This window comes from Pinus tabuliformis, chromosome 9, assembly GCF_031772625.1.
Source record: "Pinus tabuliformis cultivar Carrire ecotype Pingquan chromosome 9, CPIR1, whole genome shotgun sequence".
Taxonomy (NCBI): domain Eukaryota; kingdom Viridiplantae; phylum Streptophyta; class Pinopsida; order Pinales; family Pinaceae; genus Pinus; species Pinus tabuliformis.
This window is the reverse complement of record NC_142307.1, coordinates 1,268,179,650-1,268,251,738: the sequence shown is the minus strand read 5'-3', so window position 1 is coordinate 1,268,251,738 and position 72,089 is coordinate 1,268,179,650. Positions and strand designations below refer to the sequence as shown.

The 72,089-nt window shown below is 35.6% G+C and overlaps 1 protein-coding gene across 1 annotated transcript; it reads right to left on the bottom strand.

Moving 5' to 3' along the window:
• Nucleotides 1-27,316: 27,316 nt before the first annotated feature.
• On the bottom strand, nucleotides 27,317-27,994 carry LOC149153165 (uncharacterized). Its single transcript, XM_089437963.1, has one exon. It carries the CDS (start codon nucleotides 27,867-27,869, stop codon nucleotides 27,417-27,419), a length of 453 nt encoding a protein of 150 aa, XP_089294089.1. The 5' UTR covers nucleotides 27,870-27,994; the 3' UTR covers nucleotides 27,317-27,416.
• Nucleotides 27,995-72,089: the final 44,095 nt, after the last annotated feature.

Sequence of the window (72,089 nt, the reverse complement as noted above, 5' to 3'; positions counted from 1 at the left end):
TTATGTGGGAAGAAGAGTTAAATGGCATGTTAGAGAATTGTTTGCTGAGAAATTAATACTCCAAATAGTTGAGAATAAGAGGAATGTGCTGGTAGCATCCTCACAGACAGGAAAATCTCATATTTTTGGGATTAACTATTTCCGTGAATGTAAAATTGCAGGTATGCAGCCTAATGAATTCGAACCTATGTATGAAAAGGTGAAAGAGGCAAAGGCAAGACAAACACAAAAGGAGATGCATAAAGACTTTCAATTGGTGGAGTAAATTAAAAGGTATGGCTGAATGGTTGTGTCTTCTCTTATTAAAAGCATATTGGATCATATTTGAAGGAATTTTAGCATGGATAGAAGATCAATGGGAAATGGAAAAAGGAAAGGAAACAAATGCATTACAAGTTTGTGAAGTGAAGAGAAGAAAAGTTGACATAGAGAACTCAGCTAAAGAAGTTAAGTTAAGGAAATCTTTGAAAGATCAAAGACTTATCATAGAAGAGGAGGAGACATTGTTGTCTTATTTGGATAAACTGAGTGTTGGAAAAAATTGTGTAGAACAGGAAGGTATTCTACAAACTTATGATGAAGTTGCCAAGCATAGTCAAGAAGTTGCAATCCCAGAAGTTTTCTTTGATGAGGAAGAAATCAGAGATGCCGAGGAAGAATTTCTCAATAACTTAGTGAACTATCAGAATAGTTCAGAGAAGCATGAGGAGCTGATCACTGAGGCTTCAAATGAAGAGCCTTGTATTTTTGAAACTAACATGTTGTGTATGTTTTCAGGTTTGACAGGTGATGAACAACAATTGGAAAATGTGCTTAAGCGTGTTGATGAAGAAGTGAGATTACTGGACGAGATGGCTGAAACAGAAATATATTTTGAGCATGTATTTAACAATCTTGAGAATGATGGTATTGATAGGGAAATTGTCATGATTAAAGACACTGAAGATAAGAAAATGAAAGTTTTTGATGATAACAAGAATGAAATATATTCAGTAGAGAATCAAAATGAAAGTATTATAGAAATTGTGAAGGAATATATGATGATGTTGACAGATGCAGAAGTTCAGGAATTCTGTGATTTTAAAGTGGATTATTTTTATGAATCTGTAAACCATGAAGAAGCTTTAGAAAACCAGAATTTTGTTTTTGTTGTAGGAGAAGATAAAACAACATCATTTTGTTGCAATGGTATAAGTATAGAAGATGAAAGGATACTTCACAATGATATGCTCCAAGAAATCCTAGCTATTGAATTGTTGAATGATAGTCTTGTGTTAGAACAAGGAACATTGTATAGTGCAGAGGAAAGTATGGAAATGAAAATTGATGACAATTTCATAACTTATGCAGAAGGACAGTATAAAGATTTGATGGTAGAATTACCTATGAAGAGTGAAAACCATAGTTATTTTGAATTTGACAATTGTGATGGAAATTCTATTTTATATAGGAAGGAGGAGTCATATGCAAATGACATGCTTATTGAATATGAAGGAATTTGTATTTTTCTGGGAAGGTTATTAGATGAACCTGATAACATAGAGGAAAGGATTATCTTTAATGATAATGGAAGGGAAGCTGTAGAATACAAACAACAATTTGTAAATGATAGAGGTGAAGAAGAATTGGATAGAAATTTTATAATTTATATGGTAAAGGAGAATGTACAATAGACAGATGTCAGAGGAGTTTAGTTAAGAACAAATGGTAAGGAGGAAATTGAGAAATTGTGGAAGATGAAGTTAGTGAAGAAGAGGGACAACAAGAAAGAGAAATTAACAAAAGAAATTTGTATCAGCAAGGAAAGAGGACAACAACAAAATAAGATTTGGAAATCTGGAGGAATAGAAGTGATAGTGGCAGAAGAATTGAATCAGTAGCATGATGAAAGCGACGACCAGTTGCAAAGTAAATTTTGGGATACTGGATGATTAGCAAAAGAAACACATGACCAGGAGGTCATGAAAGCTTTCAACTTTGGGAGTCTAATGTAGGAGCATTCAGGCTTGGTCAGCAATGTGATGGCATGATCACTTGTTGTGACTAACAAAGGGTTGGAAGACAAGGGTTTAGTTAATTTTATTTATTTAAAGGTATGAGAGTGTTTATTTATTTAAAAATATTAGAAAAAGAGTATAGTGGCTAAGTGATCCTCCCTGTGTGGAGATCAACCAAGCAGTTAGATTTATTTGGTTTGAATAGGATATGAGGAATTTGAAAGCTTGATTTAGCATTTGTTTAGAAAAGAGTGGAGTTGAAGAGATTCTTTAGGAGAGAGCGAGAGATTTCTAGATCTGAACTAGAATTGGTTCATGAATCCACTTTTGTATAAATTGTGATCTTTTTGTATAATTCAAAGGTTGGATAGGTTAGAATCGAGTAAGAGAGAGCGAGGATTTCAAGATTGAAACAGGGTCTTTTATTGTTGTAATCGAGCCAGAGGGTCGAGACTCTATAAACTTATTGTATTGAATAAAATGATTCAGTGTGCATGAGTGTGTTGTTTTTATTGAAATCCTTCACTTGCCTCTGTATAGTTGCCTGTGGAACAACTGAAGCATCCTTCTCTGTTTGTATGCCTTAAGTTATAAATCGCAACGTTCAAAGCATAATTGGGGTCCTTAGTGTTATAACAGTAGTTGAGCCTGCTTCAAAGATATCATAGCTTACTGTTATATATGAATGTCGTGTGTGAAAATAGAGTATGGTAGAGGAAACCTGCGAAAGGCGTAAGTCCAACAATATTGAATGAAATCAAGTAAAGAGACGGAATAAAGAGCTGAAGAGTAATGCACAGTGGCTGTTGGATCTCTAAGATCAGAAAACTAGATCAAACTAGGGAAAACAAAGCCACTTTATCGCATTGACATAATTCATTAATATGCGACAGGACTTCAAGCCTTAAGAATATGTGATGAGCGATCACCGATTGATCGCATCGCAAGGTATCATATGGATGGACCAGGCCTAATCCTTTGCCAACACCGATTGTGTTAATGCAATGAAGCGTGGACCATTGGATCATATCCGGATCAACAACAGTGATCAAATGACTGATCGTGTATCGAGTAAGTTAAGTGACAGTGGTAATGGAATGCCGACATGCGAAGTTGCGATGGAATGATTAAGCGATAGATCAGAGATCGGGGCAATCGGAGATCGGGAGTGTAAAGGAGCAGCACAACGGACCCGAAAGTTTATAGATGCAGGTGTAATTCCATTTGAGTTTCGGCCTTAAGCGTCTGGTCAGATTTCTCATGTGTTTTAGTGTATTTCCGTGTATCGAGAAAACATAGTTGTCCCGGGGTTTTAAAAGGAAAAGGCATATGAAGGAGCGGAACTGATGACATTTATATATGCGGGTCTATGTATTTGAAGTCCATTTTGTTGATCGGAATGGGTTTTCCATTGTATTCCTTTGTATTCTGATAATGTTGTAAAGTTGGGTTTTTAAGGCAATAGTGCATCAATAACGCTTCCGATAGATTGTGATTGTGGCCTTAGCTCATAGGTCGACATGGGATTTATGAAGGGATGTCAGTCAGCTGGCATCATTTTCATGGCCCCACTTTGCATTATACTGCCACCTCATAGCCTCAAGGGCTTGATAATGGTATTCCTTCATATTAATTGATGGGGAAATCCCTTCATCTTGACCTCTATCTGTCGCGCTCATCCACCATAACATATACATTGAAAAATCCCCAAGGCATGACAAAACTTTATGTGTCAAAAAACGAGAAGATTCCCATCTCATCCTCTACCTCCCATCAACACTTGGCCTTTATATGCTCTTCCTCCTGAGCTTTGTTTATATATATATATATATATATCTATATATATATATATATATATATATATATATATATATATATATATATATATATATATATATATATAGATATATATATATATATCTATATATATAGATATATATGTATGTATACATATATATTAGTGGGGACACCTCGCCACTTAGTCAACATGACTATCCTTCATAAGCTTAATGCACACACACACACACATACACACACACACACACATACATACACATACACACACAGAGACACACACGCATTCACACATATATATACATACGTGCACACACACACACATTAATATATATATACATATACATATATTCAGTCCAACCCATACACCTTTGTGTATGTATATAATATATCCTTCCTAAGCTTGTAATTAAACTCCATGTGTGTGTGTATATATATATATATATATATATATATATATATATATATATAACGACAAGGATGCCCTCAGCCACCCTACATGTGTATCTCTCCTAAACTTATAAAATTATACCAAAAGGCCCTTTTCTTTGACTGGTAACAACTCTCCTACCTCTTCTGAACTTATATGGGATTCATCCCATTCAGGTCACGATGTCCATTAAAATCACGTTGTCATATACAGGTACATATATAAATAAGGTAAAAATGCATTCTTTCTACCAGCAATTCCATAACATAGGGCATGCTTTTACAATTCATTTTAGTGTTAGAGATTAATAAAAATATAGAGGTTCATCCATCTTAGATACTCAGGAAATTAAGCTGAACTTAAGCTCATAAATAGACATATAATTAGAAATTCCTCATCAATCACATAGGAGCTAAACCACTCCTAAAAATCATGAAGGAAATAACATTTCACAGCATTAGTACATCCCTTAACACATAGTGATCATTTACACAATAGTTCAAGCACAAAGTGCTAGATAAACACTTAACTTATGATGTAAGACCTAGAAGGTGACATTGAGACTTCAAATCTCCACCGAACCTTGGATTGGATAGCATGGCAACCTTTCTTGTATCCAATCACCCCCAAGCTAGATTCAGAGCTTGAGGAGGTAGTTTACTCAAGAACACTCAACCATAGCTCAAATACAATTAATAGAGCTTGTTTCCTCAGGTGTTCTAGAAAGCTCTTGGTTGTTAAACCACAACGGTATTTAATCCAACAACATCAATGCAAGGGACCTCGCAAAGGATAGATATTCTCAGCTCAGTCTTGGGTAGATATTTACATAATTAAAAGGGGAAACTTATCAATTGTGTTACTATTGTAGGAGCGAGAGAATTCCTACCTAGGGACTTCTTAGTGCCACTACACTTGTGTTCTCATCCCCAAGCTACTCTCGATGTTATTAACCTAACTAGTCCTAGGTGTCTCATCCCACTAGCTAGTTCCTAGTGGCTTTATCAGTCTTGGAAGTAAGCCACTATTATGTGATTCTTAACTAGAAAGCCCTCTTAGGTATTTCTCATCTAGGCTACCACTAGAGATTTTTTATTTTTTTTCTTAACTCTCTCTAGTGTTCCTCTTTCATAGGTGTGCACAACCTACCCCTCCCATATGCACATTTTCCTTCCTCTTCCCCATGTGTCCTCTTTTCTCCTTTCTCTTTTATGGGGATTTTGTTTTCTCCTCCTTTTCCTTCCCTTGCACCTAGGCCTTCTTGCTTTTGAATTTTCCCTTGCACAACCTAGGAGATAGATAGAGGAGTATGGGCTTATCCTTCACTGAGGATGCCCATACTCTTCCTCAAAACTAGTCATAATTTTTCATTCATTGTATTAATTCTCACCAATTATCCCATAGCTATCATTAATGAGCATTCTTGCTCAACTCCTCATGAAACTTCCTCCCTAAGCTTCAAAATATGTGTCCCATATCTCAACCACTTAATGTGTTACATTTCCACATTAATTTTACATTAATATAATCCATAAAAAAGTTTACAAGAGGGTTTATAAAAAAGTATCTATAATAAACCCCACCCCCTTAGAGGAACACTATCCTCGGTGTTCTATTCCTAAACAAAAAAAATTACCAGTGAGCTTTATAAACTAACCTCATTACAATTACATTTTTACTTTCACAATTACTTTCCCATGAACCTAATGGGTATAGTACCCCATTAAAGTAGCCACTTGGCTCTTACAACTCACATGGCTCTTACTTTACCTCATCCATATTTAATGACTTGCTTTCCATATTGTTTTAAGCCTTCTATAGCCAACACTGATTTACACCACGCTCAATGCCTTTTCACCAAACAATCTCAACTCATTGCTTCCTAGGACACATCTAATGTACTCTTGATAATAATCAGCATGCTCATGACTCATTAAAACAAATTTATCTTCAAATTATTACATTCCCTTTTCTTATTCCCATTTCCTCGGGTGATCCATCCCTTGGAAAAGTTTCCTCACATTGGAAGATTTCATAACCAAGGCATTTCCCTACCTTAACACACTCATATTAGTCATGGCATACTTCATAGAAAATTAGTAGACAATACCAAGTTCCAGTGCCACCATAATGGCCCTATTCTTAAATTATTTGTATGTAGCGTGTTGTTGTGCACTTTGATATATTCAAGCTACTGTTGTTTAATGAACAGTCATCCCCATATGCTTGTGTTAACAGTTTCATGATCTTCCTTTCTCATAAGCACACAATTTTTCATGAGATTTATCATAAGGAAATTCTATAGTGACCCTTAGCTCGTGTTTACCCCAGGAAAGTCGGTGAAAGTGGGTAAATGTGGGGGGAGACGTTTATAGGGTAGTATCAAAGTAGGTTCCGCTCTCTTCAGGAAAATTCTAATGTTGTCATGGTTATGGTTGTAGGTTTTAACCCCGTACAGAAATTAGCTGCATACGAATTCTAAAAATAGAAAATAAATAATGGCGATAGCATAACACATAAAACAAATATACACAGAGATTTTCCCCTGGATCCCAAAACTGGGACTACCAGATTGATATCTCATTATGTTCCTTTCAATGTTACAATACATATATATACATGTTGAAACATCCATAAACCCCAATCCATTATCCCTGGATTAGAACATAACCGTAGTTCCCTTGAACGGATCTACAAAATACCAAGGACCGAAAACCATCACGCCCAAAACCATGTGCAAAAACCATGCACAAAACCATAGGTAGGTTCGACCACCTAATATAGGGTTCAAATTTTTTTTTCCTGGGGTTTTTCCCTCGACCCCATAGAGGGGGCTACCACCCCCCTCAAACCCCCCCGTTGCGCATCGGCGCAACGAAAGGGGGGCTCCGCACCCCCTCTAACCCCCCGATTAAACTACTGGGGCTAGTCATGGAAAGAATATAACACAACCCAACAATGGTTGTCATGCATGGGGTCATGGTGTACACTTGGTATGGTCATGCATGATGTTGTTATATTGATGTGATTATGATTATATATATATCACACTAATATGGACTAATCGTGAAAATGAGATAAGACTCCCTTGAACATCAATAAGGTATGGTTTTGATTTTGGTATCTATTTGGTTTACCTGACATGGTACACTTGCAAGAAAAGGAAAAGCAAAAATGATGAGAAAAATGGTAGACTACAGTTCTTGCGACTGTCCCTACAGACCAGTTGGGAAACAAGGAGGAGAGCATTCTCATGGTATAACAAATAGATTGAGGAGTTTGAGGGAAGAGATCATAAATTGCAAAGCAGACAATGACAGGTTGATTGAGGCTCAAGAAAGACTTGCAAGGGCTCAGGAGAAGCAAGTATAGGTCAATGCAATGATTATTTAGAGCTTGTCAGAGTTGCAAAGACATGGACGGTTGAGGATTAGTCAAGAGTAGGAAGAGAAAACTAATGGAGCCCATGGTAGTAGTTCTCGGTCCGTATACATGTTGGATAAAGGGGATACAGTTAGAGGTGACATATCACTGGATACACCTGATAAGAGGACTAGTATGTATGGGAATCATTCTAGTTCATCATCCAGGAGACATCATCATAACCATCACCTTCATCATCCTTCTAGGAGGGGTGAGTACTTACGTAAGGAGTTCAAGAAAGTCAAGCCGACTACATTTGATGGAGAGATGAAGAAGTCAAAAGATGCAGAGGCATGATTGCTTGAGATGAATAAATTATTCAAATTGCATAGTTATTCGGAGAACATGAAAGCCAACATAACCACCTTTAGTCTTAAGGGGAAGACAAATATTTGGTGGGAATATGTGAAGAATTTCAAGAGAAATCAGGAAGAAGAGTTAATTTGGGATGTGTTTGAGAGACTCTTCAAGAAGAAGTACTTATCAGAGAGGTACTATGATGACAGAGCTAAGGATTTTTATGAGCTACAAATAGGTTATATGACAAATGATGAGTATACTAGCAGGTTCTTGGAGCTTTTGAGGTATGTGCCTTATCTCAAGGATGAGAAGGCTAAGATCCAAAGATTCAACACTAGGACTCCAGCAACATATAGAGACATAATTGAGTTTGATGAGCCTAGATCATTGAAGGAAGCCATTAGGAAACTAAATAATTGTTATGAGTAGTCAAAGCACAAAGCTTAGCCTAAGCGCGACTTGAAAGGAAATGAGAAAGTTAAAGGGAAATGGCCACCAATGCTGGAGAGACCTTAGGATGCAGGTGAGAAAGAAAATGTGGTTCCTTACAAGAAGTTCAATGCAGTTGAGAAGGGACATGGGTCACGTCCTAGAGAGAAGCAGAACATAGGTGATGGTAGGGGATCGTTGTAGTGTTGCATATGTGGCAAAGATCATTGAAAGAAGGATTTTCCAATGTACTAGGGTTGTATGCCTCACATCTATAGTGCTCAGGGGGTGCAGATAGTTGGGTATGTTAGTCATAACATTCCTTGGTTTTATACAGCTGAGGAAAACAACCAGGAAGATCAGTAGGCATCCATTATTGATATGGAAGGTATGCTATGTGGTCAATTTTTTTCTATTTTGATTGATCCTAGATCTAATTTTAGTTATGTTAATCCTAGCCCAGTGGATAAGTGTGTCTTGAGAAAAGAAGTGTATGCAAAGTCTTGGTTGGTGCAGTTGGTTACATGTACTAATAAGAGATTCTATCACTGGGTAAGTGCTTATGCATTTGAGTTGAATGGTATGCCTATAGTAGCACATCTGAATATACTTCCATTGGGATCATATAGTATGCTTTTGGGTATGGATTGGTTGTACCTTCATAGGACCAAAGTAGATTGTTATGACAAGGCTATTGAGTGCCTGGATGATAATGGGGAAAAGAGAATATTGCAGGGAAAGAAGAATCCTACATCAGTTAGGATGGTCACAATTATGCAGGCTAAGCACAGTTGCAGGAAAGTATGTGTGATGTTTGCAGTCCATATCTCTAGTGACAAGGGTAAGGATGTTGAGGATGTAGAAATATTCAAGAGGTACCTTGTATTGCAACACTTTCAAGATGTATTTCCAGCAAAGATTTCAGAGTTGCCTCCCCAGTGCAAGGAAGTGGAATTTTCTATTGAGTTGGTACCATGGGTAGCACGAACATCAAAGGAACCTTACAGGATGGGCACACTAGAGTTCGTGTAGTTGAAATTGCAGCTGAAGGAAATTCTTGATAAGGGATACATTAGGCCAAGTGTATCACCTTGGGGTTCACTAGTATTGTTCATGAAGAAGAAGGATGGTACTCTCAGGTTTAACATTGATTATAGGAAGCTGAACAAGGTTACGATCAAGAACAGGTACAAGTTCCCATGGATTAATGATTTGTTTGAATAGTTGAAGGGAGAAGCAATGTTCTCAAATATTGATATGAGATCAGGATATCATCAGGAACACATAAAAGAAGAAGACATCTACAAAAATTATTTCAGAACCAAGTATGGGAATTATGAGTTTGTTGTAGTTCCATTTGGTTTGACTAATTCTCCAACTACTTTTATTTGGTTGATGAATAATATGTTGTATCTTTATCTAGACAAGTTTGTTATTGTATTCATTGATGATGTCTTGATATATGCTAAGAATGAGGAAGAGCATGTCGAGCATTTATTAGCAGTGTTAAGATTGCTAAGAAAGCATCAGTTGTATGCCAAGATTAGCAAGTGTAGTTTATTTTAGAAAGAGGTGCATTACTTGGGACATGTTGTTTCCAAGGAAGGCATAGCAATAGATCCAAAAAAGATAAGGGTTATCATGGAGTGGACAGCTCCTAAGAATGTGGGTGAAGTTAGATCATTCTTGGGGTTAGTAGTCTATTATATGAGGTTCATCAAGAACTCCTCTTGGGTTTCCTATCCCATTACATCTTTGTAGACGAAAGGGAAGAAATTTGAATGGACAAAGGAGTGTGCGGAAATTTTTGAGCAGTTGAAGCAATTATTGACAAATTCTCTAGTTATTAAGATCACAGATCTAGATAAAGAGTTCATGGTGTGTACAGATGCCTGTAAGAAAGGACATGGTGGACTCTTGATGTAGGAGGGACAGGTGGTATTCTACAAGTCTAGGAAACTGAATGAGTACAAGAACTATGTTCCTAATGATCTTAAGTTGGTAGCTATTATCCATGCATTGAAGATGTGGAGACATTATATCATTGGCAGGAGGTTAATATTGATGAGCAGCCATAGTGGGCTGAGATATATATTTGACCAACTAAATATCAATTCCAGGCAAACTAGATAGTTGGCCACGATTAGTGAGTATGACTTTAAGATCAGAAACATCAAGGGTAAGGAGAACATGGTTGTAGATGCTCTTAGTAGGAGAGTGCAAATGAACCATGTTGCATCAATGAGCTCGTATGGGAAATATTTACAGGATCGTATCTGACAAGCAGGACAACAAGATGACAGGTAAGGGAGCTTCGACACAGGTTACAACAGTAGGGTATAGGTGATCAGGATGTGGGCTATCATCTCACGACAGATGGATTAGTGAGATTTAGGGACATGATCTATATGTCGGATGAAAGTGGACCCAAGAACCTTATCTTGAGGGAATTTCATGTCAAGACTTATTGAGGACACCAAGGATACCATAAGACATTGACAATTGTGAATAAGTTCTATTATTGGGAAAATCTAAAGAAGGAAGTGGCAGATTTTGTGGCTATATGTTTGGACTGTCAGCAAGTGAAATGAGAGTGTAAGCATCATCCAGGTGGATTACTTCAACCTATTATGATTCCAGAATGGAAATGGGAGGTCATTTCCATGGATTTCATTACAAGTATTCCGAGGACAACAAGACAACATGATTCTATAATGCTTGTGGTCAACAAGTTAACAAAGGTAACTCACTTCATTCCAGTGAAGGTTACTTATTCAGCTAGTGAGGTGGCACAAGTATTCATCATGGAGATCATTGGATTGCATGGTGTTCCAAATAATATTGTGTCAAATAGGGATGCTTTGTTCAATTCCATGTTTTGGAAGTAGTTATTTGGAGGTTTTGGGGATAGAGTTGGACTTAAATACAACTTATCATCCGCAGACATATGGATAGATAGAGAGGGTCAATAATATTCTAGAGGATATGCTGAGGAGGTACGTGATGCATCAACAAAGGATATGAGAGGAGTACCTTCCATTGGTTGATTTTTCCTACAAAAATGGTTATTAGGAGTCACTGGGGATGAGTTCATTTGAGGTACTATATGGGAAGATTTTTAATACTCCCATTAGTTCGAGTGATCCAGTGCATAAGGTACTTATTGGGCCGGACATGTTGGTAGAAATGGAACATGAAATGCAGGCTATAAAGAAGAATCTAAAGGAAACAAAGTACAAGAAGAGGACTTATGCAGACCAAAAAAAGGGTAGTTAAGGAGTTTTAGGTTGGGGAGCATGTGTATTTGTGCATCAACCCCAAGAAGAGCTCCTTAATGATTGGATCATGTGCCAAGTTATCACCACGATATTGCGGTCCTTTTGAGATCCTTGAGAGGATTGGACCAGTGGCCGACTTGCACTACCTCTGACAATGAAATTCCATGATGTTTTCCATGTTTTGTTGATTGAAATATATGTAAATGATGTTGATAATGTTATTGATTGGTCTGTATTACAGGCAAAACGAGAAGGATAATTCCAATCGGAACATCAGTGCATATTGTAGTGGAAACAAATCATGCTCTAGAACAGATAAATCGAGGAAGTTAAAGTGCAGTGGAAGCACTTTGGGCCCGAGGAAGCTACATGGGAGATGGTTGATTAGATGCAGGCTATGTATCCTTCATTGTTTTTCGGTTGAGGAAAAGCAAATTTGGTATATGTACATATTCATGTATGGTTTTGATTGTAAATACTGCTATGAGATGTGGTATAAAGCTCCAATAAATGGTATGCTTGTCATGTTGTTATGATTGTCATGATGGTTTTTCTTTTGAACAAGTTGTTTATTGTAAATATTGCAACGAGCTGGGTTACAAAGATCCATGGGTAGTATTTTTTTCTTTTCAGTGGTTTTTCTAGTTGTAGGTGTCACAGAACACTGAGGATGGTGTCCCCCTGAGGGGGAGGGGTATATAACAACCTCATGTTAAAATTTCATGTAATACAAGTTAATAAAGGAAAAATAAGACCAAGGTCAAGGGACACTTATTCCAAGCTGAATGTTAGGAAAAATATCCTAGTGGCATCACTTGTTGTGTTTATGGCGAAGGGGAAATTGCCGAAGCCAATAGCAAAGGCTTTGAAAAGGAAAAGAGGCATTAATTGGCATATTTTGTTTATGAAAATAAAGGAAATTAGGAGAAAAGGGAGGTGAAAGGTCACAGGTTGCATGTGAGGAGGAAATTGAAGGAAAATAATGGAAAAATGAAGAAATTAGAGGCATCAATAATAAAAAGACATTAGAGCATCAATTGGTAGCTTTTGGTTAGTTCAGTTTTGGAGTTAGTCTCAGAGAGGAGAAGAGCACCAAGAGAAGAAGGAAAAGCAAGCAAATAAAGGAAGGAAGGAAAATAAAGCAATGATCAAGCAAGGAAAGGTTGGATCAAGAAGCTTTAGTAGGAATACTTGTAGGTAATAGGTTGCATGTATTTTTTGTTAGTTGGTTTTGGCATGCATGATATGTGCATTTGCATGTGTGTATTTGGTTTTATTGTTATCGGTGGCATTGATTTTTCTAGGTTTTGACAGTGGTTTTTAGCGTTGCCTTGCCATTTCTAGATAGCCATGGTGTGAAGGGATTCTTTCATGGTTGAGCTATGGATTGCTGGAAAGTTTTGGATCTGGGTGAGGTGGTCTCAGGAAAATCCCAAGGGTTGGGGGTGGAGATGGTTTTCTCCAGAAACCCTCAATGGGTGGGTGGAGACAGGAAAAAGCCTAAAGGGATGGTGAAGAAATTATGAGGCATCCAAGCTCGGTTTGGTTTTATGAGCTCGGGACCATTTTAGGAGAGATCACAGTATGGTGAGGGTGGAGGTGTTTTAATCTCTAGATTCCATTGGTTGTTTATGGATGGTTTTATCCCATGAGATCCCACATTCATGCTTGGAATATGGAACAGGGGTGATTGTCTTAAAGAAAGATTTGTTTTAGCTCAATCTATGTTCGGGTGGTACGTGGAAGTCCCTAACTTGGTTGGATTTTGCATGTGGTTAATAAGAGCTAAGTTCCTCTTTCTTTTGATGAAAATATGTTCTTGTTATTATGTGGGTTTAATGGTTATTATCTCATTGTTATTTATCTTGTTATATGCTGGCTATAAGCATGACTAATGGAAAGATCTAAGTATAACTCTTAACAAACTTCTATTAATGAATGTATGGATAATGAATGCAAGACCTAATTGGTATTATGATAGTTATTGTGAAAATGAATTGTTCCTTCTTGTTTATCCTCAGATAATTTTCCATAGAACTATGTTCATCTTTGCATTCATGACTTGTAGGTTGCATGTTCACCATGTGTTTGACGAAATTTTAGTCCCGGTTGGGAGATGTCAGGTCAAGTCTTAGTTCAAGTTTTTGGTCATTAGATTTGTTTCTATGTCATCTATAATTTATGGAAGTTTCACTGAGTTCTGGGAAAAGGCCTAAGTCCCGGCCTTGAAAAAGTGGCTTAGAATTTGAGGTTACTAGCATAGAAATGACTGGAAAATTCCATAGTCCCATGGAGGCAGTATTATCAGTGCGATTGGAGGCTACAATCGCTTGCATGCCTTGGAAAGGGAGAGCATGGGGCTCTAGGTCAGTTAAAAAGAGAGTTAACTTAGATTTGGACACCTTGAGGGGTTGGGGTTCTGCTGGAGGTCATGTAGCACCTGAGGGAAGTTAGTAAGGTCTTAAGTTGTCAAATCCATTTCCTTAAGGTAATATATGAGGTTGAGTCTTATCATAGTGACCCTTAGCTCATGTTTACCTCGGGCAAGTTGGTGAAAGTGGGTAAATATGGGATGAGGCAGTTACATTTATCCCCCATTCTAGATATGTCTCTTTGTCCCTCCCTCTCTTATTGTATATCTTTTTGTCTCAACCCCTCTCTCACTCTCCATATCTACATGTCTCTCTCTCCGTATCTACTTGTCTCTCTCTCTCTGTATCTAATTGTCTCTCTCTCTCAGTATCTACATGTCTCTCTCTCCACCCCTCTTCTTCTCCCCCTTCTTCTCACGTTTTCTCTCTCTCTCTCTCCCTCTCATATTTCTCCCTTATTCCTTTTTATCCCTCTCTATCTCTCTCCCTCACTCAATCACCCCACATCTCTCCCTCTCTTTCTCTCCTTATCTCCTCTCTCTCCTATCTCCCTCACTTCTTGACTCTCTCTCTTTCTCTCCACCTCTATCTACCCCCCTTCTCTCTCCATCTATCTCTTCTTCCCTCTCTCTACCTATTTCTCCCCCCTCCAAATATGTTTCTATATCCATCTCTCTCTCCTTGTCTCCCCCCCACCCCCGCCCCCGCCCCCGCCCCTCCCCCACCTCTTCCATCTCCCCTCTCTTGATCCCTATCTCTCTTCCTTCTCCTCTCTATTTCTCCCATTTAATGGTTATCTTTTATTACAATTTCCATCAATGGTTATGTTGCATTGAATTTCATTGGTTTTATTTGGCCATAATTATGGTGTTTGATCATGGTTGATGAGGATTAATGGTTTAAATTTTTCTTAGAGTTACATCATATTTTAGTTCAAGTTAATGCATTGGTAATAACATTAAATAGTTTAAATTCTAGTAATTTAAAATTTAATATCACCCCAATGGGGGCATTATATGATGAGAAAATGGTACATGGGGGAGATTTCAATACCTCCGCAAGTGGCAGTTAATGGAGAAGTTCCTTAGGGAAGCCTCTACTAGAAGGAAGGAAACAAAATTTCTAGAATCCCGAAGGCTTATATGTTCAGTCTGGTGAGCAGAGTTTCATTTTCACCAGATTCAAGGAATGGGAGGTCAGCTGTTGGGGGTGACCAGTGTGTGTAGAGAGCAGGGGGGCTACCGAATGTGGCTGCACATTACACTCTAGGTTGTCATGTTACCATTGATCAACATCCATGAGAGAAATGTTGATAATTCACTTAAAGAAGAGGTTATTGGTATAAGTATTTGGGATCCTCGTTCAGGAGGGGTGACATTGGAGGAGAGAAAGTCTTTAGTATTGGTGCATGTGAATCTTGAGGTGTTGGGAAATTATTTGAACTGAATTGGTAGGTAATTACATCATATTTAAGGTAGGTTCCCTTTTCCTATCTATTTTTTATTTCTTTTTGGTCTTTTTTTGACAGTTTTTCTGTGGTGGCATTGGGAAAATTCATGGGTCTGAGCAAGGCCAGTTTTGTGGTTATCAGTGTCACCAAATTGGTTTGAGGCCCTTTTTTAGTTTGCATTTGATCTTTGGATAGGTGGTGTGTAATAACTCAAGGGTCTTTGGGTTTCTGTGTCTCGGCTCTGAAGGTGAGACATCATGTGTTAGACAAGGGGTTCTCTAGTGGTGTAGGCTAGGGATGTCTGTACAGGTGGGTGGGAATCACTCGGTGGGATAACGAGTCTCAGGTGTTCAAGTAGACAATGAGAGGTTTCTTGTGTGTTTTAAGAAATTGGGGAAGGTCGTTGCCTGCGAAGGTTGTTGGAGGTCCTGGGGGAGGTTTGGTTGGTGCAACATGTTGGGTTTATGAGCTTAGTAGTGGGGGATTTGGTGGGCAACGACGTAGGGGTTTAGGTGTTCTAAATGCATTGACATGTGAAAATTCAATGTTGTGTTAGTGTGGTAGGGACAGGAGAGGGGGGGGCCCTCGGGTTCAAGGTGTCATGCATAGGATGGAGTAATACGATAACAGGGAGGGAGTTGACCAACAAACATCCACTTCGCCTAGCCATGTGGAACTCCCTCCACCTTTCGTTTCACTCGAAGCTCAAATTTTGTAGGTTTCAGCCGCATTGGAGCAGTTAGTCAGTGACATGCATGATGATCACAATGAGATCATTTCCTTTCTCAATGACCTCTACCACAACCAATGGCACATGATGGACAGGTTGGTTCCCCTTAGGCAGGGACATAAATGACTATAGGAATAGGTGTAGAACTTAGAAATTTAGATGACACATATGGAGGCTCATGTCCACGAGGATTTTCGACTATCAAGAGGGAATGATCTAGATGACTCGAGATCTGAGTAATTTAGTTGACTAAGAATGAACATGGGATGTATTTTGATGCTTGGGAGGTTTTGGCTATCATGGGAAATCTGTATTTTGGGATGAATGTTTTTTGTTGCTATTATAAGTACATTTTTGTTTATACCATCGAGCCAACAAGTCCGATAGGAATGAGGCCGATGGCCTTCTGAAACTAAGATCTTCATGCTGTAACTTATTTTTGAATTAATAGAACAGGTCGACTTTTAAAAAAAGAAAATCAATAGTTAATTAAATGTTTTAAATGAAGATTTTATAAACTTGAATTGAATTGTAAAAATACATATAAAATTTAATTGATTTTGTAGACATAAATATTAAAATAAATTGCTTTAAATATTTTTATATTAAGCATGTTAAACTATCATCGACCATTACTTGTTATTTTTTACCTTGTTTAATCACGATTTAATATGGTTGTCCATGTTTAACTAGGGTTAGTGATGGTTGGCTATGTTAGATCATGTTTATCATTGTTCACTACAGTTGACCATCTTTAACCATGGTTAATTATGTTTTAAAATGGTTGACCATGTTTAATTATGCTTAAAAATGGTTTGACCATTGGTCACCATGGTTGGTCAAATTTGACTATAAATGACTATAGTTAACCATGTTTGATTATGGTTGACAATTATTGACTATACTTGACAACATTTTGTTGTGGATATTTGCTATATTCCTTGATGGTTATATTGAAATGTAGTGTTCATTAAGGATTAACCATGCTTGTATATGGTTAATAAAGGTTAACTATGGCTGATTATGTTTAACTACTATTAATCATGATGGAGATGCCTTATTTTTTTACAATGAACTTGATTTAGAAGGATTTAAATTGGAGTGTTATAAAAAGGGATTTTGAAAATGTATTAAAAGGGTGTGATGTGTCATTAAAATAACTATTTCTTTATAGGAAAACATAATTGTTATAATTGTAGATTCATATTTATATTATCTGATTTTGTTTGTTATTTATTTTATTACAATAATAGGCCTATCTATTTTTTCTCTTTTCTAAAGTTAGGCCTTTTATATTATGGCTAAGCAAATATACATAGAAAAAAATGACAGCTACTAGTCTGCCACTTGGAAAACCAAACCAATATCATAAGCTCATATTTTTCCCAACAAAAATATTGTGGATAGCTATATTTCCTTCAAATTGAATTTAAAACTATGAGCTAACATAAAACATCAACTAATAACCATAAACATAACATCTATATGAGTTGTGTTTGTTATCAGATAACCAACTCACTTAGTCATACTTCAGGAGGAGAATCCATCAAGAGGTGGTTTTTTTTCACTATCATTGTCGAAAGAAGAAATATCATAATTCCCCAAAGCCTTTGCAAGCCTTGTGAGTTTCTTGTTAAGCTTGTCAACCTTCCACATTATTTTAGCCATGCAAATTATCAACTCCTATTGTGTGCCAACTCTGTCAATAAGAAATCTACCGATTAGAGTTTTGGTGTGCCAATTTAGATTGATCCTCTACATGTAGGTTGAGGAGTGAGCTCTAGTAGAGATTTCCTACATCAAGAATCCAATCTCTAGTTTCTTTGTCAACATTTCTATTAGGAATAAGCCTTCTCCCCTATCAAACCTAGTCTTCCACTTCAAAGATAACTCTCTCCACGACTCCAAGGATAATGATTTTGTATCTATCCACGGTGGCAAGGGCATAATATTTTTCATTGTTTTGATTAGAAATATGAGGATGGGAGTTGGAGGTAGAGGATGGACCATATCATCCTTTTCTCCCTCCACAATGGGAAGTTGAAAGGAAATTCCTAACCATGAGGCTGAACAACCTAAAGTAAACTACCTTAGGGAAGGAAACACATGCGAGAGAGGAAAAACATAGATCGACATAGAAAGGGGAGGAGTCAGGGTAGAAAAGGAGGGAGATGAAATAGAGGGACCTCGAAAAAGGAAGAAGGACCTAGATAGAAAAAATAGAGATAAACTAGGAAGTTGAGAACCTAAAGAGAGAGGCCTAGAGGGTAAGAAGTCTATGCAATGGCTTAAGGACCAACTCAAAGCACCATGCAAAAAATTCTAAGTGGGATTAACAAGCCGAGAGAGGTCACATAGAACTAGGACAAAATAAAACCAAAATTCCTAAAAAACATTGATACTATCACATTCGCCACTGAGGAAATGTTTATGATAGAGATGAAGAATATTGCAAACCAGAGACTCCTTCTCTACAGTTGCAGTGCACCCAAATTCATATGTTCTCGGCATGTTCTCGGCTAACCAACTTCCAACTGAGAATGAATACCAGCCCTACATGCAATGATATCAACATCCTCTGACTGGCATTTTTATACTAGGTTCCTAAACTTTATTTTCCTAGGAATGACAAGTTTGCAAATGACAACAATTTTCCACATGATCAGAGTATAGGGAAATCCCCTATTAGCTATGTAAACTATAAGCCACCCTTCCCTAGCATCCTTAGCCTAATCAATATAAAAATATGCCATTATCCGCCCAAATTTGGTCATGATTGTCGTTTTCTAACTCTACAAGTTATGTTCAGGATGGGTTGTCATTCTCTAGGCTCCCACACATCTAGAATCATCATTTCCAACCTCTCTCTTCCACAACATAGATTAAGTTGTAGTAACATGTGTATTTTGAAACACACAGAGTACCATTTGGTGGCTACTCCGCCCCCTTGCTTTAATTGCTTCACACTCATATCAACTTATAGAGGTTGCTCCTTCGTATTTGCACCATCCTTGGGGGGATAGACATGTCTATTCTGGAATAGGGATTCCAAAATTCTTAATTTAATTATTAATAATTATTAGGTGGATGGTAGGAATTTAACCTCCACTTAATATTCTATAATATTCTTAATAGTAGTGGCAGATCAAAGGTATGGTCTTTCTTTATTTTTAATTAAATTGACTAATTAAAAGCTAGACATGTAGTGTAAAAATCCATGGTATTGTAACAAAGCCTATGTACAAGTTAAGAATCTTCATGGTGAATCTCCATGGTTAAGAATCTTGTTACATGTTTTTACCAACCATTTCATTTATATTCAAAAAACCTATTATCCTAATTCATTTTCGTTTTCATTTAGAGCATCCATTCATTTAAAATTTAGATGTCAATCTTTCATATAAAAAGTGTTTAGGAAAAGCATTTACCTATTATTAATGTATTATTAGTTTGATTTAATTATTTTATTAATTCTATAACTTAATTACTATTAAAAATCACACAGAATTTTTCATTATTAGTCCCTTCCAATGCAAAACTCTCGCAATCAATTTTCTTTTTGACTTAGCATTGACCAACACAATTTGTATTGTTTAACTGTGGAAAACAAATATTTACTTTTAAATATAAATAATAATAATAATCATTTTTCAAAAGCAAATTGTATTATTTAACTTTGGCAAACACATAATTACTTTTAAATATAAATAATAAAAAAATCATTTTTCAAACATAATAAGGCCCATAAATTCAATGTTTTCTCGCAATTCTTAATCATTACTAAGAACGCTCATTTTATTACCAAAATTTAATGTGTTATGTTCATGAATATCAATAATCATTATACATGAATTAATGTGCAGATTCTTGGAGCTATAGATGATCACCTTAGCACATGATCTTCTAGCTCAAATTAAAGCTGGGTAGGTGGACACATTCATTTTAATCTAACTGTGGTTAACTCTTTAATATCATTAAACAGACTTGAATTTAAGTTGCATATCTTAGTTTCTGTGTTTGCTTGGCAGCGAAGCACGACAAGAAACGATATGGTTTTCGTCCATTGCTAAAGCTTAAAGGTTCATAATTTAACCGTATGATATTTTATTGAATCTGGTTTACCGGGATATTTTCACTGAATCTGGTTTACTGGGTACATCTCTACCAAGGCACGAGCATTGAAATTTCAATGGCCATAACATAAAAATCTTGCCGTAAAAGAGAGAATATGTAGAATAGGTATGTTTTATGGTGAAGGAGACAACTTTGCAATTATGCATGTATTTCTCATGGAAAGTTTATTCTAAACTCATTTCACTGGTTAAAGAAACGGAAAACCCACAAAGTTAATTTGATTAGTGAAGGTGTAAATTGAAAATTTATTTTTTTCTTAAATATCATTTTTATGCTATTATTATTAGAAATTAAGTTTTTTTTTTGTCCGGAACACATTTTATTTATTTTAGAAATTGATTTCTTGGTTGACTATTATTAGTTTAGTTTTGACTAATTCAACTTATATTATTTAATTTTGAAAAATAAATATATTTTTGTTCAATATTATTAAAAAAATAATTTCAAACATGTAATTTGATTATAATTTGAAAATTTTATTGGAGTCTTTGCACAAAATAATGCGATGCTTATGCAAGTTCAAGTGCCTCAGGAAGCAATTACTTCATATCTCAATTTATTAGTTCATGATGCAAGACTATAGAATTCCATTAGCTAATCAACTACTATTAATTTAATTCAGTTATAATATTTTATACAATTTTAAGATAACAAGTATTTATAATAACAAAATAATTTACTTATATTCATTATTAATTAGATACATTTTTTTTTATAAATATATATTCCAATTCATAATTTTTATGGCTTAGAAAATTCCACATAAACACATTTTGAATAAAATAAAATTCAATTGAATTAAAATTTTTAAGTTGAATTATTAAATATTTCTGATAATATAAAATTTTATTTATTTACATTTGAAAATTCTGGTTTTTTTTTAAATGAGAATTTATTTAAAACTAAAAAAAATACATAAATTTATAATATTATTTTTAAGTTAAAATGTATTACTTTAAAATATCAAATTACAACATATTATTTATCACTTATGAACACACCATATGAATTAGATAACAAGATTTATCATGGGTTTTTCTTTTTCTCTAGAGGATGTTAATCTAATGTGAGGAATTATCACTAAAAATTATAGATGAGAAAATAACATCATTTATTTGGGATAAATCCATTGCTGCTATGTATTTGTCATTTCCTTTTCACTATCTGAGTGATCTCATTCGTGGGTGCATTTTTTTCTGTTCATGGTTGAAGCCGCAATTATGGTTGAGTATCTTTCATTTTCATTTAAAGTGTGACTCCTTTGTCGAGGGATGAGATGGTTCCATATAAGGCTGAGGTAGAGGAGATGATTTAGCGATAGATGTCTTCTATTGTTGTGTGTTGTCAGACTTTTGATCCAAAATATTCTTCAACCCTTTTGCTCCCTTTGGATCGTGCCACCCACAACTAATTTTCTTCAAGTGTTCTAGGGAAAAGGCTCCTTGCAAAAATGGGTATGAATTTTGAAGATGGTCTGATTGTTAACAAGTCTGACATTGGAAAACAATGTTGTCATAATCCAATAGTTAATAAACCTTAACCCTCTTGAGAAGGATTTTGTTTGGAAATTCTTTACTGAGGTCCAATTCATCACATTTGCAAACAAAAGTGATAATTCCTTTCGCAATCCTCTAAGTGTTTATTTTGATGAAGCAACCTATTGAATCTCCCACATCAGCTAAGATATCAGGTTGTGTCAATGGATGAGATAGTTTGGGAGCCTTACCTATATTAGAGTTGCCAGAGTCATCATAGAAAGAGGAGTCATGTGTATATGTATCTCATATCTCTTACATCATAATTCAACTATTGATTAACCTCCCATAGATGTGAAAAATGAAATTATAAAAAAAAATCTACTTGGACCCACTACAATGTATGGATGGATCTTCACTACATTAGCTTTTGATATAGAACTGAGGCTTGCTCTATTATCTATTACACAACAAATTGTTGACCGAGTGTCAGCCCATCAAATTAAACAAATTTTTTTTTGAAATCAAAATTCATATAATTTGCCCCAAAAATAGCTACTTTCAGTACCTGCAACCTTATAAGAATACAAAAGGACAATATCAAAATTTTCACATTCAATACCATTGAGTTGTATCCTAGATACTTATGTTCTCAAATTTGTACGATAAACACTGACCCTTACCAGATTATGTTTTGCAAAGCACACAATGAAAATGCAATCCCATTTAGACTTAAAAACCAAGAGCTTTCTTCTCTATACAATTTGCTATCTTGTTAAAACCGTGCGATACTTATAATTGTAATTTCTTCAATTGAAGAAAAAGATTCCCCATATACTAAAGCATGCAGTGACAAGGGTAAGAACCAAAGCCTCCAAGAGTTTTGAAGTATTTTTGAAGACAAATCCTACCTTGGTTTATAATAGACACTAAACATGGTCCTTGTTGAAACTGCATGTGACACAATTTCAATGACACCAAGATGCATGTTGTGACTAGATATAATTGATGATGGACCATTTTTTTTGATGCATGGAACGCCTAATTCCCACACACAGTTCACCATTTTCACCCTTGAAATCAAAGTTGCCTCAATATGTTGTAGAAGTACAATGTCAAGGGTCAAAATTAATTATAGTGAAATTGTGAGGGAACTTTCTAAGAGAAACCATGACTAAATAAAAAACCTAAAAAATATGAATGCATCTCATGCCATGAGTCTTTTGGAACTGACAAAGACACTCCAGTCAGTGGTAAGAAAATGCCTCCTTGGCTAACTTGCCAATTTCACCCATATATAGTTAAAAGAAGGCATTTCACAACCACTTGAACAAATATGCACCTACAAACCATTCATTGTACTTTTCCTTTGCTAAAAAATGGTTTATTCGTTGAGAAGGAGGAAATCCCCTGAATTCATGAAGAGAAAAGCCTTGCTTTGCAGTGAGTCTTCCTTTTAATGTAAAAAACACTTGTAACATCATGATTTTTTGATAATAGAATGCAATTTTCAATTTTAAAAAGGACAAGATTACTTTAGGATGCTCTATTGGAGATTATGGTGTTTCTGAATTGTAATGGTTGATAAACTAGACTTGAAACAGGTGGATAATCTCTCTTTTCATTTCTATTCGTATATGCACCCAATTATAAAGAACACATGATGTAAATTTCTTATAAGTTGAAATCTTCTACCTCCTGTAGCTCTCTCTATGTTTTTATGACAAGTTGTGGCTTCTCCACATAACCAACCTATACCAGAGTTACAATAATTTTCTTTTCCAAAAGAATTAGAAGTATTGATTTTACCCACCACCAATAATTTATGTTGTATACATTATTTTAATGATAGAAAGTAGTGTTTAGCTCTTCGAGTCTTAAAGAAAACATTACTGAGCTTTGATAATAGTTTTGACACAACAAAAATTAGAATGGATTTTCTTAGCGACATTATTCATGCCATATACGATGATCTAATGCAGTTGTCCACTCCTCCATACAAATTTAACAATGCAGAGCTTCAACATTAGCTGTAAGAAATAAATGATTTCTATCACTTGTGTTCTCATCTCCACTCATATGAGAACATGTGCCCTTGTTATTGATTTGTTGATAAGGTTCCATTGCCGACTATTGAACATCTAGACTAACTACCAACATACATTGATTAGTTTTCAACCTAAAACATGTGTATATGTATCTCATATCTCTTACATCATAATACAACTACTGATTAACCTCCCATAGATGTGAAAAATGAGATCATAAAAACATTCTACTTTGACCCATTGCAATGTCAGGATGGATTTTCACTACATTAGCTTATGATATAGAGCCGAGTCTCGCTCTGCTATCTATTACACAACAAATTATTGACTAAGTGTCATCCCATCAAATTAAACTAAATTTTTATTATTGAAATCAAATTTTATGTAATTTGCCCCAAAAATAGTTACTTTCAGTACCTGCAACCTTGTAAGAATACAAAAAGACAATAGAAATTTTTTTACATTCAAGACCATTGAGTTGTATCCTAGGTACCTATGTTGTTAACTCTATACCATAAACACTGACCCTTACCAGATTATGTTTTGCAATGCACTCAATGAAAATGTAATCCCCATTTAGACTTAAAAACCAAGAGCTTGCTCCTCTATACAACTTGGGATCTTGCTAACATGGTGATACTCATTACTTTCACAATTTCTTCATCTAAAGAAAAAACTCCCCATATAATAAAGCATGCAATCAAAATAGTAAGAACCAAAACCTCCTAGAGTTTTCAAGCATTTTTAGATACAACTTCTACCTTAGTTTATCATAGACACTAAACATGGTCCTTGTTGACGTTGTGTGTGACACAGTTGCAATGACATGAAGATGCGTGTTGTGATTAGATATAATTGATGATGGAACATTGTTTTTCTAATGCATAACATGGCTAACTCCCACAAGCAGTTCACCATTTTCACCCCTGAAATCAAAGTTGCCTCAATAAGTTATAAATGTACAATGTCAAGGCTCAAAACTAATTATAGCAAAATTGTGATGGAACTTCCTAAGAGAAACCATGGGTAAACCAACAAAACTCAAAAAGTTGAATGCATCTCCTGACGCGAATCTTTTGGCACTGACAAACACACTCCATTTGACCTGCTAATTTCACCCAGACATAGTTAAAAGAAGTCATTTCACAACTGCATGAATAAATCTGCACCTGGAAACCATTCATTGTACTTTTCCTTCACTAAAAACTGATTTATTCACCAAGAAGGAGGAAATCCCCTAAATTCACTAAAAGAAAACCTGCCATTCAATCCAAACCACATACTGAGTAAAAGCAGACAGAAGGCTCCTTCAAATAACTTAGCCATCAATGGAACACTTCATATTACAGGTATATCAATGGTCATGCATCTAGAAACCACTCATTGTACTTTTCCTTTGCCAAAAAAGGGTTTATTTTCCAAAAACAAAATTCCCTAAATTCACTGCAAGAGAAAACCCATTGTCCACTCCAAACTAGAGATTGAGTAAAAGCAGATAGAAGGCTCCTTTGAAAACTTGAAAGTCAATAAAAACTTTCACATTATAGGTATATCAATGGCCATATTCGAGAGCTAGCTTGGAAACAAGAAAACCACATTTTTTTATGAAATTCTTCAAATTTAATGGAACTAAATGAAAATCGATACAAATATTTGTCAGATATAGATTCTACAATGATCCATCTTCAAATGAAAGGTACTGTAGCATTTTAACAAAACCAACAATCATGAGATACATGTGAGTCAGTTAGGCTTCACCTGGAACATCCAAGGCTTTATATCGCCCATCTTGTCAGCCATGATGCTTCTGAAATTGAACTCCACATTAAGTGATTTGGTGAACTAAGCCAACTTCATCCCTATCTCTTACATCACATCTCTTCCATCGAGTTGCTGGGGTCCAATGGTTGTTAATCTCAAAAGAGGCAGCTCGTCGGGCTTCAGAGCCAAGGCCTGAATCAGAGTCGTCCATTGCAAGTCGTGCATCAAATTCAAGTCTATCACATGGACACTGTTGTGCCCTTCAAAGGCTTCAAGAAAGATTTGGTTTGTGGTAAAATGATCGAACTTGAGATAAGGGAAAACCTTGTATAAATGGTGGTAGAAAATCTTAGATTGTGCATTTTCTTGTAACATAATGGATTCCAATAGTTCTCTTCGCTAAAATGGTGAATTACAAACAAGGAATTAACATAAATTCAGAATCCCTTAGTTGTGTCTTCAACTAAGGTTGGTCCCTTTTATGGCTTGTTATGAATTGTAACTGACTACTATCAGTCTACAATCCGATACTAGGAGCTATTTTTGTCATCTAACACCAAATTCAATTACACAAGTGGCATGGGAGGGGAGTTCTTAGCAAAGGAATGCCTTACAACATAATTATTATACTGTTGAATAAAAGTTAAGATCTTTTTTTTCTAATGTATATTATAAAATATATAATTTTTTTATAAATAACAAAGTAATAAGTAAATAGTAAATGTGAATGGAAGAATAGAAATGGAGGTAAGTAAAATATAATTTATTATAATAATGAATAAAAATGTTTGTTTTTGGGTATCATAATTGTTTTTTAATAAAGAACCAAATAATAGGTATACATTTAATAGTAAATAAGGTTAGAAGGACAAAGTGAAAATAAATCATAATTTATTATAATATTAAATAAAAATAAAAATCTGATTTTTTTTAATGTATAATATAAAATATGGAATATTTTTATAAAAACAAAACACTGAGTAAATATTTAATAATAATTAGAAAATCAAATATTATATAATGGGTTGTAGATATACTAAATATATTTTATTGTCTTTAAAAGGTATAAATTAATTGATTTACGTGGAGTTTATTAGATTATTAATTAGAATCTTATGAGAAAAGTTGAGAGTAGTAGCCCACAAAACATGTCAACAACATGCAGTATATAAATAAACCATTCTTATATCATTAAAACTAACTCTAACCTAAACCACATAACCTCAACTTAATTGGGAAAACACACGTTTAAAACAATGTGACATTCTCCCCTTCTTTGTTTTAGGGTAAAAACGTGTTGTATTGCGTTGAAGATACTATACATGCCTTCAATATAGCATATAGGACAACGTGTGAAACAGCTCATTTTTGAATGCGAGAAAGTGTAGAATATTGAGTATAGGCCGAAGGTGGATCGTTTTAGATTACTTGCCAAAACGTGCATCTGAGCAAAGAAAACGAAACAGAGGGCACTCTGATCACCTGCTAAAAGTTGCATGAAATTGGAGAACATGAAAACGTAAAATGTTGCATGAAATTACATCATTTTATATATATTGTATTCGCACTCCAGTAATGTGTGGTGTGATAGATTTGAGAGCACACAACTTTCAAAAATATATTTCAAAATTTCCAAGGCCGCACATTGAATTTTTGTCTTCCAATTCTCAGAAGGATATTTTATTCCATATCTACCTCAAATTTACGACTCGTGGATGCGTAGTTAACAAATCATAACAATATATATGAGTTAGATCTACAAGGTTAACTATCCATAAATTAGTAAATCTGTAAGCTAAGTGCTCCTGGCAAGCATCTCCTCATATTGCCTATATGACGGCTGTTTCTCCAATCGGAAACTCGCGTGAAAACTAGCAATGAAATCATCGGCCAACCGATCAATCTCTTCATCCAGATTGGGCGCATCTTCATTACTTCTCTTCAATATGAAAGTGGAGACAGGATTTATGGAATCATCATCGTTATTATTGCAGGCGCTGCAGTCATCATAAGCAATAAGCTGGCGGTCATATGAATCAGTGGCATAAGCAGAAGAAGATGAAAGGTTGACGGGCTTCTTAAGTTTGGGGAAGGAATGGGACAAGTGGAGGAGAGACCTATAGTAATCTAATGTGATGCCTCCATAGGCGCGCGTTTTCTTCTTAAGCACCTCAAGGCTCAAACACAATATCCTTAGCCTTACCCACGTCCGCTTTGAGGTGATGTGGTGCAGCCTTGGCCACCGCATGCCTCACCATCTTCACTATTTCAGAGGGCACAATCTTTGCAGACTTCATAATGATCAATTAATCACTTTTGCTTCTGTGCGACAGATCACTCACTGTGAATGAGATGCAGAGATCAGGAAGATGATTGCAGAGCACTCACTCAACTCCGAACGGAGAGATGGAGCGAGATGGGGAATATATGGTTGGTGTCAAAGTAAGGGGAGCATTATTAAATGAAGAGTAAAGGTCAGAAACGCAACGAGGCAGAAGCACGTGTAAAAGGTGGCGAGAAAAAGTGTTATATAGCAGTACTGCGTTGTCTAAATCAAATCTCACTTTTATGCGTGCTCTCCACTTCAACAATTTGTCAGTATTGAGTTTGTCGGAAAAACAGAGTTAGGTATTCAGCGCGCTTCAACTTAAGGACAAGATTCGACTTCAATCAATGGGGGATTCAGATTCCAAAATCGATTATGCTTTTCGTCAGTAGCTCACTTTTCTGCTGATTTACCATTGCGCTATATCAAGTCCCAGATGAAAGTGGTGGTAAAGAGATGTTGACAAAGTGGTGGTAAAGAGATGTTGACCTGTGTGTGCCCACTGCCCACTTACGACGGTTGTGATGAATTCAGAAAGCACCGAGCAAAGCATAAACGAGACGACAAGTTTTAAAACACAATTTGCTTTATAATGTTTAAGGTGAATTTCAGGTAAGGCATCTCAACTGGTCATGGCCGTGCAAGTGATGACGGTGGGAAGCCCAGCGTTCCAGTTTTCCCTGGTGAGAAATGTACTCAAAGTGAACAAAAAGCAAACCAATGTAATTAAAAGTAAACCAAAAAAAATATACATATGTTTCATATATTTACTCCGCTTAACTCTGCTTACTAGTAGTATTAATACTTATTTCTTACTCTAATTTTATATGTTATTGAGATCCATGTTTTTTTTTTTCATATTATATTTTTTTATGATATCTATATAAAAGTGTTTGGTGTGCTTAGTGGAGATTAATTGGTTCTATTCTAATTTAAGTAAAGTAATTGAAAATTGAATTAAATTTGATAGATATTTATTTATAATTTTTATTTAATTAAATATTGATAATCTATATTTTTTAATTTATTGGATTTACAAGTATGTTTCATATATTTATTTTGCTTATTAGTAGTATTAATACTTATTTCTTATTATTATTATAATTTTATATGTTATTGAAATCAATACTTCTTTTTGTTCATACTATTTTTTATGATATCTATATAGAAGTGTTTGGTGTGCTTAGTGGAGATTAATTGGTTCTATTCTAATTTAAGTGAAGTAATAGAAAATTCAATTAAATTTGATAGATACTTATTTATGATTTTTATTTAATTAAATATTGATAATCTATTTTTTAGAATTGATTGGATTTACAAGTACGTTTCATATATTTATTTTGCTTATTAGTAGTATTAATACTTATTTCTTACTATAATTTTATATGTTATTGAGATCAATACTTCTTTTCGTTCATACTATTTTTTGTGATATCTACATAAAAGTGTTTGGTGTCCTTAGTGGAGATTAATTGGTTCAGTTCTAATTTAAGTAAAGTAATTGAAAACTGAATTAAATTTGATAGATATTTATTTATGATTTTATTTAATTAAATATTGATAATTTTATCTTTTAAATTTACTAAATTTACAAGTATGTTTTTCTATATATAATTTTAAATAGACACACCTCTAATATCTTATATATAAATAATTCTAAATAAGATTGCAAAAAATTGAATAAGCTATGAATAAGCATCACACTATGCAACACACTATGCAACACCTAGACTCCAAGATAAACATAAACCAACCCACAGGTCTTTAGATGCCCTCCATCTCCCTACCATCATGTAATTCTACTCTATGCATACTCAAACTTAAACCTTGAACACTAAAGTGTAAAGGATAAAAATTGTGACTTATTGTGCATCCTAGAGGCATGAGTTAGCAACATGCTATATAAAACACTAATACATAAGAACAACTAAACAGATTGAAAGATATTGCAAAGCAACCATACAAAGAAATAAGAGGAAAAATATCATTTCCATTGCAGAATATAAATATAAGAAAACACAAACAACATAAATTAACTGCCATAGAAGAGAGGCATAAAAGGAGGCGGCGTATAAAACTGACGAAAATGGCATGCTAAAAGAAAAATCAATGAAAGCTTGATATGAACAATAAAACCAGCTCTGGAATGACAGAACCAGCCACTGAAATCCAAGTTTTATATAAAAAATGGAATGACCCTTGGAAGGAGGATGGAGCGGCTGCTTTTACCTTAATAGAAATTGAAGTGGTTGCTTTTTCATTATCTGAAATTGAGGCAGAAAAGCAGTCTTCTGGAATAATGTCGTCGTGCACAGAAATTGAACATTGCATTGTTGTCTTTATATGGTTGTTTAGTTTGAGTGTGGAATCATTACTCATTACATTACCGTCAACCATCAGGTTTAGTTTGAGTGTGGAATCATTACTCATTACATTACCGTCGGGTGTAGTTTGAGCATGGGAATCATTACTCGTTACCCATTACTGCAACATTATATGCATCATTTGGCTTTAATATAATCTGTTGTGTCTTGAATACGGTGATAAAGTGTCTTCTGGATCGATACAATCGTCCCTTCCTATTGGTAACTCTGCTCGAGGAGCATAGTAATTTATTTAGCTAACCATTATTTAAATCCTTACTTCGTGGTTGGTATGCACTTCATCCATAATGACCATATTATGATCCGTGGGTAGTAGGGGTATGATATGGAATTTTGGCGTTGTCTAATTATTAGATTTTTCGAAGTTTTGGGTCAAAATTTGATGGAAAAAAGATGTGTGTGGGTTAAATTTTTTTTTTTTTAAATATGGATTCAACGTCTTTAAAATTTTCTAATGTACTTGAATTATGAAGATTTCAGACATCAAATTTGTGATTTTAGATAAAATAGAGTGAAAATAATAATAAAAAAACTTTCAACAAATAGCATAAACTTGAAATTTTCTATGATACAATTTTCATGAGAAAATAAATTTTCATCCATTATTCTAAATTAGAATGGTTATTTGACATTCACATTCAAAACTCATAAGAAATAGGATGATACTTCATTATTGATTTATGCCACTACCATAATATGATCCTTTATTTTGACATCAAGGAATTACCCTTCTTATTATCATTAATTTGTAACAATCATCTAAGAAGATTGAGATTTATACTAGATACATTATTCTCCTTTGTGTAAAATTGATACAAAACCATAATTAAATTTTAATCAAAATAAGATGGTTAATTAAGAAACTCTATTAAAGAGATAAGATTGAGTGTAATAGAGAGTACATTGCCTTGGACCTTATCTCTCTCTCTCTCTCTCTCTCTCTCTCTCTCTATATATATATATATATATATAATTTTTGTTTTACATAAATTATTCATGTTATGTTTTAGATTCAAGTGCTACAAATATCATCCCAAAATTTGTGTTCCCATTAAATCAATGCCTACTCATCAAGCAAGGACGTTCTCAACCCAATTTCATCCATTAAAGTGCCCATGTCATTACTCCTAGTATCGATAAGGGACATCACAAGACTAGGATATGACATCATCATGGTGAACAGTGTATTGTCCCCTTAAAAGGGGTTCCATGTCATCACCATCATCAAACATCCTCAAAACTAGGGCAACTTCCATCAACTAGGTGCAATGGTAACCTATGGACATCTTGTCATCTCGAGGGTGTGTCTACTCTCAAGGTAACATTCTAGCTCTTAATAATAATGTCCAAGAGGTAAGTGAGGGTGTCATCAAATGTGTCAAGTCATCCCAAGGTCAACCTTCCTCAATAGATGCCCAACATTCCCTGTCAAAGTGACCTTTGAAATAATCAAGTGGGATGGACTTCCTCTATGGAGTGTTGGAGAAGCATCATAGAATCCCTCAATGGATGGAAGTTGTACCAAGGAGTAAATATCTAACACATACTCACATAATCATATGAGATAAGCATCATGGGTGCAAGAACCATAAGAGTACTAGAATCAACCATATTCAATGTTAAAAGCATCAAAGTACTTCAAAAATGCATCATATTCAAATATCTTCCTAGCTTATGATTTGTATACAAATTATGATGCTTTAGTATGGGAGGGTTATTAGATGACATTGTTAGGCTCTTCCAACCTTAAGGGAAGGAACAATTCCTAGGCTCACCCTTTTAGAAGATAGGTGAAAAAAGGGAACAAATGTATAACCAATAGTAGTCTAACATCCAATTTAGCATTTGATCCATATTAGAATTCTCTTAAATATTAAATGAAAGCACCTAATATAGAAATGGTTAATATACCTCATAATATATGACCCACCTTCATCAAAGGAGCAAACCAATGGAATGGAATCATTGATTAGAAATTGGATGAGAAGCATCTAAGATTGGTTTTCTGTGGATCATGATAGTACTACTAGTTAGAAAACTATGTCATAGGATAAAAAAAACTATTTGAACCCAGACATGTCCCTCCTATGGTTTATGTATTAATAAACATATAATCCTTCTATATCCTAGGTACATGTGCTAATAAGCCTTATAACTACTATTGTCCCCATAATAATAACCTTTATGGTCTATTTGTTATTAAACCTAATAACCTCTATGATCCCTTTGCTATTGATACCTTATACATGTTATAAAAGCTAGAATCCTTATCTTTAATAGCCCTTATAATCTTTATGGTCTATTTGTTATTAAACCTAATAACCTCTATGATCCCTTTTCTATTGATACCTTATACATGTTATAACCACTAGAATCCTTGTTTTAATAGCCCTTATAATCCTCATGGCTTGTACAATAATAATTTCTTTGGTCCACTTGCTAATACCCAATATGACCCTCATGATCCTTGTGTTAACAATTCCAATTGTCCTCTTCCTAATATCCCCTATAACCCTTATGATTATTGTGCTAATAATCCCTAAAAACCATATTGTTGATGTTCTAATAATTCATATAACACTTGTGCTCCCCATGCCAGTAACCTTACTTATAATACTTGTAACCATTATGGTAGCCATGCAAATAAATTATGTACACATATAATCCTTATGGTATGTAAGTGAATAGCCTCTAAAACCCTTATGGCCTTCATGATAATAAGCTTATAACCCTTATAGCATCAATGCTAATAATTCTTAAAACCCCTAAAGTCACTGTGCTAAAACCATCTTGAAATCTTCATGATACTTATAAAATTCTATAATGGATTCCAAGCTTTATTAAAACCAAATGGGTGCTAACTAGACTTCCATTGTATGTGTGGGGAAACATCAACAATTACCTTATTGTGGCCATATGTTTCACATACAAGCTTCATTTAATGCACCTAATAACTCCTTGGAAAGATATCAAAGAAGAACAATATTAGCATTGGTGTATAGCAAAAATTAATATCATATGTAATAGAGCACAAAAATTATTGTTTCGACCCAAAAATTGTGTAAGACTTTTCATGACTCAAAATTTGCCAAAATAAGGACCATTTCTAGATTGTCCCAATACAACCCATTAGATTAGTTGTCACAAATTATATTATTCCCATACCATAACATCAATAAAGTGATATATATTCTATAGGGTGATAGCATGGAGTTGGGTTACACTTTTTGGAGAAATGAGGGCACGTTTGGTGAAAAAGGATGCTCGATCGAGTTGTTGAGGTGCTTAAAAGTAGCTTGATTGAGTTTTTTTCTAACTTGAGTTAAAGGCTCGATCGAGTTATATTTTTTGATCGAGCATTATTTCTTATTAAAAACCCCAGCCGCAACCCACACAATTCATTTCGCTTAGATCACGAGAGGAAAAGGAGTTCGACGGAAGATTTCTAAGCTCAAGATGGAGGAACTCAATCCAGCTACCTATCAACCCTGCCAACGACCCAGAGGCTCAAGCCAATGAACAAAAAAGACAATTATACAATTTAGGTGAAAAAAATTAGTAAAGCAGAGCTATCCTTGGACCCAAATATACAAAGAGAGTTATACATGAATATAGTACTAGGACCAGAATCCAATCCCTATACAACTACAACTAGAACTTACAAAGTGAAATAAAGATAGGTAAACCAACCTCAGAGTCCATTCTTTTCTTTAAGATTCAAGTGATACATACACTTTTCTCATTAGCGTCTAATTTAATTTATTCTCTAGGTGCCAATTCAGTGCCTTGCAAGTAGATATGAAGTATAGAAGGTGAACATACCTCATACACATCTTTTCAAGGAGAAATATGATCAGAATTAGATGGTGGTGAATCAATATATGATAATTTTTCCCAACGAAGGAACTCATTTCCACTACGGAACTGACAAGTACATTGTTTCCCTTGCAAAAATGTGACATTTTTGTGATTTAGGATCACTTTTCCTTCTGGCCAGGGTAAATATGTCTACTTTGATTTTATGTATATGATGCAATTCTTTTACGGGATGGAGCTTCAAACTACATGAAGGGGTTAGTGTTACTGTTATGTTACTTTGACATCGTATCACGCCTCTTTCTGTTGAAAACACCCCTCACAAAGGGTAGGTATTTGCTTTGAGGGATTATAAATATCCTAATCAAATTATTTATAATATGTGTTTTTTCATTTCTAATAATATTTAATGTATTATGTGCAGGACATCGTCATCACCATCATGCTATAAACACTGCAATCTTGGAAGAAATAGTTGTGACAAAAACAATTCGAATCAAAATATCCCCTTAACACTGCAATCTTGGATGAAAATTTTATGAATCAAAATATCCCCTTAACACTTCGAAACTCATTACTCATTTGCAGTGAAATTTATATCAAGTGATTAGATGTCGTGGAATAAACTTGTAGCTTTATCCATTTCCTGCTGCTGATGTCATGATGTTAGGGAATAACATTTGATGTACATTAAGAAACGTATATGGGGAAACATATCCCGTAGTTCCTAAAATTCAAGTGCATATTTCACCATACCACTTTTCATAAGCAAGTTTTCTAACCCAAAATCAGACACTTTGACATTGTAATTTTTAAAAAAAAGTCTTTTGGTAGAAATCACATGAGATAGTTTTTTTGGTCGACGCGTTTCGAACCAACAAGTATGGTTCATCATCAGGACCAGATGAAGAGGTAGACCATGGAAAAGGCTTAAATAGAGAGCAATGTAAAGACATAATTTCAAGTAATCGCTATATTTGAACAATAATGTTTAAATTATAATATTAATTTATTAATATATTAAAAACAAACATTATTAAGTAACGGTTATATTAAACAGCTAGTTTTTGAAAAAAATATTTAAATAATGATATTATTTCATTAATTTATTAAAAATACTAATAGGTAACGGCTATATAAAACGGCTAGTTTTTGAAAAATAATATTTAAATTAATTTATTAAAACCAAATATTACTAGTTCTTGAAAAATAATGATATTAGTTTATTAATTTATTAAAATATTAATATGTAACGACTATATTAAACGGCTAGTTTTTGAAAAAATATTTAAATAATGATATTATTTCATTAATTTATTAAAAATATTAATAGGTAACGGCTATATTAAACGGCTAGTTTTTGAAAAATAATATTTAAATTAATTTATTAAAACCAAATATTACTAGTTCTTGAAAAATAATATTTAAATAATGATATTAGTCTATTAATTTATTAAAATATTAATATGTAATGGTTATATTAAACGGCTAGTTTTTGAAAAATAATATTTAATTTTTTTTATTAAAACCAAATATTACTAGTTTTTGGAAAATAATATTTAAACTATGATATTAGTTTATTAATTTATTAAAAACAAATATTAATAAGTAACCGATATATTAAACAGTTAGTTTTTAAAATAAATAAATAAATAATCAAAGTCAAACTTTCAAGGAGGGGAGTCAAAAATTATAAAAACGACTGAAGACCCTAATCTAGACAAAATCGTTTGATAAATAAAATAACTAATGGAAATAAAATAAAATAAATTAAAAATAATTAATGGAAAAATAAAACAAAATATAAACAAGTCTATATATATATATATATATATATATATATATATATATATATATATATAAAGAAAGAAATAAATAAATAAAAATAAATAAATAAAAAACAAAAACATATATATATATATATATATGTATATATATCCAAAGAAAAACAATCTATAAATAAAATGGGGTCAACAATAAAATATCGGGTTCAGGCCCATTAAACAAATAACAAAAATACTAAAAGGAGTTAAGAATGAATATGATGATAAAATACATTAAAAAAAATGAAGGATCAAGAAAAAAAACCTCTAATGAAGATTAAAACAACAACAAATACTATAAAAAGGATGCCAATACCAATATATATATATATATATATCTATATCTATATATATATATATATATATATAAAGTATAAAAAATAAAAATAAATAAAATAAATAAATAAAAAACTAGGAGGACAAGAGAGGGACACAACTTCTATTAATATTCTAACCATCATCTCTATTCAAATTATTGGGTCTTTTTGCAATTAGGATGTTGTTGAACTTAACATTCACCTTCTTTTTTACTTCTTGAGTTTATTTGTCAATTACTTTTTTAAAGACCATTAAATGAGATGAATGCCTGATGAGAAACGACGAGGAGTGGTTTGAAGGCTAACCCATTGGATGGATTCCTATATTATTGATAGAGGACAGGATCCCATTGGTAGATGCTCTTCAATGACCATTGTAGTTACTAGAATTACATGGTGTTTATGTTCCATGAATGCTCCAAATGATCTTTATAGCATAATACAATTATGGGTTTAGATGTTTGAGTCCTTATCAATGGACGAACAAATTATTTGTGAAGTCTTTAACATGGTGGAGTGGGATGGTGACTGAATTATCGGTCATGCTAGCAATCTTGGGCCAGAAAAAGTGGCAGCCTTGGGCATTGTAAATCTATTATAGGTATTCTAATATTAGGTAGAAATCTCTTGATATTGGTTAGTGGTGCTCCTAGTGCAATCAAAGAGATGTATGTCTTGAGTTCAAGTAAAATTGCATAGATTCTAATTTCTATGTGAGCTTGTAGAAGTCCAATATAAAACATACGTGAGTTTTTGATGCAAATATAGATTTGGAAAGATAGTCATCATATTGTTATCTATCATATTTTTCATGAATTAATGTTATTTTAGTTAGCTTATCTAATGTCATTTACTAGTATTTTTTCAAAATATATCAAATATTTGCTATTGGAACTTGAAACACCATCTTTGAAGATTAAGAGGCAATCTATGTTGGAAAGGTAAGTGATTTCTTTTTATCTTGTAGTTCTGAATGACAATTTGTTTACTAATTTTTATTTTCGATGATGTTTTATATGGTAGGATTCTTCTTGAAATTATTCCTTACGGCATTTCCTTTGCAACATTTGGTGCAATTGCTAGTTCTACTCTATGCATACTCAAACTTAAACCTTGAACACTAAAGTGTAAAGCATAAAGATTGTGACTTATTGTGCACCCTATAGGCATGAGTTAGTAACATGCTATATAAAACACTAATATATAAGAACAACTAAACAAATTTAAAGATTATAAGAAAAGTGATTTGTATGGTTTGTCTACAAGAAATAACAATTTTCTATTATATTTTGAGAGTTTTTATGTACTTTCTTTAGTGTTAGAATAGTGGTGATAGATCTATGTTTCTATAAAATGTTTCTATTTATTAGTTTGATTATATATTAGCTCTATTCGTGGTTGGATATGAAAATCCTAAATGTGATTTTATCAAGGCTAGGATATGTTGGATACATTCATACTTGAATCTAGACCTAATCGGGTTTGGGCATTTCAAATGTTAGGGTACAAACAAAATAACCCCCACGTTCCTCATCGAAAGATTACAATTTTCTTCAAAATGCATGCCCTATATACTAATTAGAGGAAATTTCAACCTAAAAGTGGTCTCCTAAAGAAAAATCAAGAAATTAATAAAAAAAATGCCATGTAGACAAATTTTAATATTACTTTACTTTTATCTATGTTCCACAATATTTATTAGCACAAGATTTAATAAAAAAATTAATATATTATTTATATTTTTTTACTTTTATTGAAATTCCTCAATATATGACATTTTTATCAAAATAAATGCCTATATATTCTATATTTATAAGCATGAGATTTAATAAAAAAAATTAATATATTATTTCTAATTTTTTACTTTTATTGAAATTCCTCAATATATGATGTTTTTATCAAAATAATTGTCTATATATATTTTATATTTAAATTTAATTTTCAATATTTATATTTTATATTTAACTATCTATATATATTTTATATTTAACTAATTTGTTTATAATTAGATTGTCTTTCAGATTAATCACATTATTAAGATTTGGTCAACCTTTCAAACCATCTAATGTGATTCATACTTGGGATATAGGTGAAAAAATCAATCAATTCAAAAGTTGAAACAACAGAGATACATTTGGTCCCAAAGTTAGTCGTTAGGAATTAGCCATTAGAAATTAGCTGTTAAAAATTAATAAATTTATGACTGGTCACTCGATTAATCAACGATTTGTGAGCATGTTATTGACATCAAGCATGGCAGGACCTACTCGTTTGCTTTGGCGGAGCATGCAAATAAATATAAGCATCACATCAGCATTGAGGAGGCCCAAGTCGTTGCTAGGGCTAGTCATTTCCATCATCATAAATTGAGGGAGGCCCTAGAAATTGAAAAAAGGCCCAATAATTTGAATAGAGATGACAGTTTGAATATTAGTAGAAGTTGGGCCTTTGCCATGTCCTCCTAGTTTTTTAGGCTCCTTTTTAGGATTTATTTTGTTTTTTTGTTTCTCTATCTAGGTATTGCCGTCCTTTTTATAGTATTTGTTGTTGATTTATTCTTCATTAGAGTTTATTTTCTTGATCCTTCATGTTTTTTTATGTATTTGATCATTCTATTCGTTCTTAACTCCTTTTAGTGTTTTTGCTATTTGTTTAATGGACCTCAGCCCCATTTTTTGTTATTGACCCTATTTTATTTATTGATTACTTTTCTTACAAATCCTTAGACTTCTTAAGGATTTATGCTCTACCATGGGTATGACTATTAACACTAATAAAACAAAAGTTGTGATTACCAAATCCAAGAAGGACACTTACGCTAATTTTATGTATGACAATAGTAACTTGGAGGAAGTGTCTTCTTACAAGTACCTAGGAATTTATATTCATCACAAGCTCAACTGGAACTATAGCATTGAGAAAAGGATTAATGAGGGGTGGAAAGCTTATTTTGGTCTTGAAAATAATTGTAAAATGACAAACCTCATAATGTGGGATAGAAAGAAGTTCCTCTTTGAAACTTTAGTCACTCCTGTTATCTTATATGGATGTGAGGTTTGGGGTTGCAACATCTCTAGAGAATCTTAGAGAAAGATTGAGAAAATCTAGAAGCATTTTATAATGTATAACCTCAAAATTAAAAGCAATACACCCTATCCTATTCTCCTTATAGAAGTATAGCAGAAGTATAGCAACTGGCAGCAGAATGAAAAGCCAAGATATGATTTTTCAGAAGTTAGAATAAGGAAATTCACACAATCTTGTGATGCAGAGGAAAGAGCAGCTGTTAAACATAGCTGTAGTGAATTATGCAGATATTGGACAACTATTGAAGACTGAAGCCAGAGGAGAATAGCTACTGAAGGTTGATATTAAACAATTATTGAAGATTATTGACCTTGAAGAAAGCTAGAGTAAAGAAGGACTAGAGATAGATGTTGCAGACAATGAAGTTAGTGAAGATCGTGCAGAGCTCTTGGGAGAAATTCCAAATGAGATGGCAGATTTGTGGCATGAGTCAAGTCTTTTGGAGAAGAGGCAAGGAAACCAAAGAATAAGTGATCAGACTACACAACCAGAACTGAATGAGAATGAAGTTGTCATGGAAGACAAATATGGGAAAGAAGATGTCAGAAATGTTGGCATAATGAGGAAACAAGGTAAAGCATTTGTGTTTGATAAATTAATTGATTCTGGTGAATATTTGTATGCAGGAACAAGGAAATGTGAAGTCAATTTGAAACAAGGAGTTGATTCTAAAGATCAGATCGAAGTAAGGAAGGGTGAGATCAAAATGTCTCAGAAAGATGGAATGATGTTGAATCTACAGTATGGAATTGTTGAACTAGAGATGAGTTCAAGAGATGATAGTGATAGGATTACTATTGTGCTACAGGGAGTTATTAATGAAGAAGAGGCTGAATATGACATTTTAGAAGTAGACAAGTATGATGCCTTGATCCTTAAGGGTGCAGAAATTAAGTTACTAGAAGGAGTATTCCAAGTATCTAAGAAAGCAGGAAGAATTCTTAGTTTTCAAGGAATTTGTGGAGTTGCGGGTACACTGAGAATTGAAGTAAGAAGAGGTGAAGCCATGAATGAGAAACCAGAAGAAGGAACTGGAATTATTGTAGGGGATCAATGGAGAAGGTATTTGTACATTTCAAAATTGTATATGGAAAAATATTGGCACAAGGATTATGATGTTCTTATGCAAGAACACATCTAGTTGCAGGAGGATAGTGTTCATCATCTAAGAAGTGAAGTGGACAAAGAAATTGATGAGTTGTGGAGATTCATACAACAACATTCCAATAAAGTAAATATAGGACAAAAGAAGGAAGGAAGATTGGTTGGAAGAAAGGTACAGGTGAAGGTAAGGATAAACTGCCAATTAAGGTGGGGAACTCTGGCATAAATTGTGATGATGAGAAAAAAGTAGTAAGATATATGGAAAATACAGCAACAGACAGTGAGAGCATAGCTAGTGGGGCAATGCAACATAAAGTATGGAGACCTAGAAAACAACAAACAACAACAACAACAAAGGACAGACTACCTAACCAAGTATGGGATCCAGGAGGACATAGATTAGAAGCACATGATCAGGAGATCATGATTATTTTTAACCTTGGGAGTTTGATGCAGGAGCATCTAGACCTAGCCAACAATGTGATGGTGTGGTCACATGTTGTGGCTAATGAAAGTTTGGAGGAAGACTTGGTTGTTTAATTGTATTAATTTCAAATTATATAAGTGGTTAATTGTTGCCTAATTCTAAACAGAATTGGGAATGAAATGGAAAATGATCCTCCCTGTGTGGAGATCAAGCCAATTAGCTATATTGATTAGTTAGAATAGGATGTGATTTCTAAAAATATTGTGAAGTCCTTCATTTGTGGAAGGAGATGGTTAGCTTAGGCATATATGTATTTTCCTGTCTTTTCTGGAGAAAGATAGAGAGGGGAGAGAGAGAGAGGATTACGAGGGAATTGTAAGCCTACGGGCAAATTTGGAACATAGGCCACTAATTGAAGAATCAGGCCAAAGAGGAAGGAATTAGGAGAGCTAAATAGTGTGTGGATTGTAAATGAAACAGAGGTCTTTTAATTTGTGTAATCAGCCAAGGCAAGACTCTGTAATCATTTTATGTTGAATGAATGATATTACTGTGTTTATGATTGATTATCGGGCCTACAGAAACCCTCGCTTTGCTTTTGTTTCCTTGTTATCTAGGTTGGGTGATTATTCCTTTATTTTGTTATGATTAACGCCTAAATCGTATATTTGATAGAATTCGGGACTCTCTTTTAAATATTATTGTTTGATACAGGTCGGAGAAGTCTTTTTACATGGTTTTGGTCCCGCAAGCGAAAATCCCATTTACACTAAGAATTGTTGCAAAACACCGGACCAGATCCGAAATCCATATTTGAAATCTTATAAAGGGTGGTGTGTATCCAGATCGGGTCCAAAAGACTGATTATATCAGTGCATTGGAGTGGAAGGAGCCAACCAAGTGGACATTGCAGTTGTGATCGTGCAATTAAATCGTAGCCATTAGATCACGATCATCCATGACCATTGGATTGTGGAAGCGGTTTCGTAACAATGAAGTGGTTTTTGGGTGAATGAAAGGCCGTAAGCTGTATTGAAGGACAGTCGGCCGATTCCATTAAACATTCGACATGTATCATGAGGGAGAATAGGGAAATCGCTTTATCGGGCAGTTAATCCCCGTATTAATTGTCCGCCCGAAATAAGATATGGGCCATCAGATCCGCTATGCGCAGATCAATAGTGGAGAATTGGCGACCGTTTAAATATTCAGGATCAGTGTTGACCATTGGATCGAAGATGTATTGAACGATGGAGATCAGTTGATCTCTTATCGAAGGTTGGAGGTGTGGCACGGCGGAAAGTCTAGCGATGAACGGAACCGCCGATATTTATAGAGGCGGGCCTATAATATTTGAGATCTGGGTATATGTGTGGAGCGGAGTTTTCCCGTGTATTACCCACATTTCTATGTATTTCAATAAAAAGTGTTGATCAGGGTTTTTAAGGCTAAAAGCGATATAAAACCATTTCCGATAGTGTAATGGTTCCGATAGCTTAAGTGGTTCCAATTTTAAAGAAAAAGCACCAAAACTACGCTTCCGATATATATATGTGGGCATGAAATTTAAAGGTTTATAAGGGTGAAATAGTCCTGATAAGGTGTGAGGGTGTAGCAGCCATATGGTTGCATCAATAATTAAAATATAATTTTTCAAAAACTAGCTATTTAATATAGCCGTTACTTATTAATATTTTTTAATAAATTAATAAACTAATATCATTATTTAAATATTATTTTTCAAAAACTTGACGGTTAATATAGTCATTACTTAATAATATTTGTTTTAATGTATTAATAAATTAATATCATAATTTAAATATTATTGTTCAAATATAGTCATTACTTGGAATTATGTCTCTACATTGCTCTCTATTTAAGCCTTTGCCATGGTCTGCCTCTTCATCTGGGCTTGATGATGAACCACACTTATTGGTTCGAAATGCGTCAACCAAAAATTTCTCTTATGTGATTTCTACTAAAAGACTTTGTTTAATATTTATATATTTATTATTTTTATTATCATTTTGTTTTATTTTATTTTTAAATTAAAATAATATTGAGTTAAATTAAAGTAAGAAAATAAGGAATATGTATTTATATATGTATATTAATAATTAAAAATAAGTTTAACATTAATTAATAAACTAATATCACTATTTAAATATTATTTTTCAAAAACTAGCCATTTAATATAGTCATTACTTAATAATATGTGTTTTTAATATATTAATAAATTAATATCATAATTGAAATATTATTGTTCAAATATAGTCGTTAGTTGAAATTATGTCTCCACATTGCTCTCTATTTAAGCCTTTGCCATGGTTTTTCTCTTTATCTAGTCCTGATGATGAACCACACTTGTTGGTCCAAAATGTGTCTGCCAAAAATTTCTCTTATGTGATTTCTACCGAAAGACTTTGCTTAATATTTATATATTTATTATTTTTATTATCATTTATTATTTTATTTTATGTTACTTTATTTTTAAATTAAAATAATATCAAGTTAAATTAAGTAAGAGAATAAGGAATATATATTTATAAATGTATATTAATAATTAAAAATAAGTTTAACATAATTTTTTTTATTTTTTTATAAATAGTATTTATAATAAGATTAATATTAATCAACAAATAGTCTTAAGTATTATTATATTAAAATATTAGATAATATTATAATAGGAAAGTCAAAAAATATATATATGTTAACATAGAAAAATAGGTCATAACTAATATTGAATTGAATTAAATTAAATTAATATTAATATTAACATTAATGGAATAAATAAAATATATTTATAAATAAATATTAAAAAATTATATGTGTGTGTAAACAAATAGTTTTTAAAATAAGATTAATATTAGTTAACCATTAGTTTTAAATGTTATTATATTAAAATATTGGAGAATGTTATAATAGGAAAGTAAAAAAAGATATACATGTTAATGTAAAAGAATAAATAATAAATAAATAATAATAATAATAATAATAATAATAATAATAATAATAAATTCATGAAGAAGATCTAGCTCCTACTTAATTTCCAATCATCTTCCACGTTAAGATTAATAGCGTATTTTTCAATTTCAATGACCTCTCTAAGCTACCTATGATGGAAGTGATCAACCCTAGCGATGGCCTGAGAATCCTCAATGAAGACATGGTGTTTGGATTTCACCACATGTTCAACTAAAGTTGAGGAACGGGAATGGTTGTGCTTAATATCTGATGCATGTTCTTGGATTCTTTGGTTAATGGAGTGACATGTTTCCTCAAGGTAGGGAATCCCACATGAACAAGGGATTGAGTAGACCCCTTTCATGTCTTTAGGGTTACAGGGTCTTTAACATATCTAAGATAATTTCTAATGGTATTAAGGGGTTTGAAAGTAGCATAAACTTTTGATGTTATTTTAATGGCATTATCTACTAAAGCCACAATTTAGCACAGAATATATATTTTTTTTGAAAAATCTGATAATTTGCCCTTTCTAGAATACATGTTTTTAACTATTTAACATTTTTATATTTTATATTTAATTATATTGAACTATTTTATATTTAATTATATATTCTATATTTTTGGTCGAATCTCGTAATTTGTCTTTTTTATTTAATTATATATTCTTTATTTTTGGCGGAATCTGGTAACTTGTCTTTTTGAAATATATTTTTAACTATTTAACTATATATGCCCCTCGTTCGGGGTGATATCTGCGGCGATCAGTGAAATTAATATGGATCAGGCAAGAGTGGGTGACGAGGCAGAAGACAGTCAGGTAATGATGAAGGAGGACAGAGGGATTATCAGCAAAGATATCATATCAAGAAGGGACGACGCCGAGGCAATGAAGGAAGAAGCCGGTGGAGGTAATGCAACAGAGCTCAGACGTGGGAATGACCGCACAGGTGAAGTACGAAAGGAGGTGGGAGGTGATGAAATAGGCAGGTGGCAGGGTGTTATAGACAAATTTGTGCCTTACAGCAACAGACATGAATTGTCAATAATCCAAGGGATCCAAAGTTCCCTAAACATGATGTTCCTACCCCTAGAGGAACAAGGTCAGCAAACCAATAGCTCTCAGATCAGTTCTCCACCTGAAAACACTCAAAAACAAGCAATCCTGAAATCAAAGCAGGTGCTCCACTAGGTTTCTGCGCTGAAACTCAGTTGCTCCATGGTGTACCTGCGTTGCAAAGCAAGTGGAACAAAGGCCACATGCGCTGAGCGAGATGGGACAAGTGGCACAATGAGTCATTGCTCTGGAATCTTCCAAAAATGACACTTGGATCAGGGATTTCGCCTTGTGATGAGTCAGAGGCTCTGTTTCTCCAAGTGGAAGCAAGGTTCTCCAAGTGGACTCAAGAACTGAAGATCAACTAAAGATTAACTGAAGAGAGATAGGACACAAGGTAGCTACACATCAGTTGCAAGCTGACTCATCCTTTCTCAATTCATCTATATATTGAGCTCTCTCCTATGAGCTCAAGAGGCTGGAATTTTGTGCAAAGTAATGATATGCTATTGGTTTCACTATTGAGCTATTGGGTGATTGTTTGAGAGAGGTGAAGAGGAGAAATTCTTTCTGCTGGGAGGTGTTGCTGGGTTGGAGCCTTCAATGGTTGTAATACTCCCAGAACCTTTACTTCTTCATTAATAAAAGCTATTGAGGTTCTTCTATGTGCTCTTGTTTCAATAATATATTGTGATGATTGCATGTTTGGTTTACACTAATCCATGAACCAGTTATGATTGCATGCCTCTTGTAGTTTCCTTCTTTGTTATTTTGCAGGATCTCATTGTAGCTGGGCAAGCAAAAGAACAAGGAGCTAGGAGCAAGCGGCCAAAGAGAAGAGTTTGGATTCGACATTAAGCGCAAGGCAACGGTTAGTGCATTTCTCCATTCTCTTTTGCTTTCATAAAGAAGTAAACCTTAAGTAGTTTGTTTTACAGTTGTTGCTAAGGAACTATCACCCTTAGAGTGGGATAGGGTCATCCGAGTCGGATACTTTTCCCTACAACAAACTGGCGACTCCACTGGGGATCGTATCCGTTTGATTGTGTTTGTAGTATTTTGCTATTCATTTCCTGAACAAAAGAGTACCAAATCGAAAAGCTTTTGACTATATCAAAAGCGAAGTAGAGGGCAGCTACTCTAGCTCATTTCTGAGCAAGTTCATGATTTGAAGAGCTGATCTACAAGGATCCTTGTAAGCTCTTAGTGATAGCTTTTCACCTTCCTAATCATCCCTTTGAGTGTGCTTGACTGATTGCTTCTGATTTGAGCAAAAACTGTGCATTTTTGAGAAAATTGTGACCCGGAAACTGAGAAAACACAACTTTCGTTTTCCAAAGCAGGTAGTACACAGGCTACCTGCTTTGCAACGCAGGTCCCGAAGGGGCTACCTGCGCTGAGAGCTAGACTGGCTGTGCAGCATCTGCATTGGCCCAATTTTGCCTAGGGCAGTTGGGGTTTCCTCCCTTTTTCTTGCCTGCTTTCACTATAGATTTGGCAGCCAGTTACCAGTCTTATACCTGTTCTGAAACCAACCTTACTTGCCATCATTCTGCCTCTGTTATATAACGAAATTGTACTTGTTCTTTTGTATTTCTTACATCATTTACAATTTCCCATAACGAAAATAAACTAGTCTTGCTTTTGGCCTCTTAGATCTGAACCTGTGTTAAGCATTTTGCTGGTCTAAAGAGTTAGCTTGTTTGCTGTCCATAGCTGATCAGTCATTTACTTTCGTCATTATGGTTTGATTTCATGCAGTTCCAGTGATTAAGCAAGTGAATCTTAAGGTGTCTTTTGATTTTGGACAAGCTTGTTTACTTTCGCTCTAAATCGAAATCAAAGTTATATAACAACTTTCTTTTTGTAACCCATCCACATTAAGAAAGGGAAAATAAAATACATGCATTGTGCATTTTGCATTTGACTGTTTGCTTGACGATTTAGGAAAAATTTTCATTTAGTGTGTGCTCTATGATCTGTGTGAAAAGATTTGCCTTTCTTCTCCTCAGTAGTTAAGATTTTCAAAGTTGAAAGATTGAAAAGTTTGCTTCTCATCTTAGACTGCATTCAGGAATTTGTTACATACATCCCGTGGTGATCCTTAAAGGCAAACTGCTAAGCAAGATCAACATTAAAATAAATCCAATTTACATAACAACGCTTTGTAACATAACGCAAACAAATAGAGGTCTAGGTAGAGACGTGTTCCGGCGTCGTTAAACATAGTGACTGTCGATCTCTACGAAGGTGGGTGATTCCTCCTGAGAGTCGGTGGCACTAATACGGACTTGTGCTCCCACGTACCGTCGCGTATATATTGGGAGACCCCTATAGGCAATTATCCTTTATCCATAGGAAGCCGTGTCGGCCGCCCTACTGATCGCGATGCAGTGAACACAGCATTCACGAAGATCGACCACCCGTACCGTAAAACGTATTCTGTGGTTTCGCGAAAAGTTTGGCACACCCTCTGCCTAGAACTCCAGAGAAGTTTCTTTTGGCCTTTTTCAAACTCTATAACTGAAAAAGTCCATCTGAGCATTTGTCACTTCGGGCTCGTTAATACATCGAAGGAGACTAGAGTCATCTTTAGCTTTTTCTCGACTCTTAAAACATGAAAAAGCAAGTTTGTGTCTAAAAGCGTCGTTAATAAAATTTATTTTAAACGAAACATAATCACCTGTTATTCCCACGTTGATCTTTCAGTTGAAAAGTATGGAGCCCACCAACCAAGGAAGTAACCTTGGTGGAAGTCCAAATCCCTTCTCCTCTTGGGGAGATGTTGGTGCGCCTCATATGGCCACATTGTCACTTCCAGGATTGACAATTGGCCTACCTGTATGGCTCTTTTCAACTAATGTAGTTCAAATCGCCACAAATCCTGAGCAGTCGAATCAACAGTCAGACCAGTCTAGAGCTGCCCACCAGCCTTCCACTTCTTACATTTCTTCCTCTGATCCTTCATCTTCACAAGGTAGAGCCGGCAAAAGTCAGCCTCCCATGGAGAAGAAGGAAAAGAAGAAGAAAGAAAAGAAGCAGAAGGGGCCTATGGCGAAGGCGACTGGGGGCAAGCAAAAGACATCTGACAAAAATCCACACACTGCACCGACCAGGCCTAAATCGCCATGTGTCATTTGCAAAGGGACCCACTTCCATCGTGATTGTCCTTGTATTCCCCGGATACTAAGGGACTGGTCCCCCAGGTTGCACAATCCGGTAGCATCAACCTCTAGTAGTCATGTTGATTGCAATCCGTCAACTAGCGAGAGTGAAGGACAAAAAGGGAGACCAAGATCACCCTGTATGTTGTGTGAAGGCGATCATGCCATCCACCGATGTCCATTCTTAGATGAGGCGAAGAGAGTTTTGGAAGATCGTCCGGTATCACCGTTACGACTTCCTCCTGGATACCAAAAACTCGTGCCTAATCCCTCGATAGTTGAAAATCCAGCTGGCCCGCTCAAGTGGTCAGCTGAAGTGTCGGTCATTGAGAATGAACTAACTGAATCCAGACCAGACAAAAGTCTAAAGGTCGAAACGGCAGTTGACCCGGTTCTTCCTTCAGAGGTTTCATCCTCAAATGACACCGTCATTGAAGACTCATCTTCAAATGACACCCTCACTGAAGAGAATAAGGATGACACCGTCCAGATTCTTTTCATCAACACAGACTCTGATGAGCATCAGGGCAATGTGCCCATTCCTTTATCGCAGGAAGGAACATCGTCAGGGTCGTATCCGGCCGTGTATTCGGTCCCACCACCAAGCAACCTGGTTGTATCCTTTGATTGGAACCAACTAGGCAGACCCCGGTTACCAGCCAGTATACCATTCAGAATCATTGTCCAAATCTATAGAATGGTAATGGCTGGAACCATCATTGATGAAGGGGCATCTGTGAGTATCCTTTCCTCTATTGCTTGGAAAGCACTGGGTTCCCCGGCGCTTTTAGCTGAGATGAGAAATCTATCGGGTTTTGATAAAGGAACCAGTCGCCCATTAGGGATTCTCCCCAATGTTCCCATTACATTGAGGAAGAAGACAGTTCATATGAATGTCATGGTCGTCCAAGGACCCTTGGATTATAACCTACTCCTTGGACGGGACTATATATATTGCATGGGAGCTATAGTCTCCTCACTCTTTAGAGTAATGTGTTTTCCACACGAAGGAAAGATGGTCAAGCTCGTAGACCAACTTTCATTTCCAGGATCTCGCATCGCAAATAGTCAAATACCAACCCTAAACGGCTTATTCACTCAAGAAATGCCTCCACCCCCGGTTCTACTTCCCGATGAATGTGAGTGATTCGGAAAGATATAACTGGGACCCAGGGGGCATGCACCCTGGCCTGCCTTGGGCAGAGGAAACCTTGGGTATAAAGTTAATTTTCGCAGAAGAATGGACTAGTCCGTACCCCGTCCAAAGAAGGAAGAGAGGGTTGTTCTAGGAAAGTTCTTTTGTCAAAGTTATGTGAGTGAGATAATCAGCTTCTCGCTCCCCTTGTCTAGATAATAGGGATACCGAGGAAGGGGACCATTTGCAGTAGCAAGTAGTAACCATCTTTGAAGACAAGCCTCACCCATTAAAACATATGTTTTGAAGGATAAGTAGGGGCAGCCTCCAAAGAAAGAGATTCTATTGCGGCAACAAGTGGTCATCATCTTTAGTAACCTAATGATAGACACCGCCGAAAAAAGAGTTTAGTTTGCGGCAGCAAACAAAACCATTTTTCGGATAATAAGTAAAAGGGCCTCCCTCCGTAACACCAACGTTTTATCTGTTGCGATCTTGCGAAACCTAAAAGTGAACTGATGGGAAGACAAGTACCGTCGGCACCGAAAAATAACGAGAAGACAAATATCGTTAAAAATATAGCAAGACGACAAGTAGAAAAACGGAGGTGGGACAGAGGAGGGGCAGCCTTGAAATTATATTTTATACCTGGGGGCATGCAAACCTTTTGGAGTGCAAGCAAAGAGTGGTTATTTATCTGTTTTTTGGATTAGTCGTTTCCGAACTAGCATGAAAAAAGGATGTGGGGCAAAAGTCAAAACTTGCCAAATAGGAGCATAGCTTCGTGAGATAAAGCTCCTTAAAAAATAGCTATCTCACCTGAGGCGTTTCTTGTATTATGACTGGTATGTTCGAGCAGTTTTAGCACACAGTTCATGCTCGTTAAAAAATAAACGCAAGATCCGAGCAGTTTTAGCACATAGTTCATGCTCGTTAAAAAATAAACATAAGTTGTGAGCAATCTTCCCCTAGAGTTCAAGCTCACCCAGAAAAAATGAACCGGTAAATAACCTTGGTAAATGTAACCTTTGACAGCCATATTAAAGCCCTTGGTCGTGTTCTTGCAGTCTCACCTCCATCCGTTCATTTGGCCAATCGTTCATCTCCATATGTTTGTTTACCCGTTTTGAGGAACAACTGCGAAGAGTGATTTCACTAAGCCATCCTTGTGACACTGCCGTGATTGGAATATTCCAACCTGTACCTGGAATCTGCTGCTGCCTTGTTAATCACTCGTTCCTCGAAAGACGAGTCGTCTTTAAGCTCTTTTCACTGACTCGTAAAATATGAAAATATTGCCGAGTTTTGGCCTTCCAGCTCGTTAAAGCGACCGGAAAGCTATCCCTCCTCTAGATTTTAATCTTTTTGGACCTGAGGGATTATTGCACAAAAAGATCGAGCGCTTGTTTTGTTCGGCTCGTTAAAGCAATCGAAAATTCATCCCTTCTGTATTGTTTTATACTTTTTCGGACTTAAGGGATTAGAAGACGAAAAAGGAATTTTGGAGTTAACTTTCCGTACCTTTTCAGACTCTCTAAAAATGAAAAGGACCGAGTTTTCCTTGTCGTTAGACTCGTTAAAATGATTAAATAGCGACAAACTTGTCTTTAGACGAGAACGAGTTTCCCTATCGCTAGGCTCGTTAAAACATAGCGATGGGCTTGCCCGAAGGGCAGGTTATAGAACAAGCATATGTTATCCTCCTCAAGCTTGACAAAAATAAAGAGGTACTGGTCAGCAATGACTGGGGAAAAATTGGGAGAACCTCACAGCATTAATGGTAGCAAGTCGCTCTTGAACATGACACTTTGTCCTCCGTATCACATCGGGTTGGGTTGTTTCATTCACCGGTCTCATAACCATGGTCCTCGCCACACCATCCACAATTGGGGTAATGCTACCGATCCATCACATCAGTGTCGTTATATGTTCAAGAGATGTGGTTCTGCAAAGAGTCAACCGTGTCCCATCCACTGCCATACATTATCCTTCATCCACTTCATGACCGCCACCCTGAATCATACATCACAGTTTGTTTTCACCTCATCACAATCACTAGCTCCGTTCCGTGTCACTGATGTGGGATTCATTAAGGCCCTCCTTTGACGGATCGCTCCTTGTCGACATCAGCTCATTATCCAAGGAGTTGATCTAGGAACAACCCCTTCAGTACTTTGAAGCTTGCATGCCTCAATGGCAAGTTTCTCACTTCCGGCGACAGGTATACATCAATGACCTTCGACCAGAGGATTTTGCATGGTGGTCGACGCCAAGCCCTTTATTCCCACCATGTGAATTGTACTGCTGTACCTTGAGGGTCATCATCCTTATCGGTGATTCCTCTCGCGCTTGTTAACGGTTTACATCATTGGCCGGTAATCAAGCGATGTCTTTCCATGTTCGACTCCAAGAAATTCTCACATGGATCGACTTGTACATCGAGTGAAGATCGGAAGAGATTGAAGACCCCGGATCTAGTTTCATCCATCCGGGCTGCGATATATATTCAGGATATAAAGACATTTGATATGTACATCATTGCAGCAGATGATCATCCTTCTCAAAGGATGATAATTTCAGCAGAGAATTATCAGTCTACAATCAGACGATCGTCTGTTCTATGTACCAAAATGTATTTATAAAGCTGAGCATGGGAATGCCCGCCTCAGCTAGATCATGAAAATGTATGAAAAATAATGTATCGTATTGTATCTTATTACAGGACACTTCTCAGCAGATTGAATGAACTTCGGATCCTCTCAATAAAGCATTTCACCCGATAAACGACCTCATACTTTAGGGGGCATCTGTTATAGACAAATTTGTGCCTTACAGCAACAAACATGAATTGTCAATAATCCAAGGGATCCAAAGTTCCCTAAACATGATGTTCCTACCCCTAGAGGAACAAGGTCAGCAAACCAACAGCTCTCAGATCAGTTCTCCACCTGAAAACACTCAAAAACAAGCAATCCTGAAATCAAAGCAGGTGCTCCACTAGGTTTCTGCGTTGAAACTCAGTTGCTCCATGGTGTACCTGCATTGCAAAGCAAGTGGAACAAAGGCCACCTACGCTGAGCGAGATGGGACAAGTGGCACAATGAGTCATTGCTCTGGAATCTTCCAAAAATGACACTTGGATCAGGGATTTCGCCTTGTGATGAGTCAGAGGCTCTGTTTCTCCAAGTGGAAGCAAGGTTCTCCAAGTGGACTCAAGAACTGAAGATCAACTAAAGATTAACTGAAGAGAGAGAGGACACAAGGCAGCTACACATCAGTTGCAAGCTGACTCATCCTTTCTCAATTCATCTATATATTGAGCTCTCTCCTATGAGCTCAAGAGGCTGGAATTTTGTGCAAAGTAATGATATGCTGTTGGTTTCACTATTGAGCTATTGGGTGATTGTTTGAGAGAGGTGAAGAGGAGAAATTCTTTCTGCTGGGAGGTGTTGCTGGGTTGGAGCCTTCAATGGTTGTAATACTCCCAGAACCTTTACTTCTTCATTAATAAAAGCTATTGAGGTTCTTCTATGTGCTCTTGTTTCAATAATATATTGTGATGATTGCATGTTTGGTTTACACTAATCCATGAACCAGTTATGATTGCATGCCTCTTGTAGTTTCCTTCTTTGTTATTTTGCAGGATCTCATTGTAGCTGGGCAAGCAAAAGAACAAGGAGCTAGGAGCAAGCGGCCAAAGAGAAGAGTTTGGATTCGACATTAAGCGCAAGGCAACGGTTAGTGCATTTCTCCATTCTCTTTTGCTTTCATAAAGAAGTAAACCTTAAGTAGTTTGTTTTATAGTTGTTGCTAAGGAACTATCACCCTTAGAGTGGGATAGGGTCATCCGAGTCGGATACTTTTCCCTACAACACAGGGAAAGCGAGCGACGAGAGACGAGGAGAACTGTCGGAGGAGACATCATAAAGGAAGGCAAGATAAACAGGGGAGAATGTTAAACAAAGGTGCCGAGGATCAGCGAAGAGACAGAGCAGTGAAAGCTCTGAGCAGGTTAATAGTAAGGCAGGGAAGGCGGAGAAGACAAGCGGACAACGCCGGTAAGAGGTATCGAATGGTGACAAGGAGGAGAATGAGGAGCGACGAGGGTGAAGACAGTAGAGAACGGAGAAGCTAGGGAAAGAAGGGGAAAGGAATCGAAGAGGGAGAAGCGGCAGAGGAGTATCAGACGATCCAAGATGACACGGAAGAAGAAGTAGAAATGTTTGACTCGGACCAGGATAGAAAGGAACAACCGCGCACGAAGATATGGAAGGATGCGGGGTCAGCAAGGGATAAAAGACAGGAGAACAGGGAGCAGGAAGACAGGAGTAACAAATGGCGAGAGGAGAGAGGGAATTCGGAAGCACCTCAGGCACGAAGAGTCGGGGAGGCAGGGGAAATTACAGGAACAGAGGAAGAGCAGGACGGGGACGAGGGCATCGAAGCAGAGGAAGAGGAGGATCGGCAGGGAGTCGGGCAGAGAATGAACCTACACCAGCAAGAAAATATAGGAAAACATTAAAGAAGAGGATTCAGTTTGCGGAGGAAGCATACTGTGAGAACACCAATAAAGATATCAGAAGGATAATCCAGCATCTGGAGGAAGAAGCAACCCAGGGGCAATCAGGGTCAGAAATGGAAGACTGGGAATACCTCCTCCCGGATCCAGGGAATACGAGAGGCCGCATGACTCTGTATAAACAGGCCTTGCATGTTTACTGGGTCATGAAAAGGCTGTTGGCGAAGGCGATGGAGCAAGTGGCCATGGAGATGGCAGAACTGTCACAGGGAATCCCAAACTTGAAGAAAGAATTGCAAAACATGCAGGTCACTCTGATAATGCAGGATAAAAAATTGGAGGAGATTCAGCAGCTGATCAAGGAAACCAACCCGGGTATAAAGAAGGAAGAGGAGCAGCAGGAAGCCATGGCGGACTAATGCTGGAAGATATGTATACTGTCTGCAGTTTTTTTGTGAAAATGGTTGAATAGTTTAGTTTCTATTTTTAGTTAAGAATGCAAACAAGAGACAGCAGTAATCTTTTCGAATGTATAGTTTACATAGCATGGACAAGAAGAATCAGTATTTTTTGTTTTTGGATGGCTGTCAAAAACTTAAGGTGGCCAACAGACCCAGTTTCCCCTTGGGGCGGGTTGAGGCCACCATGAAAATGTAATGGTTTCAATTCAAAGTAATGGAAAGAGAATGGTCCCTCCTTAGTTTACAAAAAAAAAACTATATATTCTATATTTTTGGCCTGAATCCAATAACTTGCCCTTTTTGGAATACGTTTTCTAGTTATTTTATATTTAACTATATGTTTTATATGGCGTAGTCTAACTTATAAAAAGAAGAAAGAAAGAAGGAAATTATTTTAGCGTCCACGAGGCTAAAGATACCCTATAGGACAGATTGCTTCTTCATCTGCTTGATGTATTCAGCCCTTTTCTGTGAAGCTTCAAAATAAATGCTCCTAGCTTCTCGACAAACCCTTCGCTAAATAGCTTGCCCCAAGAGCTAGCTGTCAGCATATATGCATAACTTTCTCTGTTGTCTTTGAAGGCTTCACATTCTAAAATGAAATGTTTTTCTATTTCCACTTTTCTGGAAGAACAAAAAATGCATACTCTTTCCTCCCACACTTCCTTTGGCCTTTTCTAGCGCCTTGTTTCACAATGGAGTTTATGAGAATTAGTCCTTAACTAAGCAATGAGAATTTTGGCTCTCCAAGAGATATTGGCCTCTATGTATGCTTTTGGTTGATGATTATGAGTGGGATTAAACACTTCAATATAGTACCTTTTTCTTTCTTCTTAGCTCCTCATCCCAAGTACGCTTGTGGAACTTTCCATAACAAAAGCTTTTATCTCTTTGTTGTTTATGGGACACGCATTTAAGCAAATACCCCACTTACTAAACCATTTGTTATTTTGCTGCATCCAAGTTTTTTTGCTCTTGCACAATCTATCCTTAAAGACAACCTTAGGCCATCTACCCTCTTCCATTCGCTCAATTTTTTTAAATACCTTATGACTCGCACCAAAGCCATTACTTCAATAGGAGTAGTCTCTATTTCACTTAACAAGATAGCATAAGGAACTGCACTTTTAATCTTAAATTTGTTTATAATCAAATGCTTCTGAATTTTCTCAATTTGTCTCCACTGCATGTCGGATTTACTCTTGGCCCATAGTTCACAACCATAGAGAATCACCAAAATCACTAGAAGCCCAAAAAGAGTTTGAGTGGTTTTCCAGTCCCATAACTCTACCTCTCTACACATATTTTGAAAAGCATAAAATGCTTTCCAACCCCCCAAATTTCTTTTCTTTCTACAACCGTTCCACCTTAGATTTTTGTTGAAGTCAATTTAGAGTTATTCGTAATCCGCAACTTCTTCCAGAATGTTGCCTTCAAAGAAAAAATTATGCCGGTTATGTTTTCTTTTCTTAGAGAAAACCACTACTTTCGTTTTGCTGATATTGACCTGCATCCCCACACTTCTACAAAAATGCTCAAGGGATAGTAAGTGCTCTTGCAAACCAAGAGCCGATTTAGATGAAATAGCATTTTTCACAGAAATTTACCAAAATCCAGAAATACAATTTCAAGATTTTTTATTGTTTAAAATACATTTTTGAATGCATAAATGGATTCAACACCCAGAAAAACCCGTTGGGCACTTGAATTATGTAGATTAAACAATTTAAACTCAAGTTTGTTTGTTTGTTTGTTTTTTTGTTTTTTTTTTTTTAAATTATCGGATTTTGATTAAAATTAACCAAAAAAATGGTTGTGAAAAAGGACATTTCGTCTATAAGTTAGACTACGCCTATTTTATATTTTTAGCCAGAATTATGTAATTTGTTCTTTCTGGAATACGTTTTTTTAATTATTTAACTATAAATGTATTTTATTTTTAACTATTGTATATTTTATATGTTATATTTAACTATTTTATATTTAACTTCAAATACATTTTTTTAACTATTTAACTATTTTATATTTAAATATAATTGTATGTATTTATATTTTATATTTAACTATTTTTTGGGGCATGGACATTAATGTCAAATGGGTCTGCATTTTTAATTTATATATTTTCACTAATACCAATATTTACATTGCATTTAAAAATTCGATATTCTAATTCATATGGGTAAGATAGGTAAATAACATTAATAAAATATTTCACAAATACCAAGATTAACCAATTAAAAATTATTTAGGACATGTACCTATTTTAAATTTAAAGGATTTTGATTGGCTAACATATTATGACATGGAAATTACGTGAAAATTTCATGGGCACTTTTAGGCTAAAATTTCCTCTCTCTCTCTCTCTCTCTTTCTCTCTCTCTCTCTCTCTCTCTCTCTCTCTCTCTCTCTAAAGAGTTGAAACCTCATGAAACCAGATCAAATCAGGGAAAACAGAGCCACTTTATCGTATCGACGTAATTCATTAGTATGTGACAGGACTTCAGGCCTTAAGAATATGCAATGAGCGATCGATGATCAATCACATCACAATGTATTATATGGATGGATCAGACCTAATCCTTTGCCAACATCGATTGCGATAATGTGATGAAGCGTGGACCGTTGGATCATATGCATGATCAATGGCAGAGATCAAATCGTTGATCGCATATAGGGTAAGTTAAGTGATAGTGGTAATGGAATGCCGACATGCGAAGTTGTGATGGACCAATTAAGCGATAACCGATAGCGATAGATCAGAGATCGGGGCAATCGAAGATCGGGAGTGTAAAGGAGCAGCACAACGGACCCGAAAGTTTATAGATGTGGGTGTAATTCCATTTGAGTTCCGGCCTTAAGCGTCTGGTCGGATTTCTCATGTGTTTTAGTGTAATTCCGTGTTTTGTGAAAACATAGCTGTCCCAGGGTTTTAAAAGGAAATGGCATATGAAGGAGCGAACCCGGAGACATTTATATATGCGGGTCTATGTATTTGAAGTCCTATTTGTTGATCGGAGCGGGTTTTGCCTTGTATTCCTTTGTATTCTGATAAAGTTGTAAAGTTGGGTTTTTAAGGCAATAGTGCATCAATAACGCTTCCGATAGATTGTGATTGTGGCCTTAGCTCATAGGTCCACATGGGATTTATGAGGGTATGTCAGTCAGCTAGCATCAATTTTGGTATCAGAGTTAGCTCAACGCTCTGTAAAGAATGGTTTAGAAATTGAATTGTAATCTCAGCATATGTATAATTTGCACTGAAGTGAATTTGATACAGATGGGGATCATACTACAAAGGACACTAAGATCAGAATGGGGAGGCAATGAACTTCTGATGAAGGTCTAGTAAGAATGTTTATTTTGATGATTTTGCAGAGATTTGTTTTGAATGACTGAGGAACAACAAGGGATTGAGATTTCAAAGGAGAAGGTGATTTCCTTTCAAGAAAATGAAAATTCCATGTAAGTTGATTGAATGATTGGTTTGATTTAAAAGGTAAATTGAAGTGAAAGGTTTTGAAATTAAAGTTAAATAGAAGAGTGTTTTGCTATGGCACTGAAGTAATTTAAATGATTTGAAGAATTTTGTGAAAACTGAGAATGACTGAGGATTGCTCAAAGTATTGTTGAAGGCAATGATATTGATGATTGAAAGAACAGAGATTAGGTTTAATAGGACTGAAAGAAGAACCACTACAAGGAATGAATTTTGGAATTTATAGAAGAAAGACAGGATTTGCTTATAAACAGGTTATCAAAAGGAATTGATAGTGTTTGTCATGAATTGGTAAAATAATTGAAATTCAGATCTAATCTTAACTGATCTTGAAAGCTGAAGAGTCCATTGTGAAAAGTAAGAGGAAAAATAGTTGTTGACTGTATGAAGGCTTTTGAATGGAAATTTTAAATGAAATAGTGAACAGATGAATCATTTGGCAAAGATTTAACTGATGGAATGAGAATTAGTTTTAAGACATCTTTGAAGAAATATTGCAGGTTTGAAAGGTACTTTGATGTATCTTGAGACAAGACTATGCAGGTCAGTGGAAGTAGTGGAATTGCTGAAAGGTAGAATGAGTTGTACCAGCATCATAGCATATGAGCTATGTTAAAGAAGATAGAGCAAGAAGAACTCTCAGATGAGTAAAGGTGACAGTACCTGACAGTAAATGAAATAACTGAACGAAGAAGGAAGTGAGCAATTGAAGATGCAGAGCCTAGAGTAAGGAATGTTCAAGAGGAGATGAGAACAACTTCCAATTGTGGTTGGGTAGAAGTTGTTGAGGCAACTCCACAATTGTGATTGTGGATAGGAGATAACAATTCCAGCAAGAGGAGCGTTGGGTAGAATTGTTCGTCATTCAAAGGTTCGAGGAAATAACCAATAGGTGCCAAAAGGCTAAGCTTAGAAAAGTTTGGTGAGGCATGAATGAGACTTGTTATAGATGAAAAAGGCTAGTTGTAGCTCACTAGTGAACAAGGAAAAGTTCACCACAGGAAGAAATGGAATTGACTATTGGTAGTTATGACGGGGGTACAGAGGAAAGTCAGAAGTAGAGGGAAAATAATGTTGAAGTAGTTGGACTCAAATGAATGAGTAAAGAACAAAGGAACATGGATTTGGCTGAGGTGAAGACAAAACCTAGTTGTTTGAAGAAGCTGGTATTGAAAAGAATTAGAGAAAAATGGAAACAAGGATTTTATGTGGGAAGAAGAGTTAAATGGCGTGTTAGAGAATTGTTTGCTGAGAAATTAATACTTCGAATAGTTGATAATGAGAGGAATGTGCTGGTAGCATCCTCACAAACAAGAAAATCTCATATTTTTGGTATTAACTATTTCTGTGAATGTAAAATTGCAGGTATGCGGCATAATGAATTCGAACCTGCGTATGAAAAAGTGAAAGAGGCAAAGGTAAGACAAACACAAAAGGAGATGCATAAAGACTTTCAAGACTTCAATTGGTGGAGTAAATTAAAAGGTATGGTTGAAAGGTTGTGCCTTCTCTTATTAAAAGCATATTGGATCATGTTTGAAGGAATTTTAACATGGATAGAAGATTAATGGGAAATGGAAAAAGGAAAGGAAACAAATGCATTACAGGTTTGTGAAATGAAGAGAAGAAAAGCTGACACAGAGAACTCAGCTGAAGAAGTTAAGTCAAGGAAATCTTCGAAAGATCAAAGACTTATCATAGAAGAGGAGGAGACATTGTTGTCTTATTTGGATAAACCGAGTGTTGGAAAGAAATTGTGTAGAACAGGAAGGTATTCTACAAACTTATGATGAAGTTGCCAAACATATTCAAGAAGTTGCAACCCCAGAAGTTTACTTTGATGAGGAAGAAATCAGAGATGTTGAGGAAGAATTTCTCAATAACTTAGTGAACTATCAGAATAGTTCAGAGAAGCATGAGGAGCTGATCACCGAGGCTTCAAATGAAGAGCCTTGTATTTTTGAAACTGACATGTTGTGTATGTTTTCAGGTTTGACAGGTGATGAACAACAATTGGACAATGTGCTTATGCATGTTGATGAAGAAGTGAGATTACTGGAAGAGATGGCTGAAACAGAAAGATATTTTGAGCATGTATTTAATAATCTTGAGAATGATGGTATTGACAAGGAAATTGTCATGATTAAAGAAGCTGAAGATAAGAAAATGAAAGTTTGTGATGATAACCAGAATGAAATATCTTCAGTAGAGAATCAAAATGAAAGTATTATAGAAATTGTGAAGGAATATATGATGATGTTGACAGATGCAGAAGTTCAGGAATTCTGTGATTTTAAAGTGGATTATTTTTATGAATCTGTAAACCATGAAGAAGCTTTAAAAAACCATAATTTTATTTTTGTTGTAGGAGAAGATAAAACAACATCATTTTGTTGCAATGGTATAAGTATAGAAGATGAAAGGATACTTCACAATGATATGCTCCAAGAAATCCTAGCTATTGAACTGTTGAATGATAGTCTTGTGTTAGAACAAGGAACACTGTATAGTGCAGAGGAAAGTATGGAAATGAAAATTGATGACAATTTCATAACTTATGCAGAAGGATAGTATAAAGATTTGATGGTAGAATTACCTATGAAGAGTGAAAACCATAGTTATTTTGATTCTGACAATTGTGATGGAAATTCTGTTTTATATAGGAAGGAGGAGTCATATGCAAATGACATGCTTATTGAATATGAAGGAATTTTTATTTTTCTGGGAAGGTTATTAGATGAACCTGATAACATAGAGGAAAGGATTATCTTTAATGATAATGGAAGGGAAGCTGTAGAATACAAACAACATTTTGTAAATGACAAAGGTGAAGAAGAATTGGACAAAAATTTTATAATTTATATGGTAAAGGAGAATGTACAATAGACAGATGTCAGAGGAGTTTAGTTAAGAACAAATGGTAAGGAGGAAATTGAGAAATTGTGGAAGATGAAGTCAGTGAAGAAGAGGGACAGCAAGAAAGAGAAATTAACAAAATAGATTTATATCAGCAAGGAAAGAGGACAACAGAAAAATAAGATTTGGAAATCTAGAGGAACAGAAGTGACAGTGGCAGAAGAATTAAATCAACAGTATGATGAAAGTGACAAACAGTTACAAAGTAAATTTTGGGATACTGGATGATTAGCAGAAGAAACACATGACCAGGAGGTCATGAAAGCTTTCAACTTTGGGAGTCTAATGCAGGAACATTCAGGCTTGGTAATGTGATGGCATGATCACTTGTTGTGACTAACAAAGGGTTGGAAGACAAGAGTTTAGTTAATTTTATTTATTTAAATGTATGAGAGTGTTTATTTATTGTAAAATATGAGAAAACGAGTATAGTGGCTGAGTGATCCTCCCTGTGTGGAGATCAACCAAGCAGTTAGATTTATTTGGTTTGAATAGGATATGAGGAATTTGAAAGCTTGATTTAGCGTTTGTTTAGAAAAGAGTGGAGTTGAAGAGATTCTTTAGGAGAGAGTGAGAGATTTCTAGATCTAAACCAGAATTGGTTCATGAATCCACTTTTGTATAAATTGTGATCTTTTTGTATAATTCAGAGGTTGGATAGGTTAGAATCGAGTAAGATAGAGCAAGGATTTCAAGATTGAAACAGGGTCTTTTATTGTTGTAATCGAGCTAGAGGGTCGAGACTCTGTAAACTTATTGTATTGAATAAAATGATTCAATGTGCGTGAGTGTGTTGTTTTTATTGAAATCCTTTGCTTGCCTCTGTATAGTTGCCTGTGGAACAACTGAAGCATCCTTCTCTATTTGTATGCCTTAATTTATAAATTGCAGCGTTCAAAGCATAATTGGGGTCCTTAGTGTTATAATAGTAGCTAAGCCTGCGTCAAAGATATCATAGCTTACTGTTATATATGAATGTCGTGTGTGAAAACGGAGTATGGTAGAGGAAACCTGTGAAAGGCATCAGTCCAACAATATTGAATGAAATCAAGTAAAGAGACGGAATAAAGAGCTGAAGAGTAATGCACAGTGGCCGTTGGATCTCTAAGATCAACGGACCAGATCAAATCAGGGAAAACAAAGCCACTTTATCGCATCGACGTAATTCATTAATATGCGACAGGACTTCATGCCTTAAGAATATGCGATGAGCGATCACCGATCGATCGCATCGCAAGGTATCATATGGATGGACCGGGCCTAATCCTTTCCTAACGTCGATTGCGTTAATGTGATGAAGCATGGACCATTGGATCATATCCTGATCAACAACAAAGACCAAATCACTGATCGCATATCGAGTAAGTTAAGTGATAGTGGTAATGGAATGCCATCATGCGAAGTTGCGATGTATTGATTAAGCGATAGATCAGAGATCGGGGCAATCGGAGATCGGGAGTGTAAAGGGGCAGCACAGCGGACCCGAAAGTTTATAGATGCGAGTGTAATTCCATTTGAGTTTCGGCCTTAAGCATCTGGTCAGATTTCTCATGTGTTTTAGTGTATTTACGTGTTTTGGGAAAATATAGTTGTCCCAGGGTTTTAAAAGGAAAATGCATATGAAGGAGCAGACCTGATGACATTTATATATGTGGGTCTATGTATTTGAAGTCCGATTTGTTGATCAAAATGGGTTTTCCTTTGTATTCCGATAAAGTTGTAAAGCTGGGTTTTGAAGGCAATAGTGCATCAATAACGCTTCTGATAGATTGTGATTGTGGCCTTAGCTCATAGGTCCACATGGGATTTATGAAGGGATGTCAGTCAGCTGGCATCATTTTCATGGCCCCACTTTGCATTATACTGCCACCTCATAGCCTCAAGGGCTTGATAAGGGTGTTCCTTCATATTAACTGATGGGGAAATCCTTCCATCTTGACCTCTATCTATCTCACTCATCCACCATAACATATACGTTGAAAAATCCCCAAGGAAAGACAAAACTTTATGTGTCAAACAACGAGAAGATTCCCATTTGATCCTCCACCTCCCATCAACGCACACGCATTCACACATATATATACATACACACACAGACACACACATTAATATATATATATATATATATATCCAGTCCAACCCATACACCTTTGTGTATGTATATAATCTATCCTTCCTAAGCTCGTAATTAAACTCCATGTGTGTGTGTGTGTATATATATGATTATACAGTGACAAGGATGCCCTCAGCTCCCCTACATGTGTATCTCTCCTAAACTTATAAAATTATACCAAAAGGCCCTTTTCTTTGACTAGTAACAACTCTCCTACCTCTTCTGAGCTTATATGGGATTCATCCCATTCAGGTCACGATGTCCATTAAAATCACGTTGTCATATACAGGTACATATATAAAGAAGGTAAAAATGCATTCTTTCTACCAGCAATTCCATAACATAGGGCATGCTTTTACAATTCATTCTAGTGTCAGAGATTAATAAAAAAATAGAGGGTCATCCATCTTAGATACTCAGGAAATTAAGTTGAACTTAAGCTCTTAAATAGACATATAATTAGAAATGCCTCATCAATCACATAGGAGCTAAACCACTCCTAAAAATCATGAAGGAAATAACATTTCCCAGCATTAGTACATCCATTTAACACACAGTGATCATTTACACAATAGTTCAAGCACAAAGTGCTAGATAAACACTTAATTTATGATGTAAGACCTAGAAGGTGACATTGAGACTTTAAATCTCCACCAAACCTTGGATTGGATAGCATGGCAACCTTTCTTGTATCCAATCACCCCTAGGCTAGATTCAGAGCTTGAGGAGGCAGTTTACTCAAGAACACTCAACCATAGCTCAAATACAATTAACAGAGCTTGTTTTCTTAGGTGTTCTAAAAAGCTCTTGGCTGTTAAACCACAACGGTATTTAATCCAACAACATCAATGCAAGGGACCTCGCAAGGGATAAAGATTCTCAGCTCAGTCTTGGGTAGATATTTACATAATTAAAAGGGGAAACTTATCAATTGTGTTACTATTGTAGGAGTGAGAGCATTCCTACCTAGGGACTTCTTAGTGCTGCTACACTTGTGTTCTCATCCCCAAGCTACTTCAGATGTTATTAACCTAACTAGTCCTAGGTGTCTCATCCCACTAGCTAATTCCTAGTGGCTTTATCAGTCTTGGAAGTAAGCCACTATTATGTGATTCTTAACTAAAAAGCCCTCTCAGGTATTTCTCATCTAGGCTACCACTAGAGATTTTTTTATTTTTTTTCTTAACTCTCTCTAGTGTTCCTCTTTCACAGGTGTGCACAACCTACCCCTCCCGTATGCACATTTTCCTTCCTCTTCCCCATGTGTCCTCTTGTCTCCTTTCCCTTTTATGGGGATTTTGTTTTCTCCTCCTTTTCCTTCCCTTGCACCGAGTCCTTCTTGCTTTTGAATTTTCCCCTGCACAACCCAGGAGATAGATAGAGGAGTATGGGCTTATCCTTCACTGAGGATGCCCATACTCTTCCTCAAAACTAGTCATAATTTTTCATTCATTTGTATTAATTCTCACCAATTATCCCATAGCTACCATTAATGAGCATTCTTGCTCAACTCCTCATGAAACCTCCTCCCTAAGCTTCAAAATATGTGTCCCATATCTCAACCACTTAATGTGTTACATTTCCACATTAATTTTACATTAATATAATTCATAAAAAAGTTTACAAGAGGGTTTATAAAAAATGATCTATAATAAACCCCACCCCCTTAGAGGAACATTATCCTCAGTGTTCTATTCCTAAACAAAAAAAATTACCAGTGAGCTTTATAAACTAACCTCATTACAATTACATTTTTACTTTCACAATTACTTTCCCATGAACCTAATGGGTATAGTACCCCATTAAAGTAGCCACTTGGCTCTTACAACTCACATGGCTCTTACTTTACCTCATCCATCTTTGATGACTTGCTTTCCATATTGTTTTAAGCCTTCTATAGCCAACACTGATGTACACCACGCTCAATGCCTTTTCACCAAACAATCTCAACTCATTGCTTCCCAGGACACACCTAATGTACTCTTGATCCTAATTAGCATGTTCGTGACTCATTAAAACAAATTTATCTTCAAATTATCACATTCCCTTTTCTTATTCCCATTTCCTCGGGTGATCCATCCCTTGGAAAAGTTTCCTCACATTGGAAGATTTCATAACCAAGGCATTTCCCTACCTTAACACACTCATATCAGTCATGGCATACTCCATAGAAAATTAGTAGACAATACCAAGTTCCAGTGCCACCATAATGGCCCTATTCTTAAATTATTCATCTTTAGCGTGTTGTTGTGCACTCTGATATATTCAAGCTACTATTGTTTAACGAACAGTCATCCTCATATGCTTGTGTTAATAATTTCATGATCTTCCTTTCTCATAAGCACACAAATTTTCATGAGATTTATCAAAAGGAAATTCTATAAAAAAAATCACACTTTTATTAGTAATGTTATTCATGAGGTGGACCTTACATTTTTAGTTCACTTCATATCAGAACAAAATCAAATTATCTCATAAATTCAAGTTACTGCAAATATTTTAAAAGAAAACTATTTGAGAGTTTCTTGGCCCCACGACAAGTACTCAACATAGCTCCTTGTAGTTTTTAACTTGTATTGAAGCTCAACTCATCTAAATGTTTTCTTATCCTCTAAGGAACTATCTTTAGAATAAACCACACGTTCTTTAACTTTGTCGACAAGCTCGAATACCTGAATTTTTCTCAACCCCCATGGTACAACACTTAGTGTAGTTTCCTGATTGGCCACTCATTGTGGTTATTGAACAAAATGACTTAGATGGATGTACCAACACCGAGTTTTTTCTCATAATAAAGACATAATAATCAATGTGGCTATTTTACTCCATGTGGTCTTCAGTCAACTCTGTCTTCAAATACATCCCTCTGGGTGGGTTCCCAACCATTTACACACATGTACTTAACAGAGCCCATTTCTCAGGTGTTCTCAACATCTCCTTGTTGTTACACCAAAATAGCTACAAAACATCACAATGGTTCATATGAAGCACAAAGAGTCTTGGTATAGTCTTAGGGAGGGAGATATGTATAAGTAGAAAATGAGGTTGTTTAGATATGTTTTCTTTTGTAGGAATAGGAGCACACTTTCCATCAACTTCTCAGTGGTGCTCACACTTGTGTTCTCAACCCTCCCCAATGGATACATCACGTGTTATCAACCCACTAGACTTGGGGTTCCTTAACCTCTTAGTAATTTATCAACCAACATCTCTAGTGGTGTTATCATCCCATGAACATAGCCACAACTCTGTGATTCTCAGCTAGCAATCCCTCTAGGTTCTCTCAACATAGCTATCATCAAAACATCCCTACTCTATTTAACTCTTGTCTAGATTCAACGTGATGCTTAGTGGCATACATGCCTAATCCTATGACCAAGGATTTTGGTTAGTGGTTAATATACCTGTTGATACAACCATTAGAAGTTCCTTGTCATAGACATATTAATACAACACGGGCACATAAAAGTCATATTCATATGATACTAAAATAATTAACATGGATTCCCACTTTCTATATGGATTCCTCACACAACCTATAATCTCATTAGATAACTATATTATTTTATCCCAAACATGTCATTCACACACACATATATTAAATTTATGAGTATGATCAATCATTATTTCATAAGAATGATCCCTAACAAGAACATCTCAATTGTAATGCTAGTTCATGCATTCATTTATTTATTCATCAACAAGTTCATGCACCTAACACACATATCAACATATTTCAATAAGGTCATAGTTGAGAGAACTCCCTGCACCTATGCAAATCATGCATAGAATTGAAACGACAGTTACCAATTTGGCTAAAGTAATTCTTTTACCCTTTCTGTATTTTCCTTTTTCCACCTTGTTGTTATTATCAACACTTTCAACTACAATTTTTCTATTATTGTTGTTCACATATCCAATTCTCGACCCACTTATAATCCTTCATTCAAGCTTGTTGTCACATTCAGGAGTGATTCTCTAACATACACCAACGATGGCCCTTTTCGACCCATCTTCCCAAATCCAAACTTTCTCATATTTTATTGCTCTTCATTTATGCATAGGGCCTCACTCGAGTAGAAGTTTATATTGGGTTATCCTCATATATTCCTAGAAATCCATGGCTTTATTTCCACACCAAAATGATTTCCCAAAGGCCCCAACGCATCAAACACAAAGGCAAAAACAAAAAGGAATGATGACAACAATAAAAGTTCATGACAACAATCATAAAATTGCAACCAAAAATTAGCATGGCCATGTGTTTAGTCAACAATAAAAAACAAATAAAATATAATTGAATCTCAAAAACACATGAAACATACAAGAACCCAAAATCAACCATTACCCATGGGTCCAACTTTCACAGTGTCCTTCACCATCATATGCATTACATTCATACATTTAAATTCAAGATGAGAACTTCTATGGTTTTTATGGAACTTGAAAATGTACATCACCACCCAAATAGTCCATGGAGGGGCCCTTCTGATTCAAATTACAAGTATATATGAAGATCAAAGGTCATGAGGGCATATCCTTCTTTCCTCTGGCATTTTTTGTTGTTGGATCATGTGCATGTGGATCAGTTAAGTGATATTCCTTCTTCCTCCTTGGTTTGTTGGAGAATTTCATTTTCAATTGTTCCTCCCCATAGAACCAACATGATATGGGATTCATTTCCTTCTCATCCCTTTGAGGCCTCCTTTTGGCCATATCAACCCAACTTTACTCTTTTGGAGATGAAACCCATTGTGTCAACTCCTGCATGACTTTTTGCAATTTTAAGTTCAACTTGGCCATCCCTCGCTACTTCCTAGAGAGTTTCTTAGTGTCTTCCTTTTAGTTTCCCAGCTCATCCCTCAAGTTCTTGAAGGTCCCTCCTCTCTTAAGGGAGCTTCCCCTTTCCTATTCCTACTAAATTCCACTAGCCATGCGTTTTCCTCTTCCTAAAACCAATGATTCATATGTGTTGTCGCACATCCACTCGGTTGTTAGTTAAAATAAGAATAATTCAATTTCTTACCTTGCCATGCTAATGCCAAGCAGGTTCACATTTCAAATTTCTATTAGTAACATGTATGAACACCCATGACATAAATATGTGCATTTACGTAGCTCAACATAATTTCAAAAATCAAAATTTATGTACACCTATACATATCAAAGTACATAGTTACATTCAGTCTCTTTACCAATACCATAATCACTAATCCAAGATCAACTCTCTAACAAGGCCAACCATAGAAAATATATTCAACCTCTTCACCAATGATAGCAAGAAAGATATCTACAATCTTAAAAGGTTAGTTAGAAACAATCTAACACATTAGCATTCGTCTTCTTTCATTTCAAAGTTATAAGATCTTCATGGATATGCATGTGATGCAATTTGTAATCAACACATAACCATCACACACAGTGCTATCACTAGAACCCACTTGAAATCATCAAAAAACATATTACTCATTAATAGAGTCACAAAATCCTTTGTCCCCAAAGGACTAGCACAAGACCTTTTCCCTTGAACCCATCCAGTTCAAGTAGCCATTCTAGATGTTCTAATCTCATATTTAAATAACATCCATTATATGCTTTAGTGAGCCTTCCCATATGCTACACACCATTCCATGAGCAAGGAAAGCATTAACCATTGGTGACAAGAAGCCATAAGAAAGACCATCATAACAACAACCAGTATATTGGAACAACCAACCTCTAGTCCACCGAGGCTCTTAGACACATACTATATACATATTATGGGATTCCCTTATCTTAAACAATACACATATCATTCACTAGGTCGAGCAATATGATATAGATACTAGTAACACATGGATTCCCAAATCCCTTATATCATATGAATATTCACATGCATATTTAATTCTAATTATGTAAAGGTACACCATCTAACCAACAGTGTTGGTACATTATAAACAATCATATACACAACCATGTGGGCAATCCTGCAACGATTTAAGAAAGGGAATGCATCCAAGGTCACAACAATAGTCTGTCTAGACCTTCAAGATGTAAGATAACAAATGCATGAAATGTTAATCCATTTGTTAAATATTTCAAGCATAAATGAAACATCATTTTAGTTAGCATGCATTCCAAAATCAAATGATATAAGTAGCATACAATCATATTCACATTCAACTATCACACTATATGGTAGAGCTCCACGCATATCCAAAGGTTTAGTGTTGAAACTTCTTCTTTCACATGACTCTAGAGAATACCTTAAAATATGGCATTACAATGTCAGAGACCCTAAAATTTATCTCCAAAGGCCAAGGTGTTGAACCTACTACTCTATTACCACTCTACAACAACCCCCATCCACCTCATAGCCCAAACTAAGGGTGGTATAAGGTGTTACTATTATTGACCTAAGATTCTAATGTCCTGTTATGGAAATGGGTTCTAAAAATTTCGTCATTTTTCATACTCCCTTGAAATTAAAGTAAACATTTCTACTGCATCCAACTTGTTAAGATTTTTGACAATATAATTTTTTCCTCAACCCAACGCCCGTATCAAAAGATGTGGCCATTTAAAGATTCATCCAATAAACGCTTGCCACGTCACTGAGCTCTGTGATGTAGCACCCACGTGGCACTTCACCTCACTGCTATATCATCACCCAAGCCAGTCAATTTCATTTTTTTTCCTATACTAGGCCGTTGTGGCATAAGCTACATCACAACACTTGACACCCACTAGAACCCCTTCTAGAGCTTGTAAATCATCAAATTCTCATTATAATGAATGTTAGTCCTCATCCCAACACCATGTCTTATTGTGAACTCACAAAGAAAAAATCCTGAGGAAAGATGATGATCTTTTAACATCAAATGATGGATGGGGTTTCCCATCTTGGCCTACATCTCTCGATGTATTTCCTTGGCCACCACTACACTAAGGCCCCAAGGCTCAAAATCCCAGACATACTTGTTAGCTTCAACCGCTGGAAAAAATTGTTGTCAATATCAGCCATAAATCTCTGCCATTTATCCTCGGTGCACATTTCCAACCCTGTTGAGGCCCTGAGATGACATTAGCCTAAGATGAATTCACTCTACCGTCACATGGCATGTGTTATTCTCTTGACCTACGAGAAATCCAGAATACTAGAAATATGAAGAAATATAGCCCAGAACATAGAATTATCACATGAAATTAGAAAAACTGAAAAGTATTTTATTATTTAGAAACAGATTCAATGTTCACTTGCCTTTTCAAGGGGGCAACCTCCAGCAGAGCAGAGGTCAATTACAATAAGAATTGATGATATTTCCCTTACTAAATAAGACTATTTATAGCTAAATTACCTCCAAAACTCTAACTACTAGTGGTCCCTTGTAAAACACGGGTTAACCACTTTATGTATTAACTATGGCCTATTTACAACTGTTGTGGTCCCTTTTCTTTAATGCCGGTCAACCACTTACAATTATTAATACGGTATTTATTGATTCTCTAACTAATTATGACTCTAACTGAGCCCATTGGGGTTATTCCATAAATAAAGGGGTTAGGGTTGGACCCTAACATGCCCTCCCCCAACAAAAGTAGCCTTGTCCTCAAGGTTGAAGTCACAGAAACTGTTGAAGAATGGTGGATGGTTCCCAGGTCACATCTTCTAGAAAGGTGTTTTTCCACTTGATGAGGACTTCCTTGATCGTGTGACCACAGAGAGGTCTTTCATGAGTATTGAGGACCTGTTTTGGTTAGAGCTAAAGTGAGCCTTCTTCATCCAATTTAGGTAGACTTGTTTGAACTCTGCAATTTTTCCCCACCACTCTCTTGAGGCATGATACATGGAAGATTGGATGGATTTTGGAAGTAGATGGCAAGGTCAGTTTTGTAGGCGACGACTCCTATATGTTTAAGTATCTGATAAGGTCCATAGAATTTTGGTGCTAGTTTCTAGCAGCCTTTTTCTTTGAGAGCTTTTTTCTTATATGGTTGGAGTCGCATGAATACCTTATCCCTTTCTTGAAATGCACGCTCAGAATGATTTTGGTTTTATTGTTTCTTAATTCGATTTTGAGATTGACGTAGATTATATTTTAGATGATAAATCATGGCGGAATGGTTCTTTAGGAGTTGATCAAATGCCTGTACTTAAGAACATCTAGGGATATAAGAAGTAGGTGAAGGTGGGAGTTGGCCATACACTACCTCATATGGAGTCATCTTGGTAGCTTCATGATAGTTAGTATTATATCACCATTCAACTAAAGGTAGCCACTATAGCCATTGATGCTGCTTTTCTGAAGTGAAGCACCTTAGATATGCCTCCAAACATTTGTTGACTGCTTCTGTTTGACCGTCGATTTGGGGATGATAAGCGATACTTAGTTGGAGTTTATTGCCTTGTGGCTTGAAAATTTCTTGCCAAAATTTGTTGGTGAAAGTGAGGCTGTGATCAAAAACAATGGAAGTCGACATGCCATGTAGTTTGAAGATCTGGTCCAAGAAAACTTGAGCCAGCAAAGTGGGTGTAAATGGGTGTGGTAGAGTGCAAAAATGACCATATTTAGAAATTTTGTTCGCAACCACCATGATGATGGATTTGTTTCCTGACTTTGGGAGACTATTGGTGAAATCCATGGAAACATTCGTCGAGATAGAGGCAGGGAGTGGTAATGGTTGTAAGGTACCTGGTAACTTAATTGTCTCTTCTTTGTTGCATTGGAACACATCACATTCAACTACAAAAGTAAGAATTTCAATTTTCATGCCAGTCCAAAAGAAAGAATGACATGCACAATCATAAGTCTAATGAAAGCTTGAATGTCCTGCAAATGGAGATGAGTGCAACTCATCCAAGATGTGGGTTTTAAGGGTGGATTTCGGTAATAAAACTACTCGATCCTTGCAGCGAATAATATCATCCTTCCAAGAGTATTCAGCTGAGGAATTACGATGTTCTCTCAAATTATTGATGAGTTTGGAAAGAGATGGGTGGGAGAACCATCCCTTGCGGACCTCTTCAATCCAATCTAGGATGGGTAGAGAGAGTGATAGTAGGGTGATATCATCCTCAAATTGGCGTGATAAAGCATCAACTACTACATTGTCACACCCTTTCTTGTAAATTATCTCATAATCATATCCCAAAATTTTGGCAATCCATTTATTTTTTTGTGGCGATGATAGATGCTGATCCAGAAAATATTTTAGGCTTTGATGGTTCGTGCGGATTTGGAAACGATGCCCTAACAAGTATGGTCGCCAAGTGTCTACTGCATGTAAGATTGCCATCATTTCTTTCTCATAGGTAGATTGACCCATATGTTTTCCACTGAGTTGTTTGCTGGTGAAAGCCAATGGTCTACCTTCCTGCA

Coding starts and splice junctions, on each gene's coding strand:
- LOC149153165 (XM_089437963.1), bottom strand. CDS start 27,869: ATGCGGTGGCCAAGGCTGCACCACATCACCTCAAAGCGGACGTGGGTA.